Here is a 72,089-nt window from a genome sequence, read left to right as displayed (position 1 = left end):
TAAACACAACGTAAACAAATTGAAAGGTTATAAATAGTAGTAACAAAAATTATGTTGTTAAAGTTACAATTTAATTTTAGTTAATTTGAATAAAATTAAACATGTCAACGAAGGGGGCGTTAAGCACCGCCTCGAAGGGGCATTATGTATGTGATAACCAATTTAACTATACCAATTCAAAGGGGAGATGATAATTCCTAGATTTAATCATATTTTGGGTTAGCCAAGTTGGGTTAAAAAAACAGGCAGACTCACATAAATATATGAGTTGTGTTATAGTTTGGTTGCATAAAAACAAGTTGATTCCTCGATCTAATTAAAATAATGATAATAATGGTACAACCCATCAACCTGATTACAACCGTTTTAAAACTGATTACATGGTCAAGGGTGTTAGCCCAGATTACATGATCTTAATGGATGTTTTAAATCAAAGTGAAAACATTTGTTTACATTTTCATAAAAAGTGAAAGAGATTTTATATTAAGTAGAACACTAAAAAGTAATTTACTTTTTAGTGTAACCATGTGAATCGTTATTGAAAAATCTTGAGACCTCACAAATACCCCTGCTAACCAAGAAGATTAGATCATAATTTGCGCTGAGCAAATAACCTAAAATAATTTTCATATTTCCTAATTGATCAAATATGATTTTTTTGACTAAATAATTTCATTTATTATGTAAAGACATAAATTAATTATTATGTAAAGATATAAGCTTAAATAAAATGATATTTTTTCAAGATAAAATAATAAAAATAAAAGAAGTATAATTTATTTGTTAATTGTTATAATTTAAAGTCTTTTTGATACAGTGATATTAGATTTTAGTAATTCTAACTTTTACATATTGGCCGACATTTATCACAACTAAAAAAATTCCTCAGCCCAATTTTTTATGACATGACATGGACGATGGTGTGGAACACCCGATCCCAACTTACCCTTGCGCCCTTTTTCTCTCCCATGAAGACCCACCACTTCCACACTGGACCACACCGCCCCATCGTTTGAACCAACCATAACTGAACAACCACCATCTTCGACCATCTGCAGAACAACCACCACCGCCCCTTGGTTGATTCCGTCTACCACCACCCTCTCAAACATTATATTTTTCTGGCCAGCTTCTTCACCACCTACAACTCTGATCGAAACCTTGCATCTCTTAGTTACCCTTAACCCATCTCGTTCCCCACCGTTTGAACCAACCATAACTGAAGAACCACCATCTTCGACCATCTGCAGAACAACCAGCAGCGCCCCTTGGTTGATTCCGGCTACCACCACCCTCTTAAACATTATCTTTTTCTGGCCAGCTTCTTCACCACCTACAACTCTACCTACAACTCTGATCGAAACCTTGCATCCCTTAGTTACCCTTAACCCATTTCGTTCGTTTCCAACCTTGGTCACCAATTTGGTTCACACATTAATCTTCGTTTATAGGCATTCATAGATCTCTGTTTGAAAGATAGAAGGGTTAGATATGGTGGTGATGGCAACGGTGGCTGAGGATGGTGACGGTGGTGAAGAAAATGGTGGCGGTGTAATATGGTGGTGATAGTAGTTAGGTGGTGGTAGCCGGAGTTAGGTGGTGGGGTTACTGGAGTTAGGTGGTGGGGTTACTAGAGTTAGGTGGTGTTGTGGCATCGGAGATCTATTTTGGTGGTGGTGGCGGTCTGGTGTAGTGGTGGTGATTACAGTGGGGGTGAGAGAGAGAGAGACTGCTCCAACATCCAAATCATCGTCCACGCCATAAAAGAACTAACTAGATTAGACCTCAATTAGAAAGAAAAAAAAACCTCAGTAGAAGAAAATAGTTTGAAGTTTAGAGTATCTTGAGAAAAATGCCATCCAATGAGTCAAAGTAAAGATTGTTAAAGTCCAATTTCCCTTTTATATAACAATTTAAACTAGATTATAAGCCTTAAATCTTATAGTCACCTCAGCCAAGAGACTTTGCTAGCCACCCATGGTTCATTTTTTAAGTAACTATATTGTTAAAAGGTGATGAGTAATGATTTCCTAAGATGAAAAGATTAATTAATAATTAGTTATAAGAAATTCAAGGTTTACATAAAAGAGAAGGTATCTTTACGTGAAGAATTATAAGCTTCAAGGATTTTATGTTTGTTTGGAACAGGGAAAAAGGTATCCTAATCTACTATTCCCGATCAACATTCTAAACATAACAATGGGCAAACATGGTAGTGACTCGGGGGTCTATGATAGTCATGGAAGGTATCACATCTCTTATCTTTCGTTTATTTCTATAAGAGTATACAAAGTGGAAGTGGAGGAAAAACAGCCCGACAGGGAGCACCATTCTCTTTCTCTTGGTCTTGGGAACCCAAATTTAATCACTAACTAGTGATCACCAATTAAAGCGCACACACACATACACACACATATACATACATACACACACCCACATATATATATATATAGAGAGAGAGAGAGGAAGGTTAACGTACATTACGGCTTAACGTACATCACGTACGACAGGTAATTACGCACGTTCATTTTAAAATCACGCACGTTATAATTCAAAAATCCAAAATCACGCTTGTTGAAACACAATAATCACGCGTATTGAAAACATTAATCACGCATGTTATAGAACAAATCACGCACGTTGTTGTACGTGAAGTACGTTAAGCCGTAATGTAGGATATACTTTTTCTGTATATATATATATATATATATATATATATATATATATATATATATATATATATTATAGAGTTAGTCTCCAAATGGTGTTTTTCACTAGAAGTCTAAAGAGACTTATTAACCATTAGATTGTAATTTTAGATAGATGAGATTGATTAATGACATTTTTATAGATTGTGTTTAACTTTTAGTAATTGATTTAATGGCATAGAAGTATAAATGTAATTTCGGTGTGTCTTAAATTCATAAACCCAAACGCAGTTTCCCCCCATCTTTTTTATATGTAATTGTTTTTATTTTAAATAACACAACAATAAAGAACATTTTTTTATCTTTAATAGTAGTATCATATGGATACATACACAAATATGTTTCAACCGTATGTTTTAGTCCATAGTGTTTTTATCATAAATGAATAATTGTCTAATCTACTCTTCTACCATTCACCCTTAATTTTAATAATTACCATATGTCTAATCACTATGGCTTCTTAACCTTCTTAAGAATTTTACCCTTTATACATGAAACCTTACCTATAAAAAAACAGTTAAAAAAGGCTTATTTTTTTAGCAAAAATGATTTTTATTGGAATAGTTTCTACCCACATTTATAAGGAAAAGCGCTGAACAAAAAAAATAAAAAAATTGATTTTTAACATGTTAAATTAATTTTATAAGATATATTTTTTAAACATTTTTTTATATTTTTTATTTTTATTATTAAAAATCTTTCTACATGTATTTAAAAGGAAAAGCACTGAATTTTTTAATAGAAAAAGTTGACTTTTAACACGTTAAGTTGAATTTTTAAAAGTGTTCCTCAGTTCCCAATTTTTTAGTGTTCCCTAGTGTGTATATGTATATAGAAGAGGGTTACCTAGAAAACCCACTTGAGATAAGAAAAACCTAGAAAACCCTATGTGACTAGCCATTTTTTATACAATGTAACATATATATATTCAATCGTTTTCTGGAAAAAAAAAGTTGAGCGGTTTTTTTAAAAGATATATGTTTTTTAATTACATAAGTAACCAAACGATGTTGTTTAGTGTTATATATCTGTTACATAAGAAACATATTTAAAAAAAATCCATGGGCGCTTTTTGGTTGTTTTTACTCAAAAAGCTTGAAAATATATAAATTATATGCCCAAAAAATTGTGTAAAATAAAATGGCTTGTTACATCGAGTTTTATCATCTCAACATGGTTTCCTATTTACACTTAGTCTTTGTGTGTGTATTAATGGAGAAATTGGGGAAAGTGGGATGGTTTCGTAAAAAAATGAGGAAAATGAGAAAAATAGCAAGAATGCTGAAGTGATGCTAATGTGGCATATAGGGGTATATGAGGAAAACGGGATGAGTCCCTATGCTCTAAAAACATAAATAAATACACACAAGATAAAATGTGTCTTTGTTAGGAATTAAGATGATATTTAGGATCATGTTTCGAAATGAGTTGTGTAATATAAAATAAGCATAATTGTATTAACATTCATAACTCGTCCGTAACAAAAGTTGATCTACAACAATAATCAAAATTAGATGTTTCAATTGCCTATTGGTTGCAGTCTTGCAGATAACTATGAATTAGTACTTTTAAAATAGATATTTTCAACAATATAGATGATAGATGAATATAAAACCCAAACTCATATCGTGTATAAATCAAATCTAAATAATGAAATATGCTTTTCATGTTTGACTAAGGTTTGTTCCTTCAAAGTTTGAGGAGATATTTCAAAAGTATGCGAGGACAAATCCAGAGGCTTTGACAGCAGACGAATTGGATGAATTTCTCAAAGGAAATCGAGAACCCAAAGATTATGGAGGATGGTAGGAACACGTGACTAAATCTTATTTTTAATTATATATCTGTGTTTTTAGTTAATTAAATCTTAATAAAACTTGAGAACATATACTTCATTTGTAGGATTGCAGGTCTCACAGAATGGAAGACATTGTACTACTTGGCTAAGGACAAAAATGGATTATTGGAAAAGGATACCATTAAAGCTGTTTATGATGGAAGTTTGTTTGAAAAAATGGCAGCCGAAACGGCCAAGAAGAAACACAAATGAACTCTAGAATTGGCATATGTCGAAGATGGTACATTAGACTGCTCAAAACTGCTTAAATGGTATGGTTGTAGATTTTATTTTTTAAAGACACGAGCATAAAGGGAATTATTGTGTGATTTTAAGTGTAAACAGTCTTGATTGTACGGTTGAAATTTATAGATAAGTGCTAGGTTGAATGGTTGACGTAACCAAGGTTTCGTTGACTCTAGTCATCTTCATTCGCTTTATTATTGTTATTGTTGTAAAAAATGTCATTTTCGTGGAAAATATGAATTGAAGCCACGCAATACAAAATAGAACTCTATGTTTTCTAGAAAATGGTTCAAATTTAAAATGGGTATAACTTTTTATCTTTTTTTAAGGTATACTTTATTCACAAATGCCAAAACTCCTCGAACCGGGAGCGACACAAATAGCAACTACAAAAATACAAATTTACACCACATATCCCAAGATAAATTTCTATCTTCAGAACGGTTCCTATACCACAAAAACCCAAGAGATTTAATATTCTGCATGATATCCTCAACTCTAATGTCAGCGTTTGAGAACCGCTTATTGTTCCTAGCCTTCCAAATGCACCAACAAGCCACATACAAAATATCTTGAAACACCCTTTTTCCTATAAATCCCAGGTTGCTGAATTCTGAAGCGTTGATGATATCTCTAACTGAAAAAAAAGGGACTAACTTTGCACCAACCACTAATTTGGTTGCAGATGTTAGACGCCACCGGACAAGCGTAAAACAAATGGTCAGTCGATTATATTCTGTCTTCGCACATAACACACATGTCATCACCAAACAAACAATTCCTCGATCGAAGACCTGTGATGGAAGGGATACGATCTAACAGTGTTATCCACATGAATACGTTGCATTTTTTAAGGACCCACTTGGACCATCTGATAACTAACCTGCTGCTGTAATATTTTCCGCTATCCAAAAATTCTTTTACAGCTTTAACCGAAAACACCTTTTGCCTACCTCCACTCCATTCCCATTTATCAGGACAGGAAGATAAACTCACATATTCGATCAGATGAGATAACTCACTAAATTCCGGCAACTCCTCCTCCGAAGACAGACGCCTAGACCAGTTCCAAACGAGCGCTGCAGAGCTAACCTGAGAAGACAGCCTATCCGCAACCCTACATTTTTTAACTTTCTCAAGAGGCATCGGCTCCAACCACGGGTCAATCCAAAACCTGATATCTTTGTCGTTACCAATCTTCCCACAGACGAGCTGATTAAAACCAACTCCTTGAACCTTGATCTTATCAATAACCCTCACAATAACTTTCCAAATTCCATTACGGGACCCGTTAACCGGAAGCGGAGACAAACCTTTTTTTATGGTAGTGCAGGGATTTAATGGCCCTCATCCAGATATTGTTCGGCTCTGTTTGATACCTCCATACCCATTTTGCAAGTAAAGCAACATTCGAATCACGTAACCAGCTTAACTCAAGACCCCCACTGGCGATGGGAGAAGCCGCGACCTCCCACGAGACCCAATGCATCTTCTTGATATTCTCCGAACCTCCATAGAGAAACCTTCTAATCTTTGCTTCCAAGTCACTAATAACTTTCTCCGAAGCTTTGAAAATAGAGAAATAATAAGTAGGTAAGCTTTCCATAACCGACTTAATCAATGTATAACTTTTTATCTGTATGAAGTTATAGACCATAAAATGTGGATAAAAATACTATAAAGGGAACTAAATCATAAATGTTAACTGATATACAAAAAGTAGTGTTGATGTTAGACGATGGGGTGTGGGGGAGCTTGGCTTGGGGTATTGTTCGACACGTGGCGAGTGTGGGCTCCACCAAACCACCCTAAAAAAGTGGGGCGTAGAAGCGGCGTTGCCAAGCGGCGTTGGGGTGCCATGTTGAATTTTTTAATATTTTTTATATAGTTGACATTTATATAAATAAAACACAAACTTATATTAATTTAAAAAAAAAGGTTTGACCTAAAGGACAAAACATGCAAGATTTTGAAAGGTAAAGGACACCGCCTGTAAGATTTTGGCAAAAAGGACAGCGCCTGAAATTTGATGTAAACATAAAGGACAAAACTTGTAATTTACTCTTAAAAAAAGTGTAGAGATTTTGAATAAAGAGTGAGGTAGAAGGGATGAAAATTATGGAACAAAGTTTGGTATTTATAGGTGAAATTTATAAAGTTTAAAATTAATTTTTTTATTTGAATGTTACCGTTACAACGGTAACTTTGACCAAACCCTCCATCGATCAAAGCAATTCCCCCTCGTTAACGTGTTGGCGAGCTTTTGATGGCGCCCCCCTTTCGCTGCCGCGGTGTGGTCGATGGCACCCGCGGGGCGCTATGGACAATGAGGTGGCAGGGTGGCGTTAAGCCACACCCACTGGCCTTATTGATAAAAAAAATATAACTTAACGGTTACTTGCTTTAATAGTCAAAGTTTAAACTAACATGCATTAGTTTTGTAGATTATGTGTAACGGAGTTGCGCCGATGGGGCGTGAATGCTCCGAGTAAGCACCAGGTGCCAACACTTTTCAAAAATTAGGGCATGGAGTGAAGCCTGTGGGGCGTTACAAGGGTGTAGAGTGACGGTGCGTTAGTCCAGTAACGCTTGAAGCGGCTAAGGAGAGAGGTGCCAAGGTGAGTTGGCGGGTTTGATCCGCATGGCTCCGACGTGCGGGGTGGTAACGCCTTGGGCGTTTCTCCGCTACACAAATGTCACACCCCAACCAATGGCGGAAACATCGGGATGAAACGAAGTGTGAAGATTGCAGGAGACTTCATAACGCTATTTGTGACAATATTTAATAAACCGGTTTCATTTCATAAGTAAATTGTCAACAATACAAGAAATACGAATAACAACAAGTTCAAAGGAAATACATAACAACATAATCAAAATTGATACAACATATTAAACCTAAACGTCTATATGTGTATCTAGGCATCAACGCTACTTCTTTTCATAGCATCATCATCCTCAACCTGTAACATGTTTAAAATAAAGTTCAATGCAAAAGCAAAGGCGAGTATACAAGTTTGGTACATACATAGTATAGGATAAAAGTGTGAACAATTCCTCATAGCAAGCATGCGATTCAAGATAAACATTAAATATGGCATGTGTCTAACATATCAAACCAAGAAAACGCAACTTGCTCATGACATAACCAAAGTTTCAGTAGAGGCGGGTCGTTAATCCTATAGCGCTACATATGTCAAGGTTTGGCTCGTACGAAGTTAATGATAAGTTCAACACATAAGAATCACCCAAATTTAAAGTATCAAGCCATCACATATACAAGCATGTTATAGGAATGTTCATGTGTTTAGACAAAAGTTCATGTGTAAGTTTCAATAGGTAAACATGTTACACCCCAAAAGTGGTAAAAGTAAAAAGGGGAAAAGTACGAGTATACTCACATAATTGCTAAGCCTTCCGATTATCCAAGCGTTGACGAGTGTAAAGGATTAGGAGGTTGGAACAACAAGGTCACCCTATATGGGCAAACGATGGCGCATGAGTAAACGAAATCTCAAGAGAACGAACGGGAGTGTTTAGCCTAGATATTTAAAATATCACGAACTTATCATTATTTAACAGTTACATAAGTTAATTTATTTAGATAATTTATCTTAATATTAACCCTTAATGTTATAAAAGGGATTATAATGAATTGTTTATTATTCTAGGAGTTTATTATAAAATAGAGAAGAATATTTATTTTATAATTTACAGTTTATAAGGATTCTTACAAGAAAAGAATTCTAGACAAAAGCTCGATTAAATAAATAATGAATTTAAGGAATAAAAAGGTTTTAAAAAGAATAGAATTTATAAAAGTTTATTTTGGAACTAAAGGAAAAGAAATGGATTTAAAAAAAAAACTAAAATCTCAAAAGCGGCCAAAATAAGTATACATTTATAATTATTGTTATAAAAATTATTCGAATCCGATATGTTTGGTTCTATAATTAAACGCGTATCGTTTCACGGATGTTTTTACGAAAAACGGGCAGAGTTTCCTCTGTTTTTGGACGATCCCGACGATGCAAGTTGTCGTCTATAATTTCAAAATTCAACAGTATACTAAACAATATAATTGTATATATTTTTCTATGCGAGTTTACAAATTATATAACATTCGGTTTGAGTAAAACATAATATTACAGGCGTGTTCGAATTGGTTACCATTTTGTTAGTAGACTGACTTCGACCCGACACGAGACCCGAAACACGAAACTTGACCGAGTGACCCGTGTTGACTGTTTGACCATCGTTGACCCGAGCCCAAACCAAAAACCGGGTTGAAACGAACCTGAAAACAAACCCGAATCAAAACTGAAACAAAACTAGAGTCGAAACTTGAATGAACAAAAGACAAACAACAACAAAAAAATGAACCAGATTCTAACCTGAATCTGAAACGAACCGTCTGAAGCCACAGTTGACCCGAACCGTCTGAAAGCCGAACCGAACCGGACGACCTGAACCACGCCGCCGTAGACGACGCCGGAGCTTCTGTCGTCGTCCTTGTTGTTTCCGATCTCCTTCTCATCTCGCTCTCTCTCTCTTTCTCTTTCTCTCTCTGCTGTCGACGCCGTCGCACGCCACCAGTGCAATGGTGGTGGCCGGAGATCCAATCGAACAGGGGGGGGGGGGTTGCGTGAGAGGCAGGAAGTGTGGTGTCAGGTTTGTTTGTGAGAAAGAGAGATTGTGTGGTTGGGTTGGGTCGTCGACGGAAAGCCGACCGGAAATCAATTCCGGTGACCTGGTCTCACAGAGAAGGAGGAGGGAAAAGGGGTGATGTCGGCTGCCAGGTTTGGATGGTAACTAGGGTTTAGATATATATGTTTTTTTTTTAACTTTCAATTATAAACACAATAGTCCCTAAACTTTAAGGACTTTATTAAATGGTTAAATTAACTTGGTTTAAGTTTAATTTCTTATAACTAACTAGGTTAACTAGATAACCTTGAAATTAAGTAAATAAATTAATTAATTACTATATTGATTTTATTTATTTATTTTTAACAAAATAAATAGTTAATTATAGATAATCAATCATAAAAATCTTTCGATGGTTATCTAATTCGCGAAGAATTTCCGTTGGTTCAAGGTTAGGGTTCGAATTTCAAAACGGGTCGGATTTCGGGAAATCCATTTTGACGAATGTTACAACAAAGTCTTAATATTGTTGATTATATACACCTAAAATTAAGTCATATTCCAAAGGTTTATATCATATATTAATTGGCTTAAAAATAAGCATAAAGTGTTTTAATCTTGATGTAAACAAGATAAAAAATAAACATGTTTACTAATGCAGTTTTCATTATAAGTAAATGGTCTTTGTGGTTTTGTAAAATAACACATACAGTCTCTAACTTTTGGAAATTACAGCTATGGTTTGACAGTTTGTTACTCGGATAGTCCTTAGAGTGGATGGCGGTTAGTTTTCTCCGGTAAGTCCATTTGAAATTACAAAATTACCCTGCTTTTATTAAAATATAAGAAAAAATATTCACAAACAATATATACATAGCTACATAAACACACACTCACTCACTCTCTCTAAAACACACACACGGACTATCTCTACTCTCTCTCAGGCAAACCCCGACCACCACCTGCCGCCACCAGAACCACCACCTGCTACCACCCCCACACCACCACCAGCCAACACCTACCCCCACACCACCACCTACCACCCCCATCCCCACCCTCATCTTCTCTGAAAAAGACATCCCTACCGGCTCATTTCCGTCGCCGGTCGTTAGCTAGTTTCAAACGGCTCCACTGACTCAATCTAGGGTTTCGACCAAGAGACCTAGGGTTCAGACGGTAGTTGTGATGAAAAACTGGGTAGCGACATCAACAGAAACAAATTAAAGCAAAAGGTAGGGTTCCAACGAAGATTCGGTAAGTTTTGCCCCTCTGCATGTTCTTTTTGGTAAGATCGACATTCAATGATGTCTGATTGGTTGATTTTCGTTGGACCGGCGAATAGGCGACTTCTGGTTAAATTCCGGTGAACTCCGGTGAGAATATTTAGACGCAATGGCCCCCCTATCGCGTTGTTCATGTTGTAACTTTCAGAAGCAGATTCCGACCAGATTGGTGACGGACAGGTATGGGCGGTTGTCGAAGACGAAGATGGTGGGTTAGATCTCGCTGGGTCGTTAGCTGGTTTCAAATCTCGTCGCCGGAGGTGGTGGCTACCGGAGGTGGTTGGTAAATGGTGGTAGTGATGGCAGCCGTAGGTGATAGGGATTAGAGAGGTGAGAAGAAGCTGTTTGTTTTGTGTGTATAAATAATAACTAAATAAATTCTTAGTAAGGGTAATTTAGTCTTTTTACATCAACTTAAACTTAACTGAGAAAACTAACGTCCATCAACTCCAGGGACTATTCGAGTAACAAATTGTCAAACCACAGAAACCACGGGTATAATTTCTAAAAGTTGGGGACTATAGGTGTTATTTTACAAAACCATAGGAACTATCCGTGCATTTTACTCTTTCATTAATGTAGCATTTTTAATATACTTTTAATCATATTTTTAGTGATTTTTAATGTAGTTTTAGTCATTTTAAGCACTTTTTAACGTAGTTTTGGTCACAATTTTCATATTTTAGCAATTTTTTGCGGTAGAAGTTTCTAATGAAATTAGAGCTGATGGAGAATATATTTTTTATACTAGCATAAAGTATTCAAATCGGATTAAAACGAAATTCCTAATAAATAAACATAAAGTAATACAAAAGTTTTAAAATTGAATTCGGTTTTGCTCCATGAGGTTGGATAAAAAAAATAATCATTTTTCTCCAAAACTTTTAGTTAATGAGAAAGAAAATGACCAAGATGCCCATCACATGACATGCACATGGGTTAGACTTAACGAGGCAAATTAATGATGCTAGAGGTTTGGATAAAAATAAGCAATTGATGAAAACCTTTGGAGGTAAATCAATAATTTTAATCTTTAAAAAAAATAGTATTTATTGTTAAACCTTTAAGGAGCAAAATCGAATTTAACCCAAACGAAGAGTTAACTTCTTTATAGTTCATTGTTTTGGAATGTAACAAGTTGCAATGCATTAAATAAGGTTGTCATGTAACTGGTTCTAAGAATGCTTAACAATTCAGTTTTTTTTTTTAATGTAATTAGTTCTAATGTAGTTTTGGTCGTTCTTGCAGCACTTTTTAAAGCAGTTTTAGTCACATTTTTTGTAGCAATACTTAATGCAGCTTTGGTCATTTTTGCATCGCTTTTTAATGCAGTTTTAGTCAATATTTTCCCGCAACAATTTTTAATGAAATTAGGGAAGTTGAAGGACGTGTGTGTATACAATTTGAAAAGTATTCAAGTCGGATTAATGCGAAATTCCAAGAAAATAAAAACAATGGATTTTTTTTTTGAAAAGTGTACTTCATTAACAGAAAACCGACCCAAAACGGGCCGGCACAAAAACACACAGCATTACATATTCACAGCTTTATACCAGTTGTCCCAAGAACAAGACTCCTGCTTCGATCTAGACGAAAACCATAAAAAACCTATCACCTTAATGTCATATAAAATTTTCGCTATCTTAACGGGAATCGACTCGAAAACTAGAGCGTTTCTCGCCAACCAAATACACCAACACCCAATCAAAATCAAACCTTGGATAATGCTCCTCTTACTATTCGGAATTCTGGGATCATTGTGGAGAACCAGAAGGTCTCGGAAAGAAAAAGCGAAGAAGCACGGGAGATTACACCAAGTAGAAACCTGTTGCCAAACAGTTCAGCCGATTCAACACCAAAATCACACAGAGGGCACATCTCGTTATCAATAGCGATGTTCCTAGATCGGAGAGCGAAACGTGTCAGAATCCTTCCCTGTTCACATTGCCAGGCAAAGATATTAACTTTAAGTGGAACCCACTTACACCATTCCATAGCGAAGCAGCTGCTCGAATGAGAACCCGATGCGATAAAATTCCGAACCCCCTTAACTGAGAAGTCCTCGTACTCTCCTCCAGTCCAACGCCACCTATCTTCAGCCGACGAGATACAAACATCTGATAGCATAGATATAAGCTGGGTAACATCTTCAACGAGAGGGACCGGAACCTGGGACTTCCACTCCCAATGAAGGGTTCGATCAGACCCCGATCCAAGAAGACGGTCGCGAACCAAGCATTTTTTATTAACTTCCAGCTTAAAGAGATCAGGGAACAGACATTTAAGGGGCTCATTAGAAACCCAGGGATCGAGCCAGAAAGCAATGCTATCCCCTTTTCCAACTACACCCTTGAAACAATTCCGGATCGGGATACCGTCTACCACTGTATTAGAGATAACCTTGACAATATTACTCCAGGCCCCATTGAGAATTTTTTTGTAATGGAAAGCATCCCACCCCACTCGACTAGAATGCAAAGACACAATAATTCTTCTCCATAAGCTGCAAATTTCAGTCTTATATCTCCATCCCCATTTGGATAGAAGAGCCACGTTAATATCTAGTAATTTGCTAAGGCCAAGACCTCCCTTCTTTTTCGACAAAGAAACCCGATCCCATGCAACCCAGTGAACTTTGTTTACTTCAGACGAGCCGCCCCACAGAAACCTTCTTATCATCTTCTCTAAATCAACAATAACCTTTTTCGGGGCCTTGTATATGGAGAAATAGTACAAGGGGAGACTTTCTAGAACCGATTTAATGAGAGTAACACGTCCGCCTATAAAAGAAACCGGGATTTCCAAACCGCAAGACGACTTTGAAACACCTCAAAAACAGGAAGCCAATTGCTTATGCGATTCATATTAGCGCCCACCAACACACCAAGATACTTAAATGGCGGGGAGTCCGGCGAACAACCTACCTCGAAGGCAACTTTTTTAACCTCCGACCAACTCACACCGATGCCATAGAGGTTAGACTTATCAATATTAATTTTTAACCCGGAGCAAATGTGAAAGCAACGAAGGACTCTAAGCATATTACTTATCTCCACTTGAGACCGTTCGCCAAATAATATGGCGTCATCCGCAAATAGAAGGTGAGTAATAACCGGCCCACCATCAGGAGTACGGATGCCTTTTAGAGAACCAACTTCCTTAGCTTTGGAAAGAAAACACGAGAGAGCCTCCATCACCAAAAGGAAAAGGAACGGATTTAGAGAAAAGCTGGGTGAGAAAAACTTTATCCTCCTCTTTTAATTTTTTCAAATTGTCAAGCCAGGGAATCGGGCGATCCTGAATATCATCCTTAAATTTGTCGCGGAAAAAAGAAAACACATGTTGCTTGACTTTAGAAGGTTTGTTCACCCAAGAACCATTCAAATCGAACCCGTGGATTTTGTTAGAGACTTTTCTATTATTTATAACCGAATGAAAATACCTGGAATTTTCATCTCCGTCAGCAGCCCATTTAACTCTAGATCGTTGTCTAAGATCCGCGTTCTTTCTCACTTCAACAACTTTGACAATCTTTTTAGACTTGCACCAAATCCACTCCTCAACTTCATTAAGATCTCTAGATTCCATTTCGAGTTCCAATCGGTCAAGTTCCAAAACCGCTGAAGTGAGCTGATCGTTTTCATTTTTAAGGAAATCATCCCTCCAATTTTTAAGGAACACTCGAATCCTACCAAATTTTTTTGAGAGAGCGGAATCAGGAGGGCCAGAACAATTAAAACCCTCAACAGCTGCATAGACTGCCTCGTCAAAGCCCCTTCTACCAAACCAGGAGCTAAAAACACGGAATGGACGGGCCCCGTAATTAGAGTCCATAACAGAAAGAGTAATGGGGCAGTGATCAGAGTGGAGGCAAGAGTGGGCTTGAACACAGGCTTCTGGCCATAAGGAGAAAGAGTCACTGCTCACGAGGAGCCGGTCAATTTTGCTTAATTTCTTGCCGTTATCACGGACGCAAGTGAAATTTCTCCCTTGCATCGGGTACTCCAACAATCCGTGATTGAAGATAAAGTCGTTGAAAAATTTGGCACAAGAAGGTTTGAAATTAGAATTCTTTCTCTCGATAGGAGACCTCACTGCATTGAAATCCCCGCACAACACCCACAGCCCATTAGAATTAGCTAAAACATCCGCTAAGTCCCCCAGAGGCGCCTTTTTTCAGCAGACCCTTGCGGGGCGTAAACGTTAATAAGGTTAATAGGGGCACCACTACCAACGAGGGAACCAGATAAGTGGAGGAAAAACCTAGCTTTGGTCACATTCTCCACCTTTAAAACCTGGGGATCCCACATCCAAACTAGACCCCTGACAGACCAACGGACCCAACAAACTCCGATCCAAAAGATCCCATGCCCCAAAATTTAGCGAGAGTGGAATCCGACATCGATTCCTGCTTAGTTTCTTGAAGAGCAACGACCGAAATATGTTCTTCTGTCTTAAATCCCTGACCCAATTCACTTTGTGCCCCCCGACAATACCCCTAATATTCAAGGATAAAAAATTCATTGATAAACTCCATTGTTACCTTCTTTCCTGATGACCTCTTTGACCAGGGCTCCATGATGTTCCAACTGAACCCCGATAGCTGCACCAATAAGCACTGTAGCTTCTACCTCAGCATCGCACCTACTGTCAGGTGAATCCGTAACTTCGATACAATCCCCGGTCTTAGGCCTCCCCACACTATCAGCAGGTTCGCCCTCACCCAGATCGGAGGAGTGAAGACTTGTGTTGAGGTCCAGAGAGCCAGTCGGTTCGTTCCGCTTTTGACAATTAGAAATTTCCTTAATCTGGTTGGAACCGTCATCGGCAAGGCCACCTGTTTCCAGAGGATTAGAATTTCCTAAGTTCAGAAATCTGTTGAGATCGAAGGGATCAGAATCTTCTAACTCCGCCCTATGCCTTTTTCTGGGCCTATCTGGAGACTGGGGGCTCCTGTTGACCCTGTTTGGGCCTTCCTTTCTGGGCTTATAAACACCTTTTTTGGATTTGGGCCTGGAAGACAATCCAGTCAAAACAAAATTTTGCCCAAAAATATCTTTATTCATTGGACCAACAAAAGCAACTGCTGGGCCCCTCCCCCCATTCTCACAATTAATGCCTTGATCCCTGGGAACATTGGAAGTGACATCCTCAGAATTTAAGTTCCCCACATGATTGGGTGATGCTTCGTTATCCGCGTTCTCATGCAGCCCCACGTCCCTGACAGACATAACATCGTCTAGACTTTCCGATTCCCCATGCGACGGAGACGATACACTTGCCCCATCACCAACTCCGGTACCTACTCCGGGAACATTATCAGGCCATTCTTCGTCGAACATACAATCCGGCACCCAATCGTCTAATTCTTCCATAATCCAAACTTTGAACTTTTTGTTCTTCCATTTGAGGGTGACCGTATCGGAAATGCGAGCACCCACGTCAACCAAAATACCTACACAATTGGTCGATAAATCCCAGTCCTTATGGGTCAGATGAGACCCCTTAACTATTTTGCCGAAAAGAGCTGCAACGTCAACGAAAACTTTGTTTTCAGCTAAGTGCAGTGGGACACCATGAAACTTAATCCAAGCTATTCTCTCGTAAGCTAAGGACTGACCAGACCATAAGTCTAATGAATCAAACCATTCATTCCAAAGATTAACTTTAAGTAAAAATTCTGAAGCGTCAATGTCATCCTCGAAAGCTAACAGCAAGTAAAGACCTCCAAGGTAATAGAGTTTGAATCCGCCGACGCCCGCTGATGAAAGATTAACCTTAATGTTGATCAGGGACTCCAGATCTTTAGATCGTCCTACTACCGCTCTCCCTTGAAGATCAAAGAAAGCGCTAGTCTCGCCGTGAACGATTACCTCCTTTTCGTTATCCAAAACGTCTACTACATGCTGCTTAGAGACTCCCGAATTATTCAAGAGAGCCGAACAATACGAACGACCAGGATTTGTAAAAGAATTGTGCCTTATATTATTGTTAGTCTCCACACCCGACTGGAACTCATGCTGACCGGAGATCGGAGGGACCCCATGTTCCTCCTCCGTTCCATTTTCTTTTTCAAACCTTGCACGATTGATCTTGAGTTTGAAACCGCCGAGTTTAAGACCTTGCATCTTCTTCTCCAACTCTTTCCAGTCGTTAACACCCTTGAAAACTAACAAAACCGAACTTTAGGCCCTCCTTACTCCTCTTCCTCGCGATATAGGACCCGGCGATATCTCCATATTTGCTGAGAAGGGTGGCCAGATCCCAAGGTCTGCATCCATCCGGGATGTTGGCCACAGAGGTATAGATATAAAAGAAAATGACTAAAATCTCTATTAAATGACAAACAAATGGGTTAAACTTCATGGGGAAATGGATGGAGGTATAGAATAAAATGAAACAACACATGAATTTTTTAAGGTAAATCGATGTTTTAATATTTTGAAGGAAAATGATTATTTTTTGTCTAAGTCTGTAGGAATTAGGTTCACCTTTTGTAAAATATAATTACAAAATATATAATAACGAGACTCTCATTATTCATAGGAAATATCATAGTACAATACCAGTTGCAGTAACTAAATAAAAAGAATATAAAATAGAACTATATATACCAATCTTGATTCAAGCCGCATCTTTGGTGGGTCCTTCACGCACACTTGATAGCATCCTAGACTCCAGTATTCATCATCTTTAGTCATGAAAATATACTCCTTGACTGCAACAAAGAGCACACTAAAACGTTGACGATTTTGGTTGAGGCACGTGTTCAACACGCTTCCCTTAAAACAGATTTCGCGCCTCTACTAAAGACAACGCGTCTGTCTCCCAGGGTACAACAGCCGAAGCAGTCTGTACTGTCAGAGTGGCTCACGGGCCCAAGGTTTTCTAGTTGGTATTCAAGTGTTCATCCTCCTTCTAGTATTCTTCATGTATCAAGCAATATCATATTCTTGTAGTAACAAAAAAACCACATAGCCTACTATTTGTATAAGACTAGTGAAAGGTTTCAATTAATTATTCACTTAATTATTCACTTAATTAGTCACTTAATTAGAGACTTAAAAACTCTAATAAAACTAATTAAATGTCATCAAGAAGCTCTACTCAAGAGTTTCTCTTTTATTTACCACATGAAGATTCTAATTAATATTTATAATTTCATTAAATTATAAATATATTAAATATCCATTCACCAAATTTCCAACAATCCCCCACATGAATGGAGATCGTTCAAAACACTTAAAATTTCCAATGTAACCTCGATAGTTGAGTTTTGCATACGATAGGTAGGTGTTACCCTTTGAACCTTCGCTCATGAAATGCACTTAGCCCACTAGCTCTGAGTAGATCTCGATGTCTTTGAACTCGTCTGCCGTTTGTGTAGACGACAATACACTTCACACAAGACTCTCCCTAGCCGGGTCATCTCCTCATAGTGGTGTCCAATAATGGTCGTGGAACACTTTCCTGGTTCTGCGAGAGCTCTAGGAATTGTGCCCTTAATTCCATTCGAAGCGACCCCACTTCTCTCTAACATAGGTGATTCTCCTTAGATCATTAAAAGCATTGTGGTTATCGTGATCTATCCAAATCATTTACCACATATTAAGCTTAGCCTCACACTTGTCACTTTTAGGAATGGACTAGGAAGTTTATTAATCTTTATAATAAACTACCTTATTAAATGCGTAGGGTTATTCCCCCACAGTGACCTCGCTTATTCATACAATTAGGTTTTCCTATTGAACTCAATTCTTGGGATCTCCAGTCTACTGAGTTAGGTTTCCATCATATGAACTTCATTTTTCAAGGGCTTCAGTCCCATTCCACAACTTGATCTCTTATAAACCCTCAGGTTGTTGGATCCATAACATTAGCAAATAACTTTGCGTATTTGAGATCAGTTGTCATGATGTGTTCTTAACTCGTAAGTTAATTTTGCATATTGTCAACTTCTAAGACTATAACCTCTGTGGCCATCTGAATCTGGTTATAACATATGTCTTCGTAAGATATATACGTGTATCATTTAAGGCAAACACATCTCCATTATGCGCTACGACCTTTGTGTCATCCACTTAGTCGTCTATTTGCAATATTAGATTGGATTACAAAATCCTTATTGCTAAAAACAAATGCAAGACACCCCCCACATTTAAGTGTTATTGGATAACATTTAGATGTGTTAATGAGAACCATTTCTACATACCCTTATAGGGTTGTTTCTTAAATGGTTCCTCGCCCACATTTCTTGCCATTTGATCAACATTTCCGTAACACCACTTCTGGCGACATTTATACACATATGATTGAACAAGACCAACCTTATTGTATCAGTGAATTCAACTCATATTGCATTAGCTTCCACAAGCTTCCGAGCTGACCAAAGCAACACATGCCATTGTCATAAGTTTGTCACCAACTTAGAATAATTCTAATTTAACATCTAGAATAAGCTTAGACAATGAGTTCTCCTCATTAGCTTTTCGAACAAACTTTTAAAAGTTACATGTCATTTCCTTATAATGAATGAAAATTCTCTCTTAACTTTGTCCTACACAAATTCTTTTTGTGTTCATACACATTTGAATGTTTAGAGTTAATTAGTCTCCGTCAAGACCCATAATTAACCAAGTACTAGTCTAGCATGCTTTAGACTACAATACTTTAGCATGTGAACAGAAGATGCATCATTCTGATTCTTCACAGCCCTAAGGATATCATAATATCACTTTGCAACATTCATCCCTTGTTAAGACAAAATAATGAGACTTATTCATAATCCTAAAACATCAATATTTAGGAAGGTCTCACAAATTATTGTATATAGCACAAAGCTAAATTTCATCATTCATTTAAGGAACATAACTTGTTTACCTCTGATCTCCAACGATCTACCATTGACTCATAAGTACTTAAACATAAGTCTTAATCCAAGTCACTTGGTGAACACATTCATCACCAACAAGATAAATGTTTCTCGTCTACAATCACTATTATGTGTGAGATAGAGTCAACTAGATCGACACTCAACAACATGGCATTCATAATTTTGCCATAAGTGATTTGCACACATGTATTGTTATTCATTAGGAGATATGTATATTTAGGATGCTCCCCCGAATGAAGTTAAAATCTCCATATAGATCTAACAATAATCAAGTGGTAGACGCATCTACTTATAAATCTCGCAAGATTTATTAAAGGTATACAATAACATATAGTACTTTTACTTTCATATGTTAGAATTCACACTTGTGAACATTCCAATGACTTCTAACGAATTATGTCGACATGGATGCCGTTAGTGTATTTCATCTTAATACACTCACTACGTTCTTTCATTACTCACTCATGATGTGGTTATACATTTGATGTTTCGTTTTTGACTTTTAGTCAATGTAACAACTCTCAAGTTGTTTACGTCCAAGTATTTTCATGTACTGTCCGTTTAAAACCATATTTTTTAAACAATGTATAACCGACGTTATAATTATTTTCAACAAAAATAATTGATACTTCACAACCATTAGTGATTTATTTCTTTGTAAAAAATTGCATGTCTTATCCGAAGATATTGAACACAAAACAATAAAATACATTGGAAACTAAATCATAAGTGCAAATCACTTTTGAAATTTAAACGGAAGCGTAGATAATATGTAGACGTCAAATAGCAAAGTGCTTTTATCTTCAACACTTTATAATCTGACCGAAATCTTCTCAACAATATTGTCCCATGGCATGTCTTGAGGTACTCCCTCAATAATACTCAATGCACGTGTAAGTACAAGTTTACCATTTCATCTTGAAACTTTAAACTTGGACAATTATGCTCAAAACAACACTAAGTTGTTACAAATACTACATTTAAGTAGTAAACTTGAACAATTAAATTTTTTCACAACAACACCAAGTTGTTTTTCACCAAATAACATCCACCAGGCTGTTACTTTGTTCACCATATGCTACTTCTAGTAAGAGTAGCGAACCATTTGAATTATTAATGTTATGCAAAACTTTGTTTTAAAATAATTCAAAACAGTTTCTTAGTTTTGCAATATACAATATTAATAATATCAATTAGGGTGAGAGATGTTTTGGGGGACATCTTGAGGAGAGCGGGGATTTCTGCCAAGAAGGAGGCCCCTGTGAATTTCCTTACAGATCCGATGGAAGGGAGATCTACATTGAGACCAGCGGATCTGCTGGTCTTTGGCTGAGCGGGAGGGAAACATGCTTGTGTGGATCTCACAGGAGTCTCCCCCTTAGCTGGTTTAAGGGAAAGCGGGTTTGTAGCAGGACAGGCTATAAGGAAAGCGGAATCTAAAAAAGTGGATAAACACGCTAAAGCATGTGCTGATAACCAACATGTATTTGTCCCCTTCGCCTTCGACACCTTTGGCTCCCTAGCTCCAGAAGCTATCCGTTTGTTGACTAGGGTCCAAAAGGTTGTCCACAGCAGTTGCTCATCAACAGGGGGCAGGGGTTTGTCTTTAATAGGCTAGGGTTTGCTATTCAGAAAGGGGTAGCGGCGCAGCTTGTTGCTCGCTTACCTGCGATATTGATGTAACTCGGCCAGTATTTTATATAATAGATTGATCCATTAGGGTTATGAAAACATAGATCAAACCCAAAATATCAAATGGTTTTTTATTGTTTAGTCTTACAACACATATACTACACATTTTCTAACACACATGTTAGAAAAAAAAATGTTATAACAAGCACATTATAGGATCGAACGTTTACATAAAACGTTTTCCAAAGATATAGTTTATAAAATAAACCATTTCTCATCATTTTTAATGTACACAGAGGCAATTAAATGTTTACATAAAACATTTATGTTCATTATAAACAATCTCTAACCTCGTATTCGTGATACACATTTTCTAACACACGTGTTAGAAAATTTAAGTCATTTTATATATACAAAACATGACCAAATTAAAGCATTAATGTCATCATTAAAACTTATCAAATGTCATCAATAAAACTCTACTCAAGAGTTTCACTATATGAAGAGTTAAGAGTCTCAATAATTATGACTTAAACTCTAATAAAACTCATCAAATGTCATCATTAAAACTCTACTCAAGAGTTTCACCATATGAAGAGTTAAGAGTCTCAATAATTATGACTTAAACTCTAATAAAACTCATCAAATGTCATCATTAAAACTCTACTCAAGAGTTTCACCATATGAAGAGTTAAGATCTCAACAATTATAGACTTAAACTCTAATAAAACTCATCAATTGTCATTATTAAAACTCTACTCAAGAGTTTCACCATATAAAGAGTTTAATTAGTAATTAAAATTTCACTCAAATGGAATTAGAAATCACAAATTAAAGTTGGTGATAAATCCCACACAACTACACATCACTTTTTGGTGATTTATTTGTTGAAGCCAATCAAACATCAACTTCAATGTAACCTTTTATTTCTAAATCATACAAAGCATTAAAATCAATGTGATGTGTGTAAAATGCAACATATAAAACACATCAATTAAGGCATAAAACTAACCCTTTTTAAGTACTAATGTTGGAAAAAGAGTGTTTTTGTCTTCCTTTTGTATTTTCAGGATGAAATGAGCTCAAAATCACAAAAGAAGCAAAAAGACCACTAATTCTACCATAAATACAAGAAAAGGAACAAAAGTAAACTGCCCGGACCCTCAACGGCACCTCCCAAGACAAAGAGAAGAGAACAGAAGTCTGAACACGCCCCGTGTCCAGAGAACACGGGGGCGTGCCCAGGAAGCAGCAGAAAAGACAAACCAGTAGAAGCTTCCATTGCTCACCACGGGGCCGTGCCCAGTGGACACGGGGGCGTGTTGAAAGTACAGCAGGCGCATTAATTGTAATTCGCAATTACAATTAATGAAGAGAGAGAATGTCAGACGGGCACGGGGCCGTGTCCAGCGGACACGGGGCCGTGTCCAGCGTTCTGTTCAGCCTATAAATAGAGGAGCTTGGTTTCATTCTCTCTCATCCCTTGGCACACCACCTCTCTCACACTTCATCCACCACCCATCATCACCATAACACCATCATCCACCACCATCATCCATTGTCCATCATAGAGTGTGTGAGTCGTCTCGGGATCCAAGATTGATCGTAAGAGTTCTTGACAATCAAGGCCATGTTTGCCTAAGTCTCTTACATCACTTGGTGAAGACAAGTGTTTAGTATAATACTTTTTATTTTTAATCTTTTGCACTTTTTATTTGGTTTTGTATTAATGACTTTAATAACTAGTTACTTATGTTGAAGGTGATCTTTCCTTATCGTTTGTCCGTGGTGTCTTGGCATTATTTTACTGTCTATATAAAATAAAAGATTTTCACCATTCATATCTCCACGGTCTATATGGAGGTATGTTGGCTACCTGGTCGGGGGTTAAGGGAACGGTTTGGTAAAGGTCTTGCCCTTGTTCAGCGTTTAGAGGTCCTGCTTGGGACCTGGGTCAAATTTAGTAGGATCTCCTTCAATGCCCATAGGTATTGGATGGCGGGGATCCAAACTCTTTGACCCCCTCATAAGCTAACTACTATTAATACTATAACCCGGCTATTTAGGACTGTATCCCTGCTGACTCAGACTACTTAGCCGAGGGTAACGTCACCGCCAAAAGCGGAGCCTACCATAATTTGCATTAATAACTTAATTCATTATCTTTCAATAATCCGACCCTTTAGGATTGTATCCTTGCTGACTCAAACTACTGGGTTGAGGGTAACGTCGCCTTTAAAAGAGGGGCCTACTACAATAACTAAGATAATCTCTTAAACAAGTGCAAAAGTGCGAAAATAATCAAAGGTTATACTAATACACGTGTCGGATCCAAGTGATTCATCTTGTCTATCTGTTTTTATTTATTTTATTTTTCAGCATTTAGTTAGTTTTTATTTTTCTTAGTTTAAAACATTTTTCTAACTTTTTGATTTGATTAGACGTTGAGGATAAACCGGTATTAAAAGCTCTTGTGTCCTTGGACGACCTCGGTATCTTACCAACACTATACTACGTCCACGATGGGTGCACTTGCCCATATGTGTGCTTAGTGTTAGTAAATATCGTGTTTTATAAATTTAAAACTTGGCTAAAAGTGTAAAAAAGGGCTTAAATAAACATCTAAAAACATATATACACTAACACGCATCAAGTTTTTGGCGCCGCTGCCGGGGACACAAGGATTTTAAGAAAGTTAGGAATCAACGGCCTAATCATCTTTTTATTTTTCTTTAATTTTTAGGATTTTTTTTTAGATTTTTCAGCTTCTGCAGAGCTCAGCACGGGGCCGTGCCCGCTGAACACGCCTTCGTGCCCAATCATTGGAACTGGCAATCCTGTTTTATATCAGACAGTAGGCTGAACACGGGGCCGTGTCCACTCAACACGCCCCCGTGCCCAAGATTCAGTTACTGAAAACAGAACCGTTTGATCCCGGCGGTTGGTAACTTCTGATACAAACATGAGTAATAGTGATTCTTTTTACTTTCGGCACTCTTATGGTTTGTGGTGTCAAATATGTGGAGGCGAACACGAGGAATTAAAATGTTTCTTCCTCACTTATAGGCCACACTATATAGACCCACCAATTCCTTGTAGCCTTAAGAGGGGCGAAAGTAAAAATAAACATTATTTCTCCCTCGAATGCGCCCAACCGGATATTCTAGGAGATATGCTCCTTGACGAGCTATTTCAACTAGAAGAACTACTTCTAAATTGGTCAAGAGAACTTAGGAAGGATTTCTTAGATCCATCCCAGGATGATGACCATGAGGAAATGTTGGAACCGCATTCTGACAACCTCGTTGCTCCCAAAAATACCTTTCTTCCTAGACAAGACGTGGACGATAGTCGTCCCTGTGCCGATTGTGCCGTGAAGGACTCCCCATCGACCTCGTTCGGTGCATACATAGACCTGAGCGATTCGGCATACACCTTCTTTAACGAGAGCCCGGGAAAGGGTTGGACTTGTCCACCTAGAATGAAAATAGGAATTACCCTCACCGACAACCTCTTGCGTTCTCGCCTTAGTATAGGACAATTAAGGTATCTTAGGCACTTTGGGGTTGTTCCAACAAGTCAGGAGCCACCCGATACAAGTTAGCTCCTTAGAAAAGACAAAACTCCATAAGACAGCCCTCCGACACGGGGCCGTGTTCGGTCACCACGACCCCGTGTTCGCTCAGAAGATTTTCTGCTGATTCTGTCAGAATACGGACAAAATGTGTCAGGATTTTTTCTGCACACGGGGCCGTGTCCGGCGGACACGGGGCCGTGTTCAGTGTGCTGTCGTTTTCTTTAAATGCAGCCTGAATCCTGCTCATTTTTGACCACTCCACAAAGCAGAGATCCCTGGAATCTTCACATATACCATCCTAGGTAAGTACCAAAAGAAGGTTCCTAAGGACCATCTTGTCTTTTCCACTTTTGTTCATTTCCTCTTCTTCCAAAATTTTTTTTCAAACCCTACCTCCATGGAAGCTTGGAAACCCATGATTCCAACCTTCTATGCAAGGTTTGTAGGAATTTTCGCTATGGATTCTTGTCTAAAGTTAGTTCTATAACTTTGTTTTTAAATTATCTAAGCTCATAACACGACGAAAGTATATAGAAATAATTTAAAAAACTAGAACCATTAGACAAAAATTCCTGCAGACAGTTGAACACGGGGCCGTGCTCACTGAGCACGGGGCCGTGTTCGAGGTACTGTTTTGCAAAAATTTAGTTATCCTCGGCTTATTTCGCAGAAAATGGCCAGCCGAAACAGCGGAGCATCTTCAAGGAATAACCGAAATGGAAGGAGATCGTCCACCGAAGAGGATTCCCTAGTAAACTACGTTTACGCTTTAAGGGAAGCCGTGGACGAATTGACAAGTGTAGAAGAAGCTTTAGTGGACCGCGTTAATCATCTGACGATAGGTTTGGAGGGCTGCCTGCAAGAAGTAAACCTTCTGCACCAAAGGTTAAACCTTCTTGCTTCCCCGCCTTTGGTTCCGGTGATTACACACAGGGCGTGGAATGTGGTACCCGAAGTTATCATCCCAGCAGAATGGCACGCCTTGCACCAAGTACCGCAACCAAGGGTAGTGCAAGGAATCCCGGTAAGCGCTCCTCCTCAAGATACCGACGAGAATGAGGCTACCTTCTACCTCCCAAGGGAGATAGAAGAATGGCTTTGAGTGAAAACCTAGGAGCCATGGGCTGAAGAATGTTTCTACATCGGGAAGCTATTCCCGAAATTTTCATAAATAAGTAGAACCTTTATGATAACCTTATGTACCCCTTAGTTAATTAACTATATTTATGTAATCTCTCTATTAGCAATGTTATGATGGTTTTTATGATTTATGGACTCGTGGTGGTAATGGATGAAAAAGGGAACGAGAAAAAATGGAACCATGCAGAAGAACAGAACAAACCGACAAAAATCTCCATAACAGAAGGCTCCACACGGGCCGTGCCCAACCAACACGGCCCCGTGCTGAGCCCCCTGCAGGAAATCACCCAGTTCAGGTAACTGGACACGGGCCGTGTTCAGCGAACACGCCCCCGTGTCCAGGCTTCTGTTTCACTTCTATAATTTTTGTTACTGGCACTTGACCACGGGGCCGTGCCCGGTCAACACGGGGCCGTGTCCAGAGCGCCAGTAACACAAATCTTTGTTTTTAAACACACTTTTACATATTCTAATCAACCAAAAACTTTATTTTTGGACACATTGAGGACAATGTGTAATTTAAGTGTGGGGGGGATGCTAAAACCTTGGAATTTTGCAAAATCCTAAAACAAGCCTTACACAAAACTCTATTGGAACCGCTAAACACCCCAAATTATCCCGAGACGACTCACACACTCTATCAGTTACACCATTCCACACGCCCCGTTTCGCCGAAAACTCTCTGGTTTAGAGCGATTTTCTGCCGATTTCGAACGTTACCACCAAGCCTAACAACGTCAAGGTATGATTCTATCCTTCTTAGTAGTTAGATTAGTTACTTGCATGTAGTTAAAACATCAAAAATTGGGGGAAATCTAGGGTTCTTCATGTTCATCCGGATCGAACTCAAAATTTTTGATGAAAATTGTTAGTAGTAGTTTAGAATAGAGTAGTAGGGAGTAAATAGACATGTATTGTTGATAGATTTGTCCGATTTCCAACTAAAAACACAAACCCTTGTTCTTGAACCGAAAAACACAAAATTGAAAGGGTAAATGGTTTGATTTTGGAAAAATGACACTTAGGGTTTCATTTTTGGGGGAAACCGCTGCTATTAGGCTAAAAATTTTCAGGTTTTCGAAACCGGGACGAAAAAATGAAAATTAGGTGTTACAGACGCCTGAACACGGGGCCGTGTTCGATGAACACGGGGCCGTGTCCAGCCCACTGTTTGCAGTTTTCAACCCGAATTTCCATGTTTCGCACTAACTTTCGCTGTATTCTTTTCAGATGTCCAAATTCACACGGTTCAATGCCAGCGAACTTGACGCCAGGGCTCGCTACGAGGTCCTACAAACAAGGCCCGAAGAGTATCCAAGGCGGGCATGTACCGATCTTCTGACAATGGTAAACCAACTGGACCGCTTCAACAACATAGTGACGGGTCCACTGCACGTTGCATTGACTACCCGAGTTCGGTCGGTCCATCAATGCACATTGGAGTTCTATAGCACGTTCATCTTCAGCTCGAGACGCGACCCGTTTGATCACGAGGCGGTCGAGTTTCGATGTGGGGGTACGACCTATAGAACCTCCATGGCGCAGTTCGGATCAATCATTGGGCTGTACAAAGACGAAGAAGCGGGGAATGAAGAGAATACCGGGGGATTGCGAGACTTGGACGCAACAGAACGCCAAGCCGCATGGGCTCAAATCGGTGAGGGGATCTACAACTCCAGCAGCACAAAGAGTACCAAACTGAGAGACCCGTTATATCGCTACATCCACAGGCTCCTCACGTACTCGCTGAACCAACGTCACGACAGTAGTAGCGTTGTTGGGGTTAGAGATTTGGTTGTCCTTCACTGCATCCACAACCGGAAGCCTCTCGATGTTCCTTACCTCCTACTACGGAACATGCACTTGAACCGCCTTGCCTCTGCTCCTACACCAATCTTCTTCGGGGGATGGGTGTACCGTCTTTTCAAGCACTTCGCAAACATCCCGAAGTCCTTCGAAAGGAGTCCATGGTCGGGACGGGTTGATTACCATATCTGCCGGGCCATGAACTTGCTCTATGAAGCGGAGGACGGGACGGTGAGCTTTCAGAGGACGCAAGGCTACGCATGGAACCCGCAAGAGGCTCTAGTTCTTCATGCACCACCTCCACAGTACCAATACCCTCCCCAAGGCGAACAGGGTCAATCCTCCTCTCAAGGAGGCGGTTTTCCTAATTTCCAAAGTTTACATGATCTTTTGCAGGAAAACCTCATGTGCACCCGGAACACCTACAACCTCGCCAACAACACACACCTCCGGGTAGGAGCTATCGAACGCAGTGTCAACGATATACAAGATGATATCGGTAGCATCCGGGAGTACATGGCGAGGCAGGGAGGCGGAGGTGAAGACAGTGATGAAGATATGGAGTAGGAGGCTGGGAGGAGCAAAGGGCTAGCTGGTGATGAGCCCACAGGTTTGATTACCCTTCTTATCCATCGAACAATTCATGGCCTGCGTGCCATTTGTCAAGACAATTTACTTTCCTTAACTACTTTTTATCTTTATTTTGTTTTTACTTTATGTTTGGATAATATTTGATTATGGTAAGATTAGGATGGTTTGTGTTTGTTTGGATGGTATTGAATGCTTGAACAGGTGCAATGCAAGGGTTGGAATGCTAAACATTAGCACTCGCAGCCCTAGGAGAAAGAAACCGGGAGAAAACCCTATTTTTTCTGGCTAACAGACTGTCCACACGGGGACGTGTCCAGCCGACACGCCCCCGTGTCCATCTCCCAGTTCTGCTGTTTGGCTACTGACCTGCAGATTTTTGTCGGACACGTGGCCGTGTTCACCCAACACGCCCCCGTGTTCACCCTCTGTAAGTTTTTCGTTACTGGCAGTTCGCCACGGGGCCGTGTCCAATGGACACGGGGCCGTGTCCAGAGTGCCAGTAACACAAATCTTTGTTTTTAAACACACTTTTACATATTCTAATCAACCAAAAACTTTATTTTTGGACACATTGAGGACAATGTGTAATTTAAGTGTGGGGGGGATGCTAAAACCTTGGAATTTTGCAAAATCCTAAAACAAGCCTTACACAAAACTCTATTGGAACCGCTAAACACCCCAAATTTTTTCAAAAACTTTTTCATTTTTTTTATTTACTTGTCTTAGTTTAAGTTGGGAATAACAAGTTATAAAAGGGTTATATTTTTACAAACTTACAACCGATAGCGTCGTGATAAAAAGAACTAACATAAGAAAATTATGAAACGGTATAACAAGTCTAGCTAAAATTCGATTATATATGCTTGGTCACATTAAAAACCCATTCCCACAAAAAGTGAGTTTTGAGCCTTTATTGAGCATAAAAATACACATATTTAGATTAAATGCTCATTTTTCGTTTCTTGTGTGAATAGCCGCTCGGTCTTTACAAATCTAGAACTTGCCACGACGATACATTCCCGGTCCTTACCAACTTAAACCCAAGTAAGTAAATGATGGAGGCATTAGGACTAACTATTTTCTTTCAAAACCATTATTTTTTCAATTTTTTTTTTTTACCTACCCAAAACCCCCCTAGAAAACCCCTTTGAGCCTAAACTTTTCATTTCATTACCCCCAAAACAATTTTTTTTTTTTACCCACCAAAAACCTTTTTCATTTTTTCACCTTTATTTTAGTAACAAACTCGGTTTTTCATAAACATACCCTTTACGTGACAAAAAAAAAAAAAAAATGAATGAAGTCAAAAACAAACATAAGCTACAAAAAGCTTGTTTGGAGAAATACTTCAAAAATAAATGTCACCAAAAATAAGGTATTTCACGAAAACCGACACTTGTTACGATTTTCGCCCTTTTTACTAACCACTAACCAACCACCCACCTTTAAACCCAAGCCTTCACCCCAAAAGACCTCTTGATATTTACAAAGGTAAAAAGTTAAAAAGGAGGAGGATTGATCGCTTGGCAAGCATATGGAGAATGTAAATCCGTGCCGCTCTCGAGCGATTCACTTAAATATACACCTTCGGCCGAGTGATTGAGTGATCTCCCGTGAGGAATGTGAACTTGTATATAAATGGAATTTTAATAAGGCATGCTATGCCCAAATAAGTAGTTTATCTTATGAAAAGTTCAAAATAAGCCATGACGAATAAGATTGTAAATAAAATAAAAATAGAACCTATACAAACCTTGGATTCCCGACACTCTAGGACAAGTTAAAAAACTTCTCTTCTACCTATTCCATTTGGGAGTGTAAGCCACATTAAAAGAGTTTTGCTTGAGGACAAGCAAAAGTTCAAGTGTGGGGGTATTTGATGTGTGTAAAATGCAACATATAAAACACATCAATTAAGGCATAAAACTAACCCTTTTTAAGTACTAATGTTGGAAAAAGAGTGTTTTTGTCTTCCTTTTGTATTTTCAGGATGAAATGAGCTCAAAATCACAAAAGAAGCAAAAAGACCACTAATTCTACCATAAATACAAGAAAAGGAACAAAAGTAAACTGCCCGGACCCTCAACGGCACCTCCCAAGACAAAGAGAAGAGAACAGAAGTCTGAACACGCCCCGTGTCCAGAGAACACGGGGGCGTGCCCAGGAAGCAGCAGAAAAGACAAACCAGTAGAAGCTTCCATTGCTCACCACGGGGCCGTGCCCAGCGGACACGGGGGCGTGTTGAAAGTACAGCAGGCGCATTAATTGTAATTCGCAATTACAATTAATGAAGAGAGAGAATGTCAGACGGGCACGGGGCCGTGTCCAGCGGACACGGGGCCGTGTCCAGCGTTCTGTTCAGCCTATAAATAGAGGAGCTTGGTTTCATTCTCTCTCATCCCTTGGCACACCACCTCTCTCACACTTCATCCACCACCCATCATCACCATAACACCATCATCCACCACCATCATCCATTGTCCATCATAGAGTGTGTGAGTCGTCTTGGGATCCAAGATTGATCGTAAGAGTTCTTGACAATCAAGGCCATGTTTGCCTAAGTCTCTTACATCACTTGGTGAAGACAAGTGTTTAGTATAATACTTTTTATTTTTAATCTTTTGCACTTTTTATTTGGTTTTGTATTAATGACTTTAATAACTAGTTACTTATGTTGAAGGTGATCTTTCCTTATCGTTTGTCCGTGGTGTCTTGGCATTATTTTACTGTCTATATAAAATAAAAGATTTTCACCATTCATATCTCCACGGTCTATATGGAGGTATGTTGGCTACCTGGTCGGGGGTTAAGGGAACGGTTTGGTAAAGGTCTTGCCCTTGTTCAGCGTTTAGAGGTCCTGCTTGGGACCTGGGTCAAATTTAGTAGGATCTCCTTCAATGCCCATAGGTATTGGATGGCGGGGATCCAAACTCTTTGACCCCCTCATAAGCTAACTACTATTAATACTATAACCCGGCTATTTAGGACTGTATCCCTGCTGACTCAGACTACTTAGCCGAGGGTAACGTCACCGCCAAAAGCGGGGCCTACCATAATTTGCATTAATAACTTAATTCATTATCTTTCAATAATCCGACCCTTTAGGATTGTATCCTTGCTGACTCAAACTACTGGGTTGAGGGTAACGTCGCCTTCAAAAGAGGGGCCTACTACAATAACTAAGATAATCTCTTAAACAAGTGCAAAAGTGCGAAAATAATCAAAGGTTATACTAATACACGTGTCGGATCCAAGTGATTCATCTTGTCTATCTGTTTTTATTTATTTTATTTTTCAGCATTTAGTTAGTTTTTATTTTTCTTAGTTTAAAACATTTTTCTAACTTTTTGATTTGATTAGACGTTGAGGATAAACCGGTATTAAAAGCTCTTGTGTCCTTGGACGACCTCGGTATCTTACCAACACTATACTACGTCCACGATGGGTGCACTTGCCCATATGTGTGCTTAGTGTTAGTAAATATCGTGTTTTATAAATTTAAAACTTGGCTAAAAGTGTAAAAAGGGCTTAAATAAACATCTAAAAACATATATACACTAACACGCATCAAGTTTTTAATTTTGCAAAATCCTAAAACAAGCCTTACACAAAACTCTATTGGAACCGCTAAACACCCCAAATTTTTTTCAAAAACTTTTTCATTTTTTTTTATTTACTTGTCTTAGTTTAAGTTGGGAATAACAAGTTATAAAAGGGTTATATTTTTACAAACTTACAACCGATAGCGTCGTGATAAAAAGAACTAACATAAGAAAATTATGAACCGGTATAACAAGTCTAGCTAAAATTCGATTATATATGCTTGGTCACATTAAAAACTCATTCCCACAAAAAGTGAGTTTTGAGCCTTTATTGAGCATAAAAATACACATATTTAGATTAAATGCTCATTTTTCGTTTCTTGTGTGAATAGCCGCTCGGTCTTTACAAATCTAGAACTTGCCACGACGATACATTACCGGTCCTTACCAACTTAAACCCAAGTAAGTAAATGATGGAGGCATTAGGACTAACTATTTTCTTTCAAAACCATTATTTTTCAATTTTTTTTACCTACCCAAAACCCCCCTAGAAAACCCCTTTGAGCCTAAACTTTTCATTTCATTACCCCCAAAACAATTTTTTTTTACCCACCAAAAACCTTTTTCATTTTTTCACCTTTATTTTAGTAACAAACTCGGTTTTTCATAAACATACCCTTTACGTGACGAAAAAAAAAAAAAAAAAAAATGAATGAAGTCAAAAACAAACATAAGCTACAAAAAGCTTGTTTGGAGAAATACTTCAAAAATAAATGTCACCAAAAATAAGGTATTTCACGAAAACCGACACTTGTTACGATTTTCGCCCTTTTTACTAACCACTAACCAACCACCCACCTTTAAACCCAAGCCTTCACCCCAAAAGACCTCTTGATATTTACAAAGGTAAAAAGTTAAAAAGGAGGAGGATTGATCGCTTGGCAAGCATATGGAGAATGTAAATCCGTGCCGCTCTCGAGCGATTCACTTAAATATACACCTTCGGCCGAGTGATTGAGTGATCTCCCGTGAGGTATGTGAACTTGTATATAAATGGAATTTTAATAAGGCATGCTATGCCCAAATAAGTAGTTTATCTTATGAAAAGTTCAAAATAAACCATGACGAATAAGATTGTAAATAAAATAAAAATAGAACCTATACAAACCTTGGATTCCCGACACTCTAGGACAAGTTAAAAAAAAAAAAAAAAAAAAAAAAAAAAAAAAAAAAAAAACTTCTTTTCTACCTATTCCATTTGGGAGTGTAAGCCACATTAAAAGAGTTTTGCTTGAGGACAAGCAAAAGTTCAAGTGTGGGGGTATTTGATGTGTGTAAAATGCAACATATAAAACACATCAATTAAGGCATAAAACTAACCCTTTTTAAGTACTAATGTTGGAAAAAGAGTGTTTTTGTCTTCCTTTTGTATTTTCAGGATGAAATGAGCTCAAAATCACAAAAGAAGCAAAAAGACCACTAATTCTACCATAAATACAAGAAAAGGAACAAAAGTAAACTGCCCGGACCCTCAACGGCACCTCCCAAGACAAAGAGAAGAGAACAGAAGTCTGAACACGCCCCGTGTCCAGAGAACACGGGGGCGTGCCCAGGAAGCAGCAGAAAAGACAAACCAGTAGAAGCTTCCATTGCTCACCACGGGGCCGTGCCCAGCGGACACGGGGGCGTGTTGAAAGTACAGCAGGCGCATTAATTGTAATTCGCAATTACAATTAATGAAGAGAGAGAATGTCAGACGGGCACGGGGCCGTGTCCAGCGGACACGGGGCCGTGTCCAGCGTTCTGTTCAGCCTATAAATAGAGGAGCTTGGTTTCATTCTCTCTCATCCCTTGGCACACCACCTCTCTCACACTTCATCCACCACCCATCATCACCATAACACCATCATCCACCACCATCATCCATTGTCCATCATAGAGTGTGTGAGTCGTCTCGGGATCCAAGATTGATCGTAAGAGTTCTTGACAATCAAGGCCATGTTTGCCTAAGTCTCTTACATCACTTGGTGAAGACAAGTGTTTAGTATAATACTTTTTATTTTTAATCTTTTGCACTTTTTATTTGGTTTTGTATTAATGACTTTAATAACTAGTTACTTATGTTGAAGGTGATCTTTCCTTATCGTTTGTCCGTGGTGTCTTGGCATTATTTTACTGTCTATATAAAATAAAAGATTTTCACCATTCATATCTCCACGGTCTATATGGAGGTATGTTGGCTACCTGGTCGGGGGTTAAGGGAACGGTTTGGTAAAGGTCTTGCCCTTGTTCAGCGTTTAGAGGTCCTGCTTGGGACCTGGGTCAAATTTAGTAGGATCTCCTTCAATGCCCATAGGTATTGGATGGCGGGGATCCAAACTCTTTGACCCCCTCATAAGCTAACTACTATTAATACTATAACCCGGCTATTTAGGACTGTATCCCTGCTGACTCAGACTACTTAGCCGAGGGTAACGTCACCGCCAAAAGCGGGGCCTACCATAATTTGCATTAATAACTTAATTCATTATCTTTCAATAATCCGACCCTTTAGGATTGTATCCTTGCTGACTCAAACTACTGGGTTGAGGGTAACGTCGCCTTCAAAAGAGGGGCCTACTACAATAACTAAGATAATCTCTTAAACAAGTGCAAAAGTGCGAAAATAATCAAAGGTTATACTAATACACGTGTCGGATCCAAGTGATTCATCTTGTCTATCTGTTTTTATTTATTTTATTTTTCAGCATTTAGTTAGTTTTTATTTTTCTTAGTTTAAAACATTTTTCTAACTTTTTGATTTGATTAGACGTTGAGGATAAACCGGTATTAAAAGCTCTTGTGTCCTTGGACGACCTCGGTATCTTACCAACACTATACTACGTCCACGATGGGTGCACTTGCCCATATGTGTGCTTAGTGTTAGTAAATATCGTGTTTTATAAATTTAAAACTTGGCTAAAAGTGTAAAAAAGGGCTTAAATAAACATCTAAAAACATATATACACTAACACGCATCACAATGCTACAACAAATTACTTGTATAAAATGTTTACATAAAACATTTCAAAGCATTTGTATTTTAACCATTTTTAACAATCATGCTAAAATGAAAGAAATTCTAACGCGCACGTTAGAAATATTAACATTTTCACAAAATGTTAATTCGACTTGCTAAAAGCACATATATAGTTCAAATAAATAAGTCATTTCTAAAAAAACACGTTAGAAATTAAACAATTAAAAATTGCTTCCAAACTAACGCGTTTCATGAACGTTTCTAACACACATGTTAGAAGACAAATGATTATAAAAATCATTATAAGACTTATTTGTTCATATCAATCCCTGGGTGGATGAAAAGTCTACTTTAAATAGAGACTTAATTAGAGACATAAAACTCTACTCAAGTAACATAAAACTCTTATTTAAAGACATAAAAAACTCTACTTAAGAGAATTTAACGTTTACAAAAAACGTATGGTTTACACCAAAAATTCCGGTCTAACACACGTGTTAGATAATCTAACGTTTACAAACGTATGGTTTACACTAATAAACCCGATCTAACACAAAAGTTAGAAAAATTAACGATTCCCAAAATCGTTTCAAAATCAAACGTTGGAACCAAAACTATTCATTTTGTACCACGGTATAGGATTTAAGATTGTATCTCAATCTCAAAAATCCAAACACAACAAGTTGTACTACATACATATTTCCCAAAAAAATATTTATAAGATCATAACCTCTAAAATAATTTTTTTTATTCTATTATAAATCCTTTCGTAAACTCAAAATCCTTATAAATAAGGTTTTAAAGATTGTACCAACAATCTCATGAAAATCTGTTTAAAGTTTGTAGGAATTAGGTTCACCTTTTGTAAAATATAATTACAAAATATATAATAACGAGACTCTCGTTATTCATAGGAAATATCATAGTACAATACCGGTTGCAATAACTACATAAAAAGAATATAAAATAGAACTATATATACCAATCTTGATTCAAGCCGCATCGGAGGGACCCCATGTTCCTCCTCCGTTCCATTTTCTTTTGCAAACCTTGCACGATTGATCTTGAGTTTGAAACCGCCGAGTTTAAGACCTTGCATCTTCTTCTCCAACTCTTTCCAGTCGTTAACACCCTTGAAACTAACAAAACCGAACTTTAGGCCCTCCTTACTCCTCTTCCTCGCGATATAGGACCCGGCGATATCTCCATATTTGCTGAGAAGGGTGGCCAGATCCCAAGGTCTGCATCCATCCGGGATGTTGGCCACAGAGGTACAGATATAAAAGAAAATGACTAAAATCTCTATTAAATGACAAACAAATGGGTTAAACTTCATGGGGAAATGGATGGAGGTATAGATTAAAATGAAACAACACATGAATTTTTTAAGGTAAATCGATGTTTTAATATTTTGAAGGAAAATGATTATTTTTTGTCTAAGTCTGTAGGAATTAGGTTCACCTTTTGTAAAATATAATTACAAAATATATAATAACGAGACTCTCGTTATTCATAGGAAATATCATAGTACAATACCGGTTGCAGTAACTAAATAAAAAGAATATAAAATAGAACTATATATACCAATCTTGATTCAAGCCGCATCTTTGGTGGGTCCTTCACGCACACTTGATAGCATCCTAGACTCCAGTATTCATCATCTTGAGTCATGAAAATATACTCCTTGACTGCAACAAAGAGCACACTAAAACGTTGACGATTTTGGTTGAGGCACGTGTTCAACACGCTTCCCTTAAAACAGATTTCGCGCCTCTACTAAAGACAACGCGTCTGTCTCCCAGGGTACAACAGCCGAAGCAGTCTGTACTGTCAGAGTGGCTCACGGGCCCAAGGTTACATCTGGTAATTGTAGTGTTTGGACTCATGTGGTGAAAACAAGTAGAGATTACTCATCTCTCTAGTTGGTATTCAAGTGTTCATCCTCCTTCTAGTATTCTTCATGTATCAAGCAATATCATATTCTTGTAGTAACAAAAAAACCACATAGCCTACTATTTGTATAAGACTAGTGAAAGGTTTCAATTAATTATTCACTTAATTATTCACTTAATTAGAGACTTAAAAACTCTAATAAAACTAATTAAATGTCATCAAGAAGCTCTACTCAAGAGTTTCTCTTTTATTTACCACATGAAGATTCTAATTAATATTTATAATTTCATTAAATTATAAATATATTAAATATCCATTCACCAAATTTCCAACAAAGTCTCAAAAAGCAAAATCGAATTTTACTCAAATAAATAAATTGATAAAGAGAATTCAAAACATTTTTATAGAATTATAATACGACCCTATTTTTTTATTCATTAAAAGGTTGAATAAAGTATGGTAAACAATGTTTATGCTAGTGTCATTCTCTTGTTTTGCTACAAATGACGAATCCACTAATAAAATAATATCAACTAGTTACTACAAAACCCGTGCGTTGCGAGAGTGCCAAACAAAAGAGAAAACCCAAAAATCGTAATGGATTTGATTCATTGGTTTTTGGTACTGGAGTAAGAATAAATGAAGTTAGATAATAAAAAATTTGCAGTTAGATATCGAAAGGAAAAGAAATTAAGAAATGTTTGTGACGGTATTGCAATCAGTCGTGTAAAAATGTTAATTAGTTAGTTAGTTCAAATAAATTAAACAAGAAAAGAATTTTAGTTAATTAAAAAAAATTAAAAAATTAATGTGTACAGTATTCTCATACAACATCTCCGAACATTGTATCCCTATAAATTATTCTTATTTATGGTAAAGAAGGAAAACACTGTCAAGAAATCCATTATAAAATCTCCCAAATTCACACAACTTTAATCCTTACACAACACAATTCTTCATCATCTGTTACACACATAATCAATCAAAACATCCATCTATGGCTGATAATGAAGGTATTATAATCAGTTACTAACCTTAATTTCCATTTCAGTTCGTTTTTCTACATCATAAATGCGAATTAAATCGCTCCACTTGATGGTTCCTATTTTTTTAATGACAATTGTTACTTCTACTCTATTTTACACCATTAGTTTTTTTTTCATGGTTCGTGAATGAATGCAGCAATCGATAGTGATCAAAACGTGTTAAAAAAACACGCCGCTTTCTTTGATCGTAACAATGATGGTGTGATTTACCCTTGGGAAACTTTTCAAGGTTCGCTTCAATTTGATTTTTGTAATGAATCCAAGTATGTTAGACTTTCAGACTTTTGAGCAACAGTTTCTAACAATTTCGTAAATTTTAATTGTTATTTTTGTACAGGGTTTCGAGCAATTGGGAGTGGTATTTTGTTATCCACAATTGCTGCAATTTACATCAATGTTAGCCTTAGCCGCAAAACTCGCCCCGTATGTATAATTTGTATCCTGTTATTTTTTCGTATTGCTTTATGATTTACTCGTATTTGATTTTGAATCTCCGATTACAACTCCCTCGGCTTTCAATTGCTCGAATTTTTGGTTGGAATTGTTTGGAGTTGTGTGATTTTGTGCTTTTAGAATTCGCTTTAAGATCCTAAAAATATAAAAAAATTACCAAAAAAAAAAACTCGTCTTATATTTTGGGATCCTTAACTTTTAAGGGTTTACTCTCCGGTCACAACTCCTTCAGCTCTCAAAATCTTGATCTTTTGGTTAAAAACGTGTCATAGTCATCGAACAAGCTTAAACCGTGTGGTTCAAACATGACTAGTGTAATTCTGTTATCTAAGTGTGCAAACGAATTAGTGGATTAAAATGGGTTGATGGGTTATTATCAAAGTTACACATGGGTTGTTATCATGTTGTAAACGGGTTAATTCCGGTTAAACATAATGTTATCATGTTGGAAATCAGATCCTTGTAATGCTCCTCTGCCAATTCTTTAGGGCACTGGAAAAGCTTCAACCCTTTCAATTTAAAGCCCATGTTCTCAAACCTAGAAATGATCACTCCTACAAGTCCTCGTTGAACACCATCAGGTTTAATCATAATATAAGATTCCTCAACTTCCATGGAAGCCATTAAGTGAGGAAGAAAGATGCGAGTTTTGTTGGGGGTTTTCTTCTTGACGGAGGCATGAAAACGAGACGAGACTAGAGTGGAGAAGAGACGAGAGGGCGACTGAAATGCGGCTAAATGACGGTGGTTGCAGGTAAGGATACGGTTGAAGAAGAAGAAGATGATAATCGGATGGTGGATAGCGATGGGCCCCTTCCTAAAAGATTCGATTGTTGTTCGGCAATGAATGAAACCAGATGTGAGATTCGATTGGAATGGATGTACGGTGATGAATTTTTGTTTTTTGAGGAGAAAAGAATTGGGGGTTGTTGAAAGACGGAACAGAGGTTACTGGAGGATCCCTATAAGAACACCAGAAATCCCCAAAAATTAGGGTTTCAATTACTGCAGCGGCACGAACATCACCGAAAGAAGAACACAAAAACTGGAGTCGGTAGAGCCCACTGGAACTGCCAAGACTCCGATTACCACCAGAAATCACTCAAATCAACAGAATCTGAGATGAAGCTGTCGATTACAGCGGAAAGAATATCACCAAGAGCACCTAGTGCTCTGATACCATGTCAGAGTAACAATGAACACAATCGAAGAACATGAACTTTATTATTAAAAACTCTTCAAAATACAAGAGAATCAGTCATCACAGATTGATTGACTGATGAAAGACAAAATCATCAAAAAATGATAAACTGATGATGATAGCAGAACAATCTCACGAAGAACTTGCGAGAAGAAGGATAAAGATAACACAAGAACAGAAGATTCAACAAGGTGATCTTCGTACAAAACATAATCCTCACGAATGGACATGTGAGGAGATCAGAGGAAACACCAGCATAAAAGAACTGGTTACAAGAGAATGAGGAGCTCAAGCCCCTGCATTCAGCTGTCCACGAGCAGAAGTATATATCCATGAATGAGGGGAACAGCAACGGTAACAAAGAGAACCGTTGAACCATTTGACCAATAAAGGCCAAAAAAAGAGGCATATACACATCAGCCCTTCATCTTTCCATACTTGCATAATTAGCCCCTCACCTTTCATCAGTATCAGCCTACATGCATAAGTCCATACCTCATATTTAAAGAAACTAGGTATTATCCGGCGGGGGGTTTGCGCCTCACTTCATGAATATGATTACTAACACGATTCACCAATAGTAGCTAAATAGAGGATTAAGGATAAAAATTTCAGTAAGACACTACCGACAATGGCAACGCTAAACTAATACAGAAATTAGCACGTGTGTCATATGTTTATCTTTCATATACAAACACAAAAGATGAAACGATTACACACCTAAAGATCAGAAAAACCGACCGTTATGTGTGCCAACATTTGCAATTGAAGCCCGTTAAACCAATCTGTTTACGGCACGGTGATGGTGAGTTAATGTGAGGGTTTCTTAGATGAAATTAGGGTGAAGAAGATGAAGTGATGATGGGTGTACGTGTAGGGTTATGATGCAGTTGTAAATGCCCTAATACTATTGAAATTACCAAAACACGATAGTACTATTCACAAGGTTGGTTTATTAGTATATAAGGCGTTCATCAAAAGCTGAAGGTACCGATTCAAATCGAGAACGTAGCATGCCAAGTGTACGAATCAAATAATCACATAGCAGATAATGTTGATGACATGAAAAAGATCATGTTTGAATCAAAAATAAATTAAGGAGCATGTATACTACTACTACTACTACTAGCAATAGTAGTATATTCACCCAAGTGGCTGAATGCTCCATAGATTTTACCAACAATAGTAGCATATATTGCATACCAAATTTGTTTGTCCATGAAATAGACCTAAAACAAAATTGTATTTCATATTTTAGATTTAGCTGGTAAAGACAAAAATAATCTTATTCAAGACAATTGGAGCCCAAATAGTAGCAATAACAACACCAATATTGTGTGTCACTACAATATGAAATAATATTGTGTTGTTCGGTAATGAATGAAACCAGATGTGAGATTCGATTGGAATGGATGTACGATGATGAATTTTTGTTTTTTTGAGGAGAAAAGAATTGGGGGTTGTTGAAAGACGGAACAGAGGTTACTGGAGGATCCCTATAAGAACACTAGAAAACCCCAAAAATTAGGGTTTCAATTACTGCAGCGGCACGAACATCACGGAAAGAAGAACACAAAAACTGGAGTCGGTAGAGCCCACTGGAACTGCCAAGACTCCGATTACCACCAGAAATCACTCAAATCAACAGAATCTGAGATGAAGCTGTCGAAATTTTCTATGATTGTCATTCTTTTGTAAATCTAAAATCTTATTTCATATTGTAGTGACACATAATATTAGTGTTGTTATTGCTACTATTTGGGCTCCAATTGTCATGGTGAGTGTTCTTGAATAAGATTATTTTTGTCTTTACCAGCTAAATTTAAAATACGAAATATAATTTTGTTTTAGGTCTATTTCATGGACAAACAAATTTGGTATGCAATATATGCTACTATTGTTGGTGAAATCTATGGAGCATTGTGAATATACTACTATTGTTAGTAGTAGTAGTAGTAGTACACATGCTCCTTAATTTATTTTTGATTGAAACATGATCTTTCTCATGACATCAACATTATCTGTTATGTGATTATTTGATTCGTACACTTGGCATGCTACGTTCTCGATTTGAATCGGTACCTTCAGCTTTTAATGAACGCCTTATATACTAATAAACCAACCTTGTGAATAGTACTATCGTGTTTTGGTAATTTCAATAGTATTAGGGCATTTACAACTGCATCATAACCCCACACGTACACCCATCATCACTTCATCTTCTTCACCCTAATTTCATCTAAGAAACCCTCACATTAACTCACCATCACCGTGCCGTAAACAGATTGGTTTAATGGGCTTCAATTGCAAATGTTGGCACACATAACGGTCGGTTTTTCTGATCTTTAGGTGTGTAATCGTTTCATCTTTTGTGTTTGTATATGAAAGGTAAACATATGACACACGTGCTAATTTCTGTATTAGTTTAGCGTTGCCATTGTCGGTAGTGTCTTACTGAAATTTTTTTCCTTAATCCTCTATTTAGCTACTATTGGTGAATCGTGTTAGTAATCATATTCATGAAGCGAGGCGCAAACCGCCCGCCGGATAATACCTAGTTTCTTTAAATATGAGGTATGGACTTATGCATGTGGGCTGATGCTGATGAAAGGTGAGGGGCTAATTATGCAAGTATGAAAAGATGAAGGGCTGATGTGTATATACCTCTTTTTTTGGCCTTTATTGGTCAAATGGTTCAACGGTTCTCTTTGTTACCGTTGCTGTTCCCCTCATTCATGGATATATACTTATGCTCGTGGACAGCTGAATGCAGGGGCTTGAGCTCCTCATTCTCTTGCAACCAGTTCTTTTATGCTGGTGTTTCCTCTGATCTCCTCACATGTCCATTCGTGAGGATTATGTTTTGTACGAAGATCACCTTGTTGAATCTTCTGTTCTTGTGTTATCTTTATCCTTCTTCTCGCAAGTTCTTCGTGAGATTGTTCTGCTATCATCATCAGTTTATCATTTTTTTGATGATTTTGTCTTTCATCAGTCAATCAATCTGTGATGACTGATTCTCTTGTATTTTGAAGAGTTTTTAATAATAAAGTTCATGTTCTTCGATTGTGTTCATTGTTACTCTGACATGGTATCAGAGCACTAGGTGCTCTTGGTGATATTCTTTCCGCTGTAATCGACAGCTTCATCTCAGATTCTGTTGATTTGAGTGATTTCTGGTGGTAATCGGAGTCTTGGCAGTTCCAGTGGGCTCTACCGACTCCAGTTTTTGTGTTCTTCTTTCGGTGATGTTCATGCCGCTGCAGTAATTGAAACCCTAATTTTTGGGGATTTCTGGTGTTCTTATAGGGATCCTCCAGTAACCTCTGTTCCGTCTTTCAACAACCCCCAATTCTTTTCTCCTCAAAAAAACAAAAATTCATCATTGTACATCCATTCCAATCGAATCTCACATCTGGTTTCATTCATTTCCGAACAACAATCGAATCTTTTAGGAAGGGGCCCATCGTTATCCACCATCCGATTATCATCTTCTTCTTCTTCAACCGTATCCTTACCTGCAACCACCGTCATTTAGCCGCATTTCAATCGCCCTCTCGTCTCTTCTCCACTTTAGTCTCGTCTCGTTTTCATGCCTCCGTCAAGAAGAAAACCCCCAACAAAACTCGCATCTTTCTTCCTCACTTAATGGCTTCCATGGAAGTTGAGAAATCTTATATTATGATTAAACCTGATGGTGTTCAACGAGGACTTGTAGGAGAGATCATTTCTAGGTTTGAGAACAAGGGCTTTAAATTGAAAGGGTTGAAGCTTTTCCAGTGCCCTAAAGAATTGGCAGAGGAGCATTACAAGGATCTGATTTCCAAGCCTTTCTTCCCCAAACTGATTAGTTATATTTCATCTGGTCCGGTGGTTTGTATGGCTTGGGAGGGAGTTCGTGTTGTTGCATCAGCTCGTAAATTAATTAGAGCAACAATTCCACTTAAAGCTGGAGCAGATATATCAAAGATTAAACCGACATGAACAGACGCCTGTGGATAAAGCTGCAATTGGTGGGAAAATGAATGACATTGATGCTATCAACGCGGCGGTAGCACAAGTTGAACTCACAAGAGTGGAGAGCCAGTGTTTGAGAACAAATGTTGTTACAGATGAAACAAGTGAAGAAGATGAAGACATGCGGTTGGCAAAGGCATTATCTGTTGAACCATGTTGATTCCGTACATCAGCATGGCGGGTAGGGAGAGGTATAAGGTTGACACATGGTATGATGCTCCATCTAGAAAAGGAAGAAGATTGTATCAAGGGGAGACTTCGAATCAGAATGATTTGCTAGTAACAAAGTTTTTTGTTTCCAATCTTCCGGGAGGATGTTCTTCATCGAATCTGGTGGCAGTGCTGAAAGGTTTTGGAGCCATCAAGAATATTTATATAGCAAGAAAATACGACAAACTTGGTAAGCGTTTTGGTTTTGTTTCTTTTGTGAATGTTCGGGATCCGGTAGAACTAGAGAATCAAATGAAGGATGTTTGGATTGGGTCATATAAGTTGTTTATCGTTTTGTCTCGATTCGTTGATGGGGAAAGGTTGGTCAGGAAGGGGGAGAAACAGTGGGTGCCAGTTAGAAAAGATGAGGAGAGTCCTGTTACTGGTAAGGGGGATAGGAATTTGGATTCGGTGGAGGAGATGGTTAATGTAGGTAAAGGTTTGGGAGTAGGGAGATCTTTTAGAGATACTTTGTTGAACGTCGATCCGCCTAAGAAAGTTCCGGAGATTGTTGTGAGTGCAGACTTCAAGGGAGGTTTGTTATGGGATGGGTGTGGGGCAGTTGGTAGAGTTTCTGACTTCAAGAAGCTTTCCAAGTTGAGAATTTGGCTAGATTTGGTGGGACAAGCTAAGGTGGGGATTAGATACTTAGGTGGTTTTTGGGTTATGCTTTTGTTTGAATCGGACGTCTGCATGGAAGGCTTTGTACGAACCAAGGAGGTGTGGAAAGTTTGTTTTGACAGCTTAGTAAGATGGGAAGGACAATTGATTCATACGGAACGTATTGCATGGTTGAAGTTACACGGGATTCCTCTAAGTTTATATGATAACGGGTTGTTCAATGAGATTGGTGGCAAATTTGGCACGGTCATTCAACAGGCTGAGCTAAATGAATCCATGGTTGATCTTTTGTACGTCTTGATTGGTGTCTTGTGTAAACCGAGGCTCCGGATTAATCAGATTATTTCGTTTAGATGGAAGGAGGAGGAGTTCTCTGTGGTGGTAGAAGAGGAGACGGGAGAGTGGATTCCGGACTGTCTGGAGGATTATTCGGCTTATTTGGAGGATACTGCGAATCCTGCTGTTGGGAAAGACGAGGAAGTACAAGGAAAACAAAAGGAGAACTTGGTTGTCAATATTGATGTAATGGATCAGGATGATATGGGGAATGAACAGGCCACAGTTGTAGTAGCTCCTACGGTTGTGGAGGATGGTGAACAACAAGACGGTGAACTTAATAATGTAAGTGGTTTGGATACTGGGGTTAGCCTTGGGGTGATGTGTAATAGAGCAAAGAAGGCAAAGGGTTTCCGTAAAAAAGCGAGAGCGCAAAAGTCTCCGTCTCCACCAGGAGAAGAAAGACCTAAGAAAAGAGCTAGGGAAGGGGAGGATTTGTTTGATCTTGATAGATTTATTTATGCTATTAATGGGGATGAAGTAGCTAGTGTTCCAAGTTCAGTGAAGGCCTTTAACAGGGAGGATAGTGTTAGTTCGGTGGATATTGGTGAGGGTTTAGGTTGGCTGAAGGTTGCTGTAGAGGTTGTGGAAAACGTGATTGGGGTTGAAGTGACAGAAACACTGAATCTGGGAACAACTCTAGGTGTGGAGCAGTTTGAGAGATTTGGCGATTCAGGGGCCAAGGCTATTAATGAAGAAGGTTTTCAACAGGTGGATCAATGAATGTCCTATCTTGGAACATCAGAGGACTAGGTTCGGAAGGTAAAAGTACGTGGTGCAGGAAGTTAATGACGGAGAATGAGGTAGGTTTTCTATTGCTTCAGGAAACTCAGTTTGTTTCTTTGGAGTATGCTAACGTTAGTAGGTTTTGGGGCCCGGGTGACTTTGAGTTTGAGCATGTTGACGCGATGGGTCGGTCAGGGGGTTTGATATCTTTCTGGAATCCGAAGCTGTTTGTTAAAACTTCGGTTTTTAAAGATAGATATGTGCTGCCAGTTTCTGGTTTTTTGAAGAGTGATGGTACGAAATTGTCTATTATTAACATTTATTGTCCGCAAAGGCTTCAAGATAAGTGGCTGGTTTGGGAGCAGTTGAAGTCTCTGAAGTCGGATGATGGTGGGTTGTGGATAGTTGGTGGTGATTTCAATAGTGTGAGAGATCGAGCTGAACGGCGAAACTCCAATTTCAATTTGGTGGATTCGAATGAGTTTAATGAGTTTATGGAGGACGTCGGGTTGCTTGAGTTTGGTTTGAAAGGTCGTAAATTCACCTTTTTAGCTGGTAATAAGCTTAGCCGGATCGACAGAATATTTGTAGATTGGTTGTTTTTTAACGAGTGGCCAAATGCGGAGTATCGCGTTCTTGATCGTGATGGGTCGGATCACTGTCCTCTTTTGTTGAAGACTGGTTCCAATAATTATGGTGCAAAGCCGTTTAAGATTTTCAATTCGTGGCTTCAACGGGAAGGTTTTGACGATGTGGTTAAAAAGGCGTTGGAGAACATTAGTTTTCATGGTGAGCCGGATGTTAGTCTTATGCACAAGTTCAAGTTATTGAGAAGGAAGATTCTTGAGTGGAAACAGGAAGTGATTGGTGTTGAATTTGAGGAGGTCAACTGTCTCAAAAAAGAAGTCAACGAGTTAGAGATTATTATGGAGGATAGGGATTTAATGGAAGAGGAGGTTTGGATTTTAGAAGAAGCAAAAAAGAGACTCAAACAGTAGGAGTACTTCAAAATTAAAGATTTGAAACAGAAGTCTAGAGTTAAATGGGCAAAAGAGGGTGATGAAAACTCGAAATTCTTTCATGGCTCGATTAATAGCAGGAGGGTTTCGAATGCCATCTTGGGTTTATCAGTGAAGTGAATGGTGAATGGGTTAATAAGCCAAAGGAAGTCAAGAAAGAGGTCTTGCGTTTTTTCAAAGATAAATTTGTTAAAGATTTCTCGTGTAAACCGAAGTTAAAATGTTATGGTTTGAAGACTTTAAGTATAGATCAAGCTGTGGAGATTACTCGGCCGTTTCTGGAAAAGGAGATCAAGGAGGCGGTTTTCCAATGTGGTAGTGATAAAGCCCCGGGTCCAGATGGTTTCAACTTTCGGTTTATTAAAAGGTATTGAGATTTATTTTCTAAGGATTTTGTGGATATTATGAGTAAGTTTGCGGCTACTGGTAAGATCAATCGTGGTGTGTCGTCCTCCTTTATTACTCTCGTGCCTAAAGTGAAAGATCCGGTTCGGCTAGGGGAGTACCGTCTGATTAATTTGATTGGGGTGGTGAGTAAAGTGATTTCAAAAGTCTTGGCGAATAGGTTGAAGACGGTCATGGGTAGTATTATAAATGAGACGCAATCGGCTTTTGTGGCGGGTAGGTATATCCTGGATAGTCCGTTACTTATTAGTGAAGTACTATCGTGGGCTAAAAGAAGCGGAAGGGAGTTATTCTTGTTTAAAATAGATTTCGAAAAAGCCTACGATAATGTGAATTGGGCTTTTTTAATTTCGGTTATGAGGCAGTTGAACTTTCCAGCTATCTGGTGCACTTGGATAGAGGGTATTCTGAAGTCAGCTCGGTCATCGGTTTTGGTAAACGGGTCGTCGACTTTCGAGTTTAGTTGTGGGAAGGGTATTCGGCAGGGTGATCCTATATCGCCTTTTTTATTTATCATGGTTATGGAGGCTCTTTCGGGATTAATAAGGAAAGCGTGTGATGTTGAAGCTTTTCGTGGGGTTGCTCTCGCTAATGGTGGCCCAATATTGTCTCATTTATTATATGCCGACGATGCGATGGTGATGGGGGAGTGGACAGATAGTAACTTTGTATGTTTGAGACGTTTGCTCTGTATTTTTCATATGTGTTCAGGCTTGAGGATTAACATCCAAAAGTCTAATCAATATGGGGTGGGGAAAAGTGTAGAAGAGGTGGGTTGGAAGGCGGGTGAGTTGGGGTGTCAACCGGGGGTCACCCCTTTCACTTATCTTGGGATACAGGTTGGTGCAAATATGAATAGAATTAATAGCTGGGAGCCGGTGTTAAATGTCTTCAGGAGCATACTAACGCGGTGGAAATCAAAGGTGTTGTCTATTGGAGGTAGATTGACTCTTATTAAATCTGTTTTGGTAAGTCTCCCTTCGTATTACTTCTCTCTTTTCAAGGCGCCTGTTGGGGTTATAAATGCATTGGAAGGATGGATTAGAAAATTTTTATGGGGAGGTAATGTTGATGTCAAAAAACTCCACTGGGTGGGTTGGGATATTGTTACAAGGCCGGTTAATCAAGGTGGGTTGGGTATCCGTAAACTTGGAGATTGTAACAATACTTTCTTGGTTAAGTGGTTATGGCGGTATCGTCAAGAAGGGAATGCTTTATGGAGGAGAGTGGTAGACGCTATACATGGGTCTCAGAGGAAGTGGGAATCCTATCCTCATAGTTCTAGATTTACCGGTACGTGGACTAAAATTGTTAGTAGTGGGATTCGCCTGAAAGTGGGGGACCATAACAGCACGAGTTTGGTTCGGGTCGGGTTGGTAACGGTACAGGCATAATGTTTTGGATTGATCCGTGGGTGGATAGGACTCCGTTAAAAAGCTTATTCCCGGACCTATTTCGTTTGGAGAATGACAAGTTTTGTAAGGTTAGTGAAAGAATTAGGGGGGGAGGTAATGGGTCCAATGTGGAATGGAAGTGGAGGAGACGTCCACACTCGGTTTTAGAATTACAGCAAATGCAAGATTGTTCCAACTTAGTGGCGGGTCAAGTTATGGTAGATGCTAAAGATAGTTAGTTTTGGGACATTGGCTCGTCTGAAGGTTTTTTAGTTCAAGAGGTTAAGAAGTGGTTGGATAGCGATCGGTCTATTCAGGTTGGTACGGTTTATACGTGGTGTAAATGGATCCAGATTAAGTGCAATATTTTTATGTGGAGAATGTTGATGGATAGGATTCCTACAAAGAAAGCGTTACAAAGGCGGAATATAAATTGTGGGAGTCTTTTATGCAATTTCTGTGACGATCAGGACGAGAGTGTAGATCATATGTTCACTGGGTGTAGGATGGCTAACGGAGTTTGGTACGGTATTGCTAGTTGGATTAAACTTCCTCCGTTTTATTTCTTTTCGGTGAAAGACATAATGCAAGTATACTCGAGCTCCTCGTGGTCGGCGGTAAAGAAGATGGCTTTGCATGGTATGCTCGTTCTTACCTGTTGGCGGATTTGGAAGGCAAGGAATGAAAAGATCTTTCAGGATGGTAATCGGTAATCGGAACGTTGTTGAAATTGTCTCCGATATAAAAGCTTTGGGTTATATATGGTTTTCTAGTAGATGTAAAAAGGGTGTAGTGGGTTGGAGGGATTGGCAAAATTTTAATTTTGATGTAACGTAACATTGTTGATTTTAGGGGTCTCCGCCTTGGAGATTGCCTTTGTTTTTGTGGTTAATGAAGTTTGCCTTTCAAAAAAAAACAAATTGGAAGGTTATAAATAGTAGTAACAAAAATTATGCTTTTAAAGTTACAATTTAATTTTAGTTCATTGAATAAAATTAAACATGTTAATGAAGGGGAGCGTTAAGCACCGCCTCAAAGGGGCATTATGTATGTGATAACCGATTTAACTATACCGGTTCAAAAGGGAGATGATAATTCCTAGATTTAATCAGATTTTGGGTTAGCCAAGTTGGGTTAAAAAAAATAGGCAGACACACATAAATATATGAGTTATGTTCTAGTTTGGTTGCATAAAAACAAGTTGATTCCTCGACCTAATTAAAAGAATGATAATAATGGTACAACCCATCAACCTGATTACTACCGTTTTAAAACTGATTACATGGTCAAGGGCGTTAGCCCAGATTACATGATCTTAATGGATGTTTTAAATCAAAGTGAAAACATTTGTTTACATTTTCATAAAAAGTGAAAGAAATTTTATATTAAGTTTACTTTTTTGTGTAACCATGAGAATCGTTATTGAAAAATCTTGAGACCTCACAAATACCCCTGCTAACCAAGAAGATTAGATCACAATTTGCGCTGAGCAAATAACCTCAAGAAGAACTAAAGAACAAAAATTAATTTTCATATTTCCTAATTGGTCAAATATGATTTTTTTTTTTTACTAAATAATTTCATTTGTTATGTAAAGACATAAATTAATCTATTATGTAAAGATATAAGGTTAAATAAAATGATATTTTTTCAAGATAAAATAATAAAAATAAATGAAGTATAATTTATTTGTTAATTGTTATAATTTAAAGTCTTTTTGATATAGGGATATTAGATTTAGTAATTCTAACTTTTACATATTGGCCGGCATTTATCCCAACTAAAAATTTCCTCAGCCCAATTTTTTATGACATGACATGGACGATGGTGTGGAACACCCAACCCCAACTTACCCCTTGCGATCTTTTCTCTCCCATGAAGACCCACCACTTCCACACTGGACCACACCGCCCCATCGTTTGAACCAACGCTAACTGAACAACACCATCTTCGACCATCTGCAGAACAACCATCACCGCCCCTTGGTTGATTCCGGCTACCACCACCCTCTCAAACATTATCTTTTTCTGGCCAGCTTCTTCACCACCTACAACTCTACCTACAACTCTGATCGAAACCTTGCATCTCTTACTTACCCTTAACCCATCTCATTCGTTTCCAACCTTGGTCACCAATTTGGTTCACACATTAATCTTCGTTTATAGGCATTCATAGATCTCTGTTTATAAGATAGAAGGGTTAGATATGGTTGTGATGGCGACGGTGGCTGAGGATGGTGACGGTGGTGGACGATGGTGGTGAAGAAAATGGTGGCAGTGTAATATGGTGGTAATAGTAGTTAGGTGGTTGTAGCCGGAGTTAGGTGGTGTTGTGGCATCGGAGGTCTATTTTGGTGGTGGTGTCGGACTGGGGTAGTCGTGGTGGTTATAGTGGGGGTGAGAGAGAGAGAGAGAGAGAGACTACTCCAACATCCACATCATCGTCCACGTCATAAAAGAACTAACTAGATTAGACCTCAGTTAGAAAAAAACTCAGTAGAAGAAAATAGTTTGAAAGTTGAGAGTATCCTGAGGAAAATGCCATCCAATGAGTCAAATTAAAGATTGTTAAAGTCCAATTTCCCATCTATATAACAGTTTAAACTAGATTCTAAGCCTTAAATCTTATAGTCACCTCAACCAAGGGACTTTGTTAGTCACCCATGGTTCATTTTTTAAGTAAATGTATTTTTAAAAGGTGATGAGTAATGATTTCTTAAGATGAAAAGATTAATTAATAATTAGTTATAAGAAATTCAAGGTTTACATAAAAGAGAAGGTATCTTTACATGAAGAATTATAAGCTTCAAGGATTTTATGTTTGTTTGGAACAGGTAAAAAGGTATCCTAATCTACTATTCCCGATCAACATTGTAAACATAACAATGGGCAAACATGGCAGTGACTCTGGAGTCTATGATAGTCATGGAAGGTATCACATCTCTTATCTTTCGTTTATTTCTATAAGAGTATACAGAGTGGGAGTGGAGGAAAAACAGCCCTACCAGGAGCACCATTCTCCTGGTCTCGGGAACCCAAATTTAATCACTGATTAGTGATCGCCAATTAAAACGCACACACACACGCACACACATATATATAGGGTGGGGTTCGGCTACAAAGTCCATTTTTCCTACAAAGTGTAAAAAGTCATAAAACACCCCAAATTTCAGCCACAAAACACACTTGAAACCCACAAATAACAGAGTGAAGATCACATAAGATAAAATGTATCTTTGTTAGGAATTAAGATGATATTTAGGATCATGTTTCGAAACGAGTTGTGTAATATAAAATAAGCGGAATTGTATTAACATTGATAACTCATACGTAACAAAAGTTGATCTACAACAATAATCAAAATCTATTAAAAGTAATCAAAATTAGATGTCTCAATTGCCTATTGGTTGCAATCATGCAAATAACTATGAATTAGTACTTTTAAAATAAATATTTTCAACGATATAGATGATAGATGAATATAAAACCCAAATTCCTATTGTGTATAAATCAAATCTAAATAATGAAATATGCTTTTCATGTTTGATTAAGGTTTGTTCCTTCAAAGTTTGAGGAGATATTTCAAAAGTATGCGAGGACAAATCCAGAGGCTTTGACAACAGACGAATTGGATGAATTTCTCAAAGGAAATCGAGAACCCAAAGATTATGGAGGATGGTAGGAACACGTGACTCAATCTTATTTTTAATTATTCATCTGTGTTTTTAATTAATTAAATCTTAATAAAACTCGAGAACATATATATTCATTTGTAGGATTGTAGGTCTCACAGAATGGAAGACATTGTACTACTTGGCTAAGGACAAAAATGGATTATTGGAAAAGGATACCATTAAAGCTGTTTATGACGGAAGTTTGTTTGAAAAAATGGAAGCCGAAACGGCTAAGAAGAAACACAAGTGAACTCTAGAATTAGCATATGTCGAAGATGGTACATTAGACTACTCAAAACTGCTTAAATGGTGTGGTTGTGTATTTTAATTTTTAAAGACACGAGCATAAAGGGAACTATTGCGTGATTTTAAATGTAAACAGTCTTGATTGTACAGTTGAAATGTAGAGATAAGTGTTAGGTTGAATTGTTGACGTAACCAAGGTTTCGTTGACTCTGGTCATCTTCATTCGCTTTTTTTTATTTTCATTATTATTATTATTATTATTATTATTATTATTATTATTATTATTATTATTATAGTTGTTGTTGTTGTAAAAAAATGTCATTTTCATAGAAAATATGAATTGGGGCCATACAATACAAAATAGAACTCTATGTTGTCTAGAAAATGGTTCAAATTTAAAATGGGTATAACTTTTTATCTTTTTTTAAGGTATACTTTATTCACAAATGCCAAAACTCCTCGAACCGGGAGCGGCACAAACAACAACTACAAAAATACAAATTTACACCACATATCCCAGATAAATTTCTATCTTCAGAACGGTTGCTACACCACAAAAACTCAAGAGATTTAATATTCTACATGATATCCTCAACTCTAATGTCAGCATTTGAGAACTGCTTATTGTTCCTAGCCTTCCAAATGCACCAACAAACCACATACAAAATACCTTGAAACACTCGTTTTCCTATAAATCCCAGGTTGCTGAATTCCGCAGCGTTGATATATCTCTAACCGAAAAAAAAGAGGGGACTAACTTTGCACCAACCACTAATCTGGTTCCAGATATTAGACGCCACCGGACAAGCGTAAAACAAATGGTCAGTCGATTCTATACCGTCTTCGCACATAACACACCTGTCATCACCAAACAAACATTTCCTCGATCGAAGAGTTGTCATGGAAAGGATACGATCTAACACTGATCTCCACATGAATACGTTGCATTTTTTAGGGACCCACTTGGACCATCTGATAACTAACTCGCTGTTGTCATCTTTTCCGCTATCCAAAAATTCTTTAACAGCTTTAACCGAAAACATCTTCTGCCTACCTCCACTCCATTCATCATGATAGGAAGATAAACTCACAGATTCGATCAGATGAGATAACTCACTAAATTCCCGCAACTCCTCCTCCGAAGACAGACGCCTAGACCAGTTCTAAACGAGTGTTGCAGAGCTAACCTGAGAAGACAGCCTATCTGTAACCCTGCATTTTTTAGCTTTCTCCAGGTCAAGAGGCATCGGCTCCAACCACGGGTCAATCCAAAACCTGATATCTTTGTCGTTACCAATCTTCCCACAGACCAGCTGATTAAAAAACCCTCACAATAACTTTCCAGATTCCGCTAAGGGACCCGTTAACCAGAAGCGGAGACCAACCTTTTTATGGTCGTGCAGCGACTTAATGACCCTCCTCCAGATATTGTTCGGCTCCGTTTGATACCTCCATACCCATTTTGCAAGTAAAGCAACATTCGAATAGCGTAACCTGCTTAGCCCGAGACCCCCACCGACGATGGGCGAAGCCGCGACCTCCCATGAGATCCAATGCATCTTCTTGATATTCTCTAAACCTCCCCAGATAAACCTTCTAATCTTTGCTTCCAAGTCACTAAGACTAGAAGGTATGGGGGCCGGCTGAGGCCCGGCTAGGACCGGCGCCGGTCCCCCACACCGCCCCCCTGGGCTCGGCTCGGCACAACCGGCACCCCACAGCCGGGGTAGCCGGTCCTCCCTCCTCCTTCCTTCTCTCACATATACCTATACATACATACATATATATACACAAAGGGGTTCATCCCCCACCCCCCTAGGTCCATCCTCTCCAAGCCACTCCTACGTGGCGCCTATGTGGCGGCTCATCCCCTCCAAACCTATCCTCTCCATACCCTTTAGTCTAATAACTTTCTCCGGGGCTTTGAAGATGGAGAAATAATAAGTAGGGAAACTTTCCATAATCAAGGTATAACTTTTTATCTATATGAATTATAGACCATAAAATGTGGATGAAAATACTATATAAGGAAATAAATCATAAATGTTAACTGATATACAAAAAGTAGTGTTGACGTTAGACTATTGGGTGTGGGGGGGGGGCCTTGGGTTGGAGGCATTGCTCAACACGTGGCGGGTATGGGCTCACCAGACCACCCCAAAAAAGTGGGGCGTGGAAGCGGCGTTGCCAGACGGCGTTGGAGTGCCATATTGAATTTTTTTATATTTTTTTTATATAGTTGACATTTATATAAATAAAACACAAATTTATATTAATTTTAAAAAAAAGTTACATAACATCCTAAAAATTTTAAGAACCTACTTATTAAATCCTAAAGAACTAAAAAAAGTAGTTACTAAATTCTAAAAAAAAATACAAAGTTCGGTAGATATTAAAGTGGGGAACCCACTTAAATTCCAAATTCTCGTCGTGCCTCCACTCGATCGTCGTGGGTCAAGTCGCCCGCAAGGACACACTCGACCAAAGCCACGCTAGCGGGGCAACGCCATGGCCAATGCTGACACGGTATGGGTTAGCCAGCGTTGCCTGGCATCTCCCGCCTCAACCAACGCCTTACACCCACTAATCTTAGCTTGATGGAATAACTTGGAGCCTATACAAATAACTTTTATAAAATATGGAGAAAAGTAAAAGTGCGTGGAAGATGTATTATTACCCACACTATATTATTATATTTCAAAGGGTGAGAATCAAATAGAAAGTTTATTTTGGTTAGAAATGATAGAAAACAATAGGATTAGGACATGTGTCAAAATTTAAAATAAAGAGAAAGGGTATTTTAGTCAATCTTATCATTTTCTTCTTCCTTCTTCTTTCCAGTAACATCAAAACCCACCATTTTCAAAACCTACCATCTTCAACCATTTCTTCACTTTCTATCTCAATAATCACTACATTATAGTGCGATTTTCGTCACCAATCAATGATTCAAACACCCGATCAACGTGTTCCTCAGCTTTTTTTTTTGAAGAAAACCCAGTTTAATTTCATACAAAATCTCGTTTTTTCCCGGTGATTTTGAAGATAATCACTCGATCCGTTTGATTCGATCGCTGATAAGTGTTTCAATCATTCAAATTCCGTCAATCGTTGAAGAAATCGGCTTCGATCTATGTAAAAATTCTTTAATTTCATTTTTACAAACTGGGTTTTTGATTTAGTTATTGTGTTTTACAATCTTGGCGGGGGTCCGGGGACAGCGCCCCTGGCGGCGTCCAAGGGGCAGAGCCGGCTGGGGTTGAGACAATGCATCAGAAAATTTAATTTTCCAGAAATTGGCTCATTTCGAAGACAGTAATTCGTAGACAATTCAGATAATTTTCCAGAAATTGGTCCATTGCGTTTTAGAAATAAGAGAGTTTTATGTGTTTTCTGGCCATTGCGTTTTAGAAAAAGCACAGTTTTTAACTGTTTTTAGTCATTGTGTTTTAGGTAATACACATTTTTGAAGTGTTTTTAGTCATTGCGTTTTAGGTAAAACACATTTTTAGGTGTTTTCAGTCCATTACGTTTTAGAGAGAACACTTTCTTTTGTTTTTTAGGCCATTGCATTTTAGAAATGAGACATTTTTAAGTGTTTTCTGGCCATTACGTTTTATAAATAAGACATTTCTTTGTGTTTTTGGTGCACTGCGTTTTAGGTAAAACACATTTGTATGTGTTTTCAGTCCATTGCGTTTTAGAAAATACACTTTCTTTTGTGTTTTTAGGTTATTGCGTTTTAGAAATAAGACATTTCTTTGTGTTTTCTGGCTATTGTGTTTTACAAATAAGACATTTCTTTGTGTTTTTGGTGCATTGCGTTTTAGAAAAATGTCATTTTTTAGGGTTTTTTTTCATTGCGTTTTACGCAACTGGGTTTTTTTTCATTGCGTTTTACGCAACTGGGTTTTAGAAAAAAAATTCGAAAATATAGCAATAGTATACTCGTTTTAAAGATAGAAAAACGCTCGTTTTTTGTTGCAATTTTTATAAAAAAAAATAATGTCGTATGAAAGAGTTATTAACGTTTAAAAAATGGGGGGGGGGGAATTGGAGGAGAGAGAAACTATTGACTTAGATTGACTAGAATGCCCCTAAACAAACCCACGCGCCTCTTTTCTTCCCTTCAATTTCCCCCATTTAATCTTAGCCCTTGATTAACTAAATGGATGATCAAGATTACTTTCTAGTCTTCTTAGCCAAATAAACTTCCTATTATATCATAACCCATATTTCAAAATCTCAAAATACTTAATATTATTACATAAAACAATATTTTGAAGCCGTGCTATTTCTCAACGCAGCCAAAGTTGGCATCAAGAAGAACAAGGGTTCGAGCCGGTTTCTTTAAAAATGCCTTAGTTAGAAACTCCAATATGAGTGGTTTCCTTAGGGGGGTCGGGGCGTCTTCGGTAAAGCAAATCGGGGAGGAGGGATGCCGAGCGGTAAGACACCGCCAACACCTCGGGGACCAAGAGAGAAGGAGGGAAGCCGGTGGCGGCTCACCGAAGAGAGAGGGAGGAGAGAGAGAGGGAGTGACCAATCACAGCTTTTCTTTTTTTTTTTTTTTTTTTTTTTTAAAAAACCCAATTCACCTAAGAGGGGAGTGGCGCCATCAAATTGGGGTGTTAGGGGAGTTTAAGAGGGGAGTTGACGTGGCACACGGGGATTGGTTTGGCGTAAGAGAGGGGACTCACCTATTAGGTGAGCACCCCCTTCACCCTTAGCAAATTATTCTATATCGATTAACTTATTTAGGAAAACAAATGATGAAATACGCAAGTTGGCCAATTTATGTTTTCATAAACTAAAATGTCCTAAATCAAAGTGTTTCCAAAGTTTATAAATTTAGTTTAGTCTTTATATAAACCATGCATATACTTTTAATCTTTTAAGCACCCGAATAAAAAGAATCCATAGTTGCAGTCGTGGACGTGGGTTTTACATCGAGACTAAACCATGTTATCATTTTTTTTGTTCTGCGTGTTAATCGTTTGTATGCGTGTATGCGTATTGTTTGCTTCCATTTCGCGTTAGATAAATATTTACTAAAGTGTGAAATGAAAAACTTATTTAGTTAGATAAATATTTACCAATAACCAAATTTTCCTAAATTAGATTTCCTTTAAACCATTCACAACCCGCCACGTGTACCCCACACGCGCCCATAACCATATAACCAACCACCATCAAAAATCCGTTTTAAAATTTTCTTCATCCCATTTTACAAGCACATTCATTCTCCACACAAAACCAATCAACAATGGCGATCGAAATTGTAGTGCTCGCGTACGCCACAGGCGCAGAAGCGATCATGGTCCTCCTCCTGACCATACCGGGCCTGGGCCCACTCCGAACGGGCCTCATTTCCGTCATCCGTAACCTTCTCAAACCATTTCTATCCATTGTCCCATTTTCCCTATTTCTGTTCATGGATATCTACTGGAAATATGAAAACCGGCTCGATTGTGAATCGAGTAATACGTGTACCCCCAACGATCATTTGCGACAACAAAAAGCGCTCATGAAAAGCCAACGTAACATGTTGTTGATTATTACCGCTTTGGTGTTTTATTGGATGTTGTTTTCTGTGACTCGGATGGTTATTACGATCGAGCAGTTGAATGCGCGGATTGAGAAGTTGAAGAACAGAGATTAATCTGAAGGTGGTTTCTGATTTTTATGAATTTGATGTTGATTGTTACCATTGCAGGTAGGTTTTGAACAGGATTTATATTTGTGGTATAATGTTATGAATAAATTGTAGTTTAAAATGTATATAACTAATTTAAAACAAGATATATAAATTTGTTTATTGCGGTATTGTAAAGAAAATATGTAGGCTTAATAAATGAGGCTTGATTAACTTTTTTGTTAGAGTGGCGAATTTTTTTAATCTTGCCACTTCAGGAATGGTTATTAGATCATACGGTGTGGGTATGGAAATCTGGCGTGGAAGCCAGTCCACGCCAAGCTAACCACCCTGTGTGTGTTCGGCGTTGTGGTTGAGACTTGAGGATCTCTGCTGGCGTGGGGGCAAATGTGTGGGTGAGGTGGCGATGTTTCGTTGGTGGGTTGGTTTTGATTGGTAATTTTTAATTTTTTTTATATAAAATACATCACTTTCCACGCCCTATTCCACTCCTTCCTTTTTGCACCACACTTTTCTGATGCGTGCTGACATGGCTGTCACATGTCGCATAACACCCCATTTTCATGCCTCTTCACACCGAATGATCTAATGTTATAACACGCAAGTCCAAATAAAGAGAGTTGTATAGGAAGGTTTTGTAGCCATTTTGATCCAGTTTTGCTTTTTTATATGTTTGTGATGATCTTCTATTTGTGATGCCCTTATCTCTTTGTTGTTCAAACACCAAATAGGAAACACATAATCTCTGTTGTCTAATCACGTGTTGGCTTCAAAGGCGAGTAGAAGGGAGGAGCCACTAAGGCCTTTGGGTATATTTTAACCTCACTTAACTCCACCTAAGTGACACATCAACTTTTCTATCTCATTTCACTTGATCTCACTCTAAGGGGACTCGGGGCGGTCCGTTATGGACTCCCGAGCACGCGTGATCACCTCCGAGCACACCGCCGCCGCCCCCATGATAACGCGTGGAATTTTAAACGCGTTAATTGTATAACGCGTTGTGAAGTATGTTGAATGCATAAAGCTGCCGTACAATCTGCATGTTGCACACCATCTATGTCACACCCCCAAAATCCCACACGCGGAGTACCACCGCTTGGAGGCGTGACTGACCAGGATCAAGCCACCAATTATATCAACCATAGCATTTAATAATAATCAAAAACATAATTGGTGTTCAAAACCAAACACTGATTAAGTAGCGGAAGCATTAAGTGTAAAACCCAAAACATAAGTATCAATGTGTGAATGTAAAAGTGTTAAATAAGCATTCACGAGTTCTTGTCCACAACGACCCGCTTCTCCTCTGGTGCAAGCTCCTAGTATACCTAAGGCCCTGCAAGGCATGCAGCAAATAATCAACAAACTAGTTGAGCGAGTTCACAGAAAATAAGTTTGTAATAATCATGCGTAAGTTCATCTGATAAGGCTTCCCAAGCAAGTGTATTCTATTGGTGAGGAATTCTCATGTTTATCCTTTATAACGGGCTTCTCATTATGGTACTTACTAGACTAATTTCCGACCATGTGTTCTTCTTTACCGAGAACAGGAAAACGTACAGGGTCACGTAGGCTTTACGTGACGTGCCCTTCCCCGAGGACATGGTACGCGTGGGGGCTACGTAGGCTTTACGTAGCGTGGCCTTCCGACCCGGAAGCCAGTAGAAAGGTATTGGGTTACGTAGGCTTTACGTAACGTGTCCTCCCGACCCGGGAGACATAATGCAATAGTACTGGGTTACGTAGGCTTTACGTAACGTGTCCTGACTAACCTGAGGACGATGGTCTATAGTCTGGTATATGCGTAAGTACGAGTAATCATTCCATTTTATCATATCCAACCCAATTCCCAACCCGGGAATCCTATGCCTTGGCTGTGTGAACTCACCTTGGTTTGCTCGGCAGATACACAAGTGAACAGGTAGCAAGTAATGGTCAATCACGTCCTATCATGCATTTATTCAAGTCAGGTTCGATTCACGTATAGCACGTAGGCTTACACAGAGTAAACAAGTTGCAAGCATACAAATCATGGCCCAAACAAAACTAATCAATCGTGCGAGTGGTAACCCATCCGTCCGGATGGGCATTCCGTGCGGGTGGCACTTCGTGCGGATGGCCACTTCATCCGGGTGACAGTTCGTGCGATCGATAACTCGTGCGGACTGTCAGTTTGTCCGGATGTGGTTTAACAATTCGTGCGGATAGTCGGATCGTGCGGATTGACAATCCGTGCGGGTTACCCGTTCGTGCGAGTGGGGTCTGGTGCGGCCTAGCAGTTCAATTCGTGTGGTCCATTCGTATGGCCAGTTCGTCCGGATTGAATCATCCGTGCGGGTGACAATCCGTCCGGATTGACAGTTCGTGCGGACTGTCAATTCGTGCTGACTGCTGGTTCGTGCGGATGTCAGTCCGGTTTACAATCCGTCCGGATTGAGATTTGTGTGACCGGATGTCGTGAATTCAGTTACAATCACATAACAGTTCCTATTTCGATAATTATCGATCAAACAAGCAAATTTATCACGTACTCATATGAACCCTAACCGAATCGAAATCAACAAGAACAACGTTATAGCATATCATTGACCAAACTAGGGTTTCTACAACCAATTCACATAACCATAATATCATACACGATTTCCGATTTCATAAACATGTGGCCAATCAACTCAGACATCATCATTAAACATTATCAACAACAAATCCGATTACATAGCATGATGACCGATCAACAAACATATCCGGCCGATCCACAAACATGTTCGACCGGTTATCTCACGAATTGATTAACCTACTACCATGTCCGATTAATCATTCCATCATGTAGTCCGATTCACAACAACATCATCATACAATCCGACCAATTAACAACTATCCGATTATCATGCAAACACTAACCGGTTCTAACAACATTCACGTCCGGCCGATCCAACAAGTCCGGCCGATCGAACAAAGCTTAAATCAAACATATCCCTAACCAATTAAGCATGCGATTCAGAAAACATTCAATTAAGCAAAACGATTAAACACTAACCGATCGAGATAATTTGATCCGAACGATAAAAGTCCCGAGGTTCTTGGCCGCCTTTGCTTCGCGAATGAGAGGGAGAGAAAGAGAGAGCTAGGTTTCTTGTGTGTTTTGATGTTGTGTTGTAACAAATGAGAAATAACCAAATCCCTATAGTTGTGTGCGCATAGAGGGAGTGGGCCGAGCCCATTCGGTTATCTCTAAGGGTCCGAATGCAAGGTGTAACCCAAAAGGGCTTGTGCGATCGAGTGGTGTTATGCGGTTTGTTTTGTTTGCCATTATTCATACATATACGTAACACATGTAGCACATAACATTTATATCATGCATTTATATAAACAATATAGTTCACGTAAGCATACGACGTCATACAAGGTAAGTCTAAAGTACGAGTTGTCACATTATCCCAAACTAATTGGAAATTTCGTCCCGAAATTTGGTATGCACTCACTGAGGAAGCTAGGTAAACTGTACTGTTCACTGATTTTCCTGGGGTGTCACATCCTCCCCCCGTTGATCTGGAATTTCGTCCCGAAATTCCGAAGTAGTAGCTTCAGCCTCAGTAGTGGTTGCCTTGTTCCCGAAAAACTAGGGGTACTTTTCTGTCATCCTGTCTTCGCGTTCCCAGGTGTACTCTGGGCCACGTTTGGAGTTCCAACGAACTCGGACAAGAGGGATTCTCTTGTGTTTGAGGACCTTCACATCCCGGTCCGTGATTTCTACTGGTTCCTCAACGAACTGCAACCGTTCGTCGATAGTGAGTTCCTTAAAAGGAATGATGAGGTTTTCATCAGATAGGCACTTCTTTAAGTTTGATACATGAAAGACATTGTGAACTGCCCCGAGTTCAGCTGGTAAATTCAACTTGTAGGCTACCTTGCCAATCTTTTCTATAATTTCGAATGGTCCGACGTATCGCGGATTCAGTTTGCCCCGTTTGCCAAAACGTACCACACCCTTCCAGGGTGAGACTTTCAATAAAACCCGGTCCCCGACCTCAAATTCCAATGGCTTTCTACGCTTGTCCGCGTAGGCTTTCTGACGGTCTCGTGCTGCCGCCATGCGTTGTCGTATCTGTGCTATCTTTTCTGTGGCGTCCACAACAATCTCTGGACCCGTGATCTGACTATCTCCCACCTCTGCCCAGCAGAGTGGTGACCGGCATTTACGCCCGTACAATGCCTCGAATGGAGCGGCTTGAATGCTGGTGTGATAGCTATTATTATACGAGAACTCCACCAAAGGGAGGTGCTTTTCCCAGCCGTTGCCGAAGTCGATAACGCATGCTCTTAGCATGTCTTCAAGCGTTTGGATCGTTCGCTCAGACTGCCCATCCGTCTGAGGGTGGTATGCTGTGCTCATGTCTAAACGTGAGCCGAAAGATTTATGCATCGCTTGCCAAAGTTCTGATGTGAATCGTGCATCGCGATCCGAAATGATAGACGTGGGCACCCCGTGCCTCGAGACAACTTCCTTAAGATATACGTCTGCGAGAGTGGAGAATTTATCCGTTTCCTTAATCGGTAGGAAGTGTGCAGACTTGGTGAGTCGATCAACTACGACCCATATTGTATCGTTTCCACGCTGGGATCTGGGTAAGCCTGTAACGAAATCCATGGAAATTTCTTCCCATTTCCATTGCGGTATCTTAGGCTGTTGAAGTAGGCCAGCTGGTTTCTGATATTCAACCTTGACTCTCGCACAAGTCAAGCACTTTCCAACGTACGTAGCAATGTGGGCCTTCATACTAGGCCACCAATAGGTAGTGCTGATGTCGTGGTACATTTTATCCGACCCTGGATGTACCGAATTGCGAGACTTGTGTGCTTCATCCATCACAAGTTCGCGTAAACCGCCATAAAGAGGGACCCAAATCCGGCCCGTTACATAGTAGGCGCCGTCTTCCTTTTGTTCCATTTGCTGTCGTGAGCCGCGTAAGGCTTCAGCCTTGACGTTTTCTGGTTTCAATGCTTCTACCTGAGCATCTCGTATCTGTGCAGGAAGGCTAGACTGAATCGTAAGCTGTAGCGCTCGCACGCGCCGAGGTAAAGTGTCTTTTCGACTAAGGGCATCAGCCACAACATTGGCTTTGCCTGGATGGTACTTGATAGCGCATTCGTAGTCATTAAGTAGCTCGACCCATCTTCGTTGACGCATGTTCAAATCCTTCTGCTTAAGAATATGCTCGAGACTCCTGTGATCGGTGTAAATCGTGCACCTGGTACCGTACAGGTAGTGTCGCCATATCTTAAGCGCGAAAACAACAGCTCCCAGCTCTAAGTCGTGCGTCGTGTAGTTGCGTTCATGAACCTTGAGTTGACGAGAGGCGTAAGCGATAACCTTGTCGCGCTGCATTAACACACATCCCAATCCCCGAATGGATGCATCACAACATATCACGAAGTCTTCTGTGCCCTCTGGCAATGAGAGGATAGGTGCACTGCAAAGTCTATCCTTTAAGTGCTGAAAAGCAGTCTCCTGGGGCTCTCCCCAGCGATAGGTAACACCCTTCTGTGTCAGTAGCGTAAGCGGCTGAGCAATCTTCGAAAAGTCTCTAATAAACCGTCTGTAGTAACCTGCCAAACCCAAGAATTGGCGTATCTCTGTCGGTGTACGCGGTGCAGGCCAGTTTCTGATCGAATCTACCTTGGATGGATCAACATGAATCCCATCCTTGTTTACCACGTGGCCTAAGAAGTGGACTTCACGAAGCCAGAAGTCGCATTTAGAAAGTTTAGCGTACAGCTGTTCCTTCCGAAGGAGTTCCAATATCAGGCGAAGATGCCGCTCGTGTTCCTCCTGACTCTTGGAGTAAATCAGGATGTCGTCGATGAAAACAATGACGAACTTGTCGAGATAGGGTTTGCACACCCTGTTCATAAGATCCATAAACACTACAGGCGCATTCGTTAACCCGAATGGCATGACAAGAAACTCGTAGTGACCGTAACGAGTTCTGAAGGCTGTCTTGGAGATGTCCTCATCCCGGACTCTCAGCTGATGGTACCCCGACCTTAAGTCTATCTTCGAATAGTAGCACGACCCTTGCAACTGGTCGAATAAGTCGTCGATGCGCGGAAGAGGATAACGGTTCTTCACCGTCACCTTGTTGAGTTCACGGTAGTCGATGCACATCCTGAACGTACCGTCTTTCTTCTTCACGAAAAGTACTGGTGCTCCCCAAGGCGAAGAGCTTGGTCGTATGAAACCCTTTTCCAAGAGTTCTTGCAGCTGTTTTGACAGTTCCTCCAATTCTGATGGAGCTAGACGATATGGTGCGCGAGCTATGGGTGCTGCTCCTGGAGCGAGCTCGATCTGAAATTCGACCTGACGGTGAGGCGGTAATCCAGGTAAGTCTTCAGGAAACACCTGAGGGTAATCACGTACCACTGGAATGTCTTCCAACTTCTTTTCCTTTGCTGCGGCGTCTGTAACAAGTGTCAGAATGGCAGCGTGCCTCCTTCGTAAACATTTCTGAGCCTTCAAGAAAGAGATGATGCCAACCACTGCACCACTCTTGTCGCCTTGAACTTCTAGGGGTTCCTGACCCGAACGAGGAATGCGAATAATCTTCTCACTGCATAAGATTTCTGCCTACTGCTGCTGCTGGCGATTCCGATTTGCAGGCCATGGACTCCTGAATCCTTAGCTTTTGCTGTGCTCTGATGATCACTATTCTTGCGCTGATGCTGTGCTTGAGACTGAACGGTAGCCGACCCCTTGCTGGAATACCCATTCCATTTCCGCTGGTTGTCACTAGGAGCTGCGGAAGTAGCTGAAGGAGTGACTGTAGCAGTAGCGCTGACGTGCTTAGGCAGTTTATTCTGATCCACTGCCTGATCGGTGAGGCGATGAGCAAGACACTGAATGTCTTGGATTTTTGTCGAGGTTAGCCGATGTAGCATGGCTCTGAATCTCTGAGGCTAGACCCTTGAGGTACAATTCGATACGCTTGTTTGGAGGGTCCACCATGGTTGGACACAAGATGGCCAATTCGTTCTATCGTTTCGTATGAGCTTCAATTTCTGACCCCGTCATTTTCAAATGGTAAGGCTCCACTTCCAACTTGTGGATGTCGTCACGCGTGTAGTATTCCCTTTTAGTGCGTTCTTTGAATTCGTTCCAAGGGGTGGCGTTAGCAGCTGCCAACCCTAGTATCTGTACTTGCGCGTTCCACCAGGTTAGCGTGATTCCTTCAAAGTACCAGTGGCGTACTTGACCCTGCGAGCCTCAGGGCATTCACACATCTCGAATACTGACTCGAGCTCCCCGAACCAATGGAGTAGTCCCACTGCTCCTTATGTGCCACTGAATGTGCTTGGACGACAGTCCATGGAGTTCTTGAATGTGCAGGCAGGTTGTTGTGCGTTCTGACCCGTTGCGCGAGAAAGAGGAGTCAAGATTAAGCGCGAGAGTTGGGTCACGAGAGTAGGATCTAACGTCCTAGGATAGGGTTGGAATAGCAGGTTATACCTCCTGCTGGTGCGGCTGCAAGCGCCGCAGCGACTTGTTCGTTAATGAGAGCCGTCAACTGGGCTTGTGTCATGTCAACACGTCCAGACATGATCGAACAGTAAAGGTAGCATAAGTATGAATGGTTCGCGAGTAGGGCGATGACAGAAAAGCATAGGCATATAGGTGTTCTCATGTAATCAAAGCATGTGTATCTAAGCGTAATGCGAGCAAAGTTCTAAGCAGTTCTAGCAAACAGGCAATAAACATAACCTTATTACCTAGGATGTCGAGTCTTGCACGTGGAGCGAAGCGTCGTTGTGGATCGTTGAGAGCACTGTACTGGTTATAGTCCGGTTTTAATAAAAACGTTTTCCCATATTAAAACCAAGTTCTCTATAACCAATGGCTCTGATACCAATCTGTCACACCCCCAAAATCCCACACGCGGAGTACCACCGCTTGGAGGCGTGACTGACCAGGATCAAGCCACCAATTATATCAACCATAGCATTTAATAATAATCAAAAACATAATTGGTGTTCAAAACCAAACACTGATTAAGTAGCGGAAGCATTAAGTGTAAAACCCAAAACATAAGTATCAATGTGTGAATGTAAAAGTGTTAAATAAGCATTCACGAGTTCTTGTCCACAACGACCCGCTTCTCCTCTGGTGCAAGCTCCTCGTATACCTAAGGCCCTGCAAGGCATGCAGCAAATAATCAACAAACTAGTTGAGCGAGTTCACAGAAAATAAGTTTGTAATAATCATGCGTAAGTTCATCTGATAAGGCTTCCCAAGCAAGTGTATTCTATTGGTGAGGAATTCTCACGTTTATCCTTTATAACGGGCTTCTCATTATGGTACTTACTAGACTAATTTCCGACCATGTGTTCTTCTTTACCGAGAACAGGAAAACGTACAGGGTCACGTAGGCTTTACGTGACGTGCCCTTCCCCGAGGACATGGTACGCGTGGGGGCTACGCAGGCTTTACGTAGCGTGGCCTTCCGACCCGGAAGCCAGTAGAAAGGTATTGGGTTACGTAGGCTTTACGTAACGTGTCCTCCCGACCCGGGAGACATAATGCAATAGTACTGGGTTACGTAGGCTTTACGTAACGTGTCCTGACTAACCTGAGGACGATGGTCTATAGTCTGGTATATGCGTAAGTACGAGTAATCATTCCATTTTATCATATCCAACCCAATTCCCAACCCGGGAATCCCATGCCTTGGCTGTGTGAACTCACCTTGGTTTGCTCGGCAGATACACAAGTGAACAGGTAGCAAGTAATGGTCAATCACGTCCTATCATGCATTTATTCAAGTCAGGTTCGATTCACGTATAGCACGTAGGCTTACACAGAGTAAACAAGTTGCAAGCATACAAATCATGGCCCAAACAAAACTAATCAATCGTGCGAGTGGTAACCCATCCGTCCGGATGGGCATTCCGTGCGGGTGGCACTTCGTGCGGATGGCCACTTCATCCGGGTGACAGTTCGTGCGATCGATAACTCGTGCGGACTGTCAGTTTGTCCGGATGTGGTTTAACAATTCGTGCGGATAGTCGGATCGTGCGGATTGACAATCCGTGCGGGTTACCCGTTCGTGCGAGTGGGGTCTGGTGCGGCCTAGCAGTTCAATTCGTGTGGTCCATTCGTATGGCCAGTTCGTCCGGATTGAATCATCCGTGCGGGTGACAATCCGTCCGGATTGACAGTTCGTGCGGACTGTCAATTCGTGCTGACTGCTGGTTCGTGCGGATGTCAGTCCGGTTTACAATCCGTCCGGATTGAGATTTGTGTGACCGGATGTCGTGAATTCAGTTACAATCACATAACAGTTCCTATTTCGATAATTATCGATCAAACAAGCAAATTTATCACGTACTCATATGAACCCTAACCGAATCGAAATCAACAAGAACAACGTTATAGCATATCATTGACCAAACTAGGGTTTCTACAACCAATTCACATAACCATAATATCATACACGATTTCCGATTTCATAAACATGTGGCCAATCAACTCAGACATCATCATTAAACATTATCAACAACAAATCCGATTACATAGCATGATGACCGATCAACAAACATATCCGGCCGATCCACAAACATGTTCGACCGGTTATCTCACGAATTGATTAACCTACTACCATGTCCGATTAATCATTCCATCATGTAGTCCGATTCACAACAACATCATCATACAATCCGACCAATTAACAACTATCCGATTATCATGCAAACACTAACCGGTTCTAACAACATTCACGTCCGGCCGATCCAACAAGTCCGGCCGATCGAACAAAGCTTAAATCAAACATATCCCTAACCAATTAAGCATGCGATTCAGAAAACATTCAATTAAGCAAAACGATTAAACACTAACCGATCGAGATAATTTGATCCGAACGATAAAAGTCCCGAGGTTCTTGGCCGCCTTTGCTTCGCGAATGAGAGGGAGAGAAAGAGAGAGCTAGGTTTCTTGTGTGTTTTGATGTTGTGTTGTAACAAATGAGAAATAACCAAATCCCTATAGTTGTGTGCGCATAGAGGGAGTGGGCCGAGCCCATTCGGTTATCTCTAAGGGTCCGAATGCAAGGTGTAACCCAAAAGGGCTTGTGCGATCGAGTGGTGTTATGCGGTTTGTTTTGTTTGCCATTATTCATACATATACGTAACACATGTAGCACATAACATTTATATCATGCATTTATATAAACAATATAGTTCACGTAAGCATACGACGTCATACAAGGTAAGTCTAAAGTACGAGTTGTCACATCTACCGCACACGTGTCCTCATGGCAGAATTTTGGAAGAATATTGGGTGTTGTTGGGTACAACACGTGTCCTCATGGCAGAATTTTATAAAATAAAAATTAAAAAATTTGGGAGTATAGAATTCCATCACTAGTGATTCCACCCCTCCTACATTTCTATCACTAGTGATGGAAATTGGATTGATGACATGGCATTACTTGATTGGATAGTGAGAGTGATGAAATTCCATCACTAGTGAACCACCCCTAGTCCCCTAAGGAAATGGTTTAACATGTTAACACATAACTCATTTAATGCATTTTTACATTAGGTTTTTGTCTAAAAAGGAAATAATAATTAATTCAAATTCTTAACATTGGGTTAACATGTTAACACATAACTCATTTAATACACTTTAACACAAGGAGGGAGTGGTTTGCAATTTTAGTTAACATGTCATGTCATTGTTAACACTATAAATGTTAGAGTATACCCCATGGCCTTAGAGTATAAGTTGACACACAAAACGGAAAAAAGTTTGGCCTCGCTTGACCTGACACTCATAAAGTGGCTCCCCCGTGCGAGTAGTTGAGTCAGTCGGATTGCCAAATTCCAGATTATATGTTTGGTACACTTGATGAATATTAGTATTCTTTGTTAATTAAACGAAATCTCTAATAAGCGTACGTATATAGTGTCACACCCCAACCGATGGCGGAATCATCGGGGCGCGGCACTGAGCGAAACAGATTGTTCAGAAGTTTCCACAACAACTATCATACAATTTAGTTATATAACACGTCCCATACCGTGTCCCAAATAATAACAAGTTATCATAGAAATCAACCAAACAATATGGGAACTGTTCCGACAACTCAAATTCTTAATTATTACAGACCAAATGTAAATATTGTTTTAAGACCTCTAGACGACTACTGTGGATCTTACTGACTACAGGTGCCAGTGCAAGATCTACAGATAATTATGGCCCTGGAACAGGTACGTGGACACTGTCCTAAGGTCATAGACTCCTAGAAGTTTATTATTGCCTCGCTTCCCTAGCACGCTAGTAGCTTAAACACCTGTCACATACGTTAAAATAAAAGTCAATACATATAATGTAAAGGTGAGTACACAAGTTTGATATAGCATATGGAGTTCGAATAGTTTACGCATAACCAAGCACGTACACAAGGGCAAACGATGCATGTAAATTATCAACATGGGACCATCGGTACCAACGACTTCGGGTTGACTGTCCAAGACAGTTCGCAATACATGATTACCACCGTAATCCATGCAAGTAATTGTCCTTAGCAACCCCCGTGTGAACGGGTGCTGAGTCCAAACTATAGTACTATGTTGCTAAAGCAGGTAGATAGCACTCCACGTGTAAACATAATAAACAGCAATCATTTAGACAAGTACACATGCAAATAGGTTAGCGTTCAAATAGTTTGTGTTGATTGTGATTTTTGATAATTTACGTATGTAACACCCAAAAGTGCTGAAAGCAAAAAGGGGTCGAGTATACTCACAGTGATTGATTGTGGATTGAAGGGAGCACTGAGAATAGGTTAGCCTGAATAGTTCGATAACATAACGATGAGTAACGCGGAAAAAGTAAACAAAGGAAACTGGATCGGATAGACCAATCGATCGGACAGCAGTTCGATCGAGTGGGCTGTTCGATTGGTTTGAAAGTCCGTTCGAACATCCATTCGATCGGCTGGCTGGCTCGATCGGCTGGTTCCTTCAAGTGGATTGTTTCTTCCTTTGATGTGAAGGATGTGTTTGTGTATGATGGCTTGTACTACCTTTCAAGTTGGTCGATTGAACAGTTGTTCGATCGGTTAGCCCAACCGATCGGTTAGCATTGCAGACTTGGCAAGATGTCACTCGATCGGTTAGCATGCTCGATCGGGTGACATTCCATTGTTTCAAAAATCTAAGTGATTTAAAGTATAGTATCTCATGATCCGAGCAGTAATGATTACAATCGAGTGGCGTAGTCGATCGAACAGTACTTCGTCAATACTACACTTTTTGTGAGTTGGTGGTCTAAGTGCTAGTCGATCGGTTAGCCTAACCGATCGGCTGGCATAGTCGTTCGGTTGGGCTGTTCGATCGAACAGCCTAGCCGTTCGGCCAGCTTCTCGATTTGGTTAACCTTTCACCTAACACTTGGTTATCCCCGTTAATTGTCGATGTTTTAGAGATATTTTGACTACGAGTTGAACCACAAAACTGAAGTCCCCATTTAGCCTACTGACTTGAGCAGGAATCACCCAAACTCGGTCAGAGACGGTTCGGAACCCAAGTTTAAGTCTAACCCGGAATCGGTACATCTCTCGGTAGAACCCGAATCTTGAACTCTGTGTTTGTTTAGATTGATTTATGAATCGGTTCAAGCTCGTTTTCACCGGCTTGAGTGTAAAAGAGTTGAAAGATAGATGAAAACCCATCTTCCAATCCTTTTCCACCGTGAAATGTTAAGATCCTTGGAAGATTTTAGGTTATTGATGTGGAAATCGGTTAGATCTAGCTTATTCATGGCTGAATGAAGTCAAAAACATGATGTTCTTGATGAACACCAAGAACACCATGATGACATCACTCAAGAACACCTAGATCTTGGTGATTTCATGGATGAAAATCAGATTTTGAAAGATAGAAAGATGGAGAATCGATTAATGAACAAAAACGTACAGAGATTGGAGTGAAATACTTACCGGTTTGAGAGAAATCTTGGATTTAGTGAGAAAAAGTGGCTGGTCGGTCAGAGCTTTTCCAAAAGTGGAAAGCTTGACAAGGACAGCCCTATTTATAGGCTTCCAAAAGAGGAAAGGTCAGCTGATCGAACAGCATTCCCGATCGAGCAGCTGTCCGATCGAACAGTCCTGTTCGATCGGCTAGCCTGTTCGATCAGGTTGCCCTGTTCGATCGGCTAGCCTGTTCGTTCAGGTTGCCCTGTTCGAACGGCTTGCCTGATTTTGAGTGTTTCGCGACGATTTTCGATATTTCGAGTTCGATGAACGATGATTTGAGGATGATAGAATTCCTAATCAAATTACTTTTAGTCCCAACTACTATATCTAACATGCAAGCATCCTTACAACTTGTTTCCAAGGTCGGTTTTGATTGAGTTTGATTCACCTTCGAGTCTTGATTGATTTGATTGATTCACCACACACTTTAACATAAAAGTAAACATGCACAAATAACACATAAGGCACACACACGTATAAAAGTACTAAAATCCCCACACTTGAGTTTGATGCTTGATTTGATTAGCTTGATTATTGATTGACTAGCTTTATTGCGTTGTTACTTCCTATCCTTCACAGTCGGTCGTTGATTCACAGTTCGATTATCGGTCGATTAGTTTAATTATACAACACTTACTCCAAATAATACGAAAATCAAAATGAAACTAAAATGAAATTAATCTTTATTAATCTTTAATTCCAATAACAGTCAACACTTGACTTTGACTTTGACTTTGGAAAACACGGGGTGTTACAGTCTCCCCTCCTTTAGGGAATTTCGTCCCGAAATTAGGCCGAGAACCGTACATCGCCGTGTGATTTTACCTATTTGATGCTTCAGATCTATCTGAATAACTGCGGGTACTTGGCCTTCATGTCACTTTCGAGTTCCCAAGTGAACTCCGCGCCTCGTTTGCCTTCCCATCGTACTTTTACAATAGGAATGCGAGAGCGTCTGAGTTGCTTGGTCTGTCGGTCCATGATTTCGACAGGCTTTTCCACGAAGTGCAGCGTCTCATTGACCTGAAGATCGTCGAGTGGTATTATTGCGTCGTGGTCGGCTACACATTTTCGAAGGTTTGATATATGGAAGGTCGGGTGGACATTGCTGAGTTCCTCCGGTAATTCGAGTTTGTAGGCAACTTTACCGATCCTTTCCCGAATCTTAAAAGGTCCAACAAATCGAGGCGCAAGTTTCCCTCTTTTGCCGAATCGGACTACTCCCTTCCAAGGCGATACCT

At 39.4% G+C, this 72,089-nt stretch overlaps 3 protein-coding genes across 3 annotated transcripts in view; all 3 read left to right on the top strand.

The window, feature by feature from the left end:
• The window catches only part of LOC110895554 (probable peroxygenase 4), a 5,993-nt gene extending 1,008 nt beyond the window's left edge, over positions 1-4,985 (top strand). Inside the window, exons 4-6 of the mRNA XM_022142879.2 lie at positions 2,149-2,246; positions 4,388-4,513; positions 4,611-4,985. Of these exons, the coding sequence (XP_021998571.1) occupies positions 2,149-2,246; positions 4,388-4,513; positions 4,611-4,758 (372 nt within the window). The 3' untranslated portion in view covers positions 4,759-4,985. The remainder of the gene's footprint in view (positions 1-2,148; positions 2,247-4,387; positions 4,514-4,610) is intronic.
• A 32,826-nt stretch (positions 4,986-37,811) lies between these two features.
• On the top strand, positions 37,812-52,165 carry LOC110896958 (probable peroxygenase 4). The gene is made up of 6 exons (XM_022143952.2): positions 37,812-37,827; positions 37,997-38,089; positions 38,198-38,283; positions 51,076-51,173; positions 51,794-51,919; positions 52,018-52,165. The coding sequence occupies exons 1-6, from the start codon at positions 37,812-37,814 to the stop codon at positions 52,163-52,165; spliced, it is 567 nt and encodes a 188-aa protein (XP_021999644.2).
• A 5,224-nt stretch (positions 52,166-57,389) lies between these two features.
• Positions 57,390-57,942, top strand: LOC110896957. Its single transcript, XM_022143951.2, has one exon. The coding sequence runs from the start codon at positions 57,428-57,430 to the stop codon at positions 57,821-57,823; it is 396 nt and encodes a 131-aa protein (XP_021999643.1). The 5' UTR covers positions 57,390-57,427; the 3' UTR covers positions 57,824-57,942.
• The last annotated feature ends 14,147 nt before the right edge of the window (positions 57,943-72,089 follow it).

This window comes from Helianthus annuus, chromosome 12, assembly GCF_002127325.2.
Source record: "Helianthus annuus cultivar XRQ/B chromosome 12, HanXRQr2.0-SUNRISE, whole genome shotgun sequence".
Lineage (NCBI taxonomy): Eukaryota > Viridiplantae > Streptophyta > Magnoliopsida > Asterales > Asteraceae > Helianthus > Helianthus annuus.
Note: the sequence above shows the minus strand (reverse complement) of the source record. Positions and strands in the feature narration are given on the sequence as shown.

Excerpts from the sequence above, each read along its gene's own strand:
- LOC110896958 (XM_022143952.2), top strand. Across the intron at positions 38,284-51,075 it reads TTAGCCGCAAAACTCGCCCC|GTAAAAAGGTATCCTAATCT; the intron begins GTATGTATAATT and ends TGTTTGGAACAG. Across the intron at positions 51,174-51,793 it reads GTCTATGATAGTCATGGAAG|GTTTGTTCCTTCAAAGTTTG; the intron begins GTATCACATCTC and ends TGTTTGATTAAG.
- LOC110896957 (XM_022143951.2), top strand. The coding sequence starts at position 57,428 with ATGGCGATCGAAATTGTAGTGCTCGCGTACGCCACAGGCGCAGAAGCG.